Source organism: Passer domesticus, chromosome Z, assembly GCF_036417665.1.
Source record: "Passer domesticus isolate bPasDom1 chromosome Z, bPasDom1.hap1, whole genome shotgun sequence".
In the NCBI taxonomy this organism is placed as follows: domain Eukaryota; kingdom Metazoa; phylum Chordata; class Aves; order Passeriformes; family Passeridae; genus Passer; species Passer domesticus.
In genome coordinates, this window is record NC_087512.1 from 58,100,897 (window position 1) to 58,172,985 (window position 72,089).

The 72,089-nt window shown below is 37.2% G+C and overlaps 1 protein-coding gene and 2 long non-coding RNA genes across 12 annotated transcripts in view; 2 read left to right on the top strand and 1 right to left on the bottom strand.

Annotated features, from left to right (window-relative positions):
* Positions 1 to 316: 316 nt before the first annotated feature.
* On the top strand, positions 317 to 7,666 carry LOC135290321 (uncharacterized). Of its 2 annotated transcripts, XR_010353069.1 has the most exons (3): positions 317 to 1,356; positions 3,601 to 3,685; positions 7,315 to 7,666. It is a non-coding gene; the product is annotated as an uncharacterized LOC135290321 (long non-coding RNA). The 2 variants fall into 2 exon arrangements; XR_010353068.1 differs by lacking the exon at positions 3,601 to 3,685.
* An 11,816-nt stretch (positions 7,667 to 19,482) lies between these two features.
* LOC135290435 (uncharacterized) lies at positions 19,483 to 20,636 on the top strand. The gene is made up of 3 exons (XR_010353208.1): positions 19,483 to 19,568; positions 19,735 to 19,802; positions 20,424 to 20,636. It is a non-coding gene; the product is annotated as an uncharacterized LOC135290435 (long non-coding RNA).
* Positions 20,637 to 44,626: 23,990 nt separating this feature from the next.
* The window catches only part of TMEM161B (transmembrane protein 161B), a 64,892-nt gene continuing 37,429 nt past the window's right edge, over positions 44,627 to 72,089 (bottom strand). For 8 of the 9 annotated variants that reach the window (XM_064405039.1, XM_064405038.1, XM_064405046.1 and 5 more), the window contains 8 exons: positions 71,313 to 71,469; positions 66,002 to 66,153; positions 65,427 to 65,487; positions 63,869 to 64,009; positions 60,716 to 60,829; positions 59,406 to 59,580; positions 57,236 to 57,332; positions 44,627 to 56,292 (listed from right to left, as the gene is read on the bottom strand). In XM_064405039.1, the coding sequence (XP_064261109.1) occupies positions 56,015 to 56,292; positions 57,236 to 57,332; positions 59,406 to 59,580; positions 60,716 to 60,829; positions 63,869 to 64,009; positions 65,427 to 65,487; positions 66,002 to 66,153; positions 71,313 to 71,469 (1,175 nt within the window). In that variant the 3' untranslated portion in view covers positions 44,627 to 56,014. The remainder of the gene's footprint in view (positions 56,293 to 57,235; positions 57,333 to 59,405; positions 59,581 to 60,715; positions 60,830 to 63,868; positions 64,010 to 65,426; positions 65,488 to 66,001; positions 66,154 to 71,312; positions 71,470 to 72,089) is intronic. The other variant, XM_064405041.1, reaches the window with a different exon arrangement.

The window sequence follows — 72,089 nt, forward strand, 5'->3', positions numbered from 1 at the left end:
TAATTGGCTCTTCTCAATTAATTGAGAACTTCTCAAAGGCTCTCACAACTGTGGCCAGTTCAGTGACCTGGGGCGTCCCCTCCACAAATTCCACATCAGTATCCCAATGCTGAGTCTGTGGATTTCTCCTAGTCATCAGCAACTTGTGAGATGCTCCAGATGCATCAGTGAACACAATGAGAGCTTTGAGCAGCCTACGACTCCTTTTCTGAGGAGGAATGAGGTGGAATTCCTCTTTAAACAATTTGTGTGACAGGGTGTGGAGTGATATTTGTCCACTGTAGCAGTCCAGAGATAGCTGGAGGTTGGCATTGCTCTGGAGCAGCTGCTCGACTTCTCCGGAGAGTTCTTTCCCTCCTCAGAAAATTTGACCGGGAGGTGAATACTCTTAAAGTCACAACCAGCCAGCTCATGCAGTCTCACCCTGGCCTTCCAGATCAGCTGAGCTATTAGCTATGGTGGCTGTGTGATGGTTTTGGATTGCTGGTGAGAGAGGAAAACCCACTCTATGATTAAGAGTGAATCCTTCTGCCCTTCAATCCATTGGAATATCAAGTATGGAAGCTTTCCCAGGACAATGAATTTGAAAGGCAGCTCGGGCTGATAACGATGAGCCTGCCTCTCAGCCAAAGCCTCCTGTGCTTTTTGGATTGCCTCTGGGGTCAGTTCCCTGGGAGAAATTAGCTCTCTCTCCCCCTTCAATAAATTGAGGGGGGAATCAGTAGCAGGCCCAGGGCCTGCAAGGCCTCCTTGGAGGTCAGAAGCCTGAGCTAGGAAATGCCAAGTCATGATGACTGGGCCTTAGAAGCCCCTCTGTTCCGGCTTTTGGACCCTGGTATCTCTCTGTAAGCCTATAGGTCACCTTCCCTTGACCCTTATTATTGGACAATTTCCAAAACTCCTGTAAGGTGTATAAACCCCTAATTCTGCCTGGTTTAGCAGAAGAGCTGTCACTGAGAACCTTTGTGGAGATCCCCAATAAAGAATTCTTCGTAACCTCACACAGCACTTCTCTCTCTCCTGGCATCTGCTGCAGCACCTAGCAAGCTAAAGAGCTGAAATCACAAAGAGCTGATAATCACTTGAGCTTGCTTAAGGTTGCCTGTGGCTAGCAGCTGCTTGGGAACTCGGACACTGTGCTGAGCACCACTGAGCTATCCTGGCCATGTCAACTGTAAGCATAGCCCAGCTGGAAGCTGCCCAATAGGGATCTAGGTCCTCGTTGGTGAGGCCTAGCCAGGGCCTGACCTAGTTCAAAGACCCACACAGGGAATGGAGATCTGCTAGGGTTTGGGGATCACTACTGATTTCCAATTTCTGCAGAACAACAGTCTGTGCAGTTATCTCCAAGCCCAGGTACTTCCAAGGTGGCATCCTTTGAACTTTGTCTTCCTGCAGTTGGAATCCAGCAGAGGTTAAAACTTTAATGACTAGGTCAAGTGTGTGTTGGAGTATAGTGTCATCAGGGATTCACACAAGCACGTCATCCATGTAGTGGAGGATGACGGCTTCCCTTTTTTGGGCATGCACCAGGGATAGCAATGAAGCCATGTACCACTGGCAGACGGACTGCATTTCTTTTCTTGAGGCAATACTTCCCAGTGGCAGCACTTTATTGGGGCTTCTTGACTGCTAGTAGAACTGAGAAGGCAAATCATGGTGCATCTTCTGGCTGTAGGGGAATTTGGAAGAAACAGTCCTTGATGCCCAGGACAGCCAATTGCCAATTTTGGGGAAGCTTTGTTGGGGAGGGTTTGAGTAACTCCATGTCCTCAATTACTTTGTTTATTTCCCAGAGATCATGGAGGAACCACCACTTATCCTTCCCTGGCTTTTTATTACAAAGACCTGGGAATTCCAAGGGCTGGTTGTCTCTTCTATGTACCCTTTGGCCAATTGCTCTTCTATGAGCTCCTCAAGTGCCTTAAGCTTTTCTTTGCTAAGTGGCCAATGACTTACCCAGACTGGGGTATCATCCAACCATGTTAACTTGTGGGTAGGGTGCCAGGGAAGAGAGCTGCTGGCATCTTCCCATTGTCATAACCATGTAATAAGACTGATGCTGGAAAATAAAATGGCTCAAGGCAAGTTCCTAGCAGTTGTGCCCCATTTGTGATTTCTACAAAGCCCTCTGCCGGCAACACCCAAGGTGTATCCATTGAGGCCTTTTAATAAATACCTACTTTATTCTACTTTATTTGTTAACTCCGTCAAGCCTCTGTTCTAGGTCAGCCTTCAAAAGGCATCAATTCCACTTGCCCTCTTTCAAGGTATGTGAATCAGGCCTTTGCTGTTACTTGATATAAAAACAGATAAAAAATATTTTTCTTCCACAATAATGATTTGGAAGGGGTCTTGTCAGAGTTTCAATTATCAAATATGTCATGATTTTTCAAGGTTAGTATTTCAATAGTTGTAAATCTCTTGCTGAAATAGATTTGAATCTATTCTATTCCATTCCTTTTGCTTTTGGTGGGTTTTGTTGGCTTATTTTTAATGATATCAGTAGGTCAGTAAGCCAGCTTCTCAGGAAGCAGCTGTCTGGAATAATTTCACTGACTAAGAAAGGAAAAATAAAATTATTATTAAAATGTTTTTAGTCTTGAGGGTGACCGACATAACGGGGCTTTTGAGCATGGTGACATGACTGGAGACTTGAAACTACATCCTCTTCTGTACTAGTCATCTTTGGTTTAGACTCAATTATGAAGATATGAAGATCCTCTTCATTGTGAATTCAAGTCCCATTCGTGTTGTCTGCAGGCCTTCTGCCTCTCCCATCATTCTAAACCTTCCCATTCAACCAACTGCTTGTCCTCGAGATTCTGATCATCACTGCTGCAGGAACATGCAGCTTCCAAAAACCTACCAAAAACACAAACGGTGTTCCTCCTATCATCTGTGTGTGGACGACATGTTCATCTGATTGTTCAAAACAACTTCCTTCCTTCCTTCCTTCCTTCCTTCCTTCCTTCCTTCCTTCCTTCCTTCCTTCCTTCCTTCCTTCCTTCCTTCCTTCCTTCCTTCCTTCCTTCCTTCCTTCCTTCCTTCCTTCCTTCCTTCCTTCCTTCCTTCCTTCCTTCCTTCCTTCCTTCCTTCCTTCCTTCCTTCCTTCCTTCCTTCCTTCCTTCCTTCCTTCCTTCCTTCCTTCCTTCCTTCCTTCCTTCCTTCCTTCCTTCCTTCCTTCCTTCCTTCCTTCCTTCCTTCCTTCCTTCCTTCCTTCCTTCCTTCCTTCCTTCCTTCCTTCCTTCCTTCCTTCCTTCCTTCCTTCCTTCCTTCCTTCCTGCCTTCCTGCCTTCCTGCCTTCCTGCCTTCCTGCCTTCCTGCCTTCCTGCCTTCCTGCCTTCCTGCCTGCCTTCCTGCCTGCCTTCCTGCCTGCCTGCCTTCCTGCCTGCCTTCCTGCCTGCCTTCCTGCCTTCCTGCCTTCCTGCCTTCCTGCCTTCCTTCCTCCCTCCCTCCCTCCCTCCCTCCCTCCCTCCCTCCTTCCCCGCCTTCCTGCCTTTCTCCCCTCCTTCCTGCCTTCCTCCATACTGGCTACCTGGCTAGCCTGCCTTGTCTGTCTTCCTTTACACATTCCTAATCCGTCCTTGCTCCTTGCAGCCTTGGGCAAGCTTTCTTCAGTGCCAGTTCTACAGGGCCTCCTGACAGTGGGACAGAGAGATGGTGTCTTGAAAAATTAAACCATGTAAGGATATATCCTTTTAGTGCTCAATCCAAAAAGTTTGTTTCATGATTTTCACTGGAGTTTAGAATTACTTTCTTTTATCATTCTGCTCTTTTGCTGTAGCAAGATTTGGAGTAGGAATTCCGAACAGCCCTCATCAATATATCTGAAGAACCATTTTGTGACCCTCATATAATACTTTACAAGATTGTTCAATTTCCTATTTAAAAAAAATTAACACTTCTACACTCAAATCAGGATACAAAGGATCCTGAATCTTGTCTGGAAGTATGGGGAGGTTACTGAGAGGTTGTCCAGACTGGTGGTTGCATTGATTATATGATCTTAAAATGAAACTTGACTAAGCTTCGCTCTTTGTACATTTGGCCGTGTGTTTTTGGAAAGCATAATTTGTCTACATTCAACATATTAAATGTGAGGCATGTGCTTTGCAGGGATTTGTATCTTCTTTGTATTTACAAAATAAAATCTTGATCAACCATATTTATATCACTTATATAAATTATTCCACAACTATTTCCACCTTCTTTAGGATGCATTTATTTCTTTAGAAAAATATGTTAATCAGCTCATGCTTCCCCACCATTTTCTCTTCAAGACTGTATACCCTCATCATATCTCTGACAGGGGTGATGAGCAACAATTGTGTCTTGGATGGTAAATCCCTTACAGTCTTGCAAGACTGCTTATTTTTAAGCTCCATTTAAATCCCGGCTCTCTCGGGAGACAATTTTTGTTTGTACATGTATTGCAGACATTTACGTATGTGTTTACACAGACACATACATACATCAGGGAGAGACAACAGGAGATAGATTTTCAGATCATGAGGTACACGCTTTCACACAAAGTACTCAGGCACACAATAGATAATACCACAGACAGCAGAAAATTATTGTCATTAAGAGGAAATATACAGATCAGAACAAGCACTTGCTGTGACCAGAACAATTTCTTTTTACTAAAAAAGTGTCTAAAAATCTCTGCCATGTTATTATCTATTAGAGATCATGATATCAAAATTCATGTTAATTTGTCTGAAGAACTCTTATCAGAAACTTTTCATCTGGATATGTTTTCAGTAAAGCCTAGCTTCCCAACCAAACCAATCTGCTGTCAATAGCCAATTGTCTACTGAGGCAGCTTTCACTGAAAATTAAATGGAACAAATCTTGTTCTTGGAAAAAAAAATACTTGTATGCAGTACGTTAGGTTCCGCTGTTTAATTTTTTAAGGATGCTTTTTTAAACTTCTTTTTTTGTACTAGTTTGCTATCAAAATAAATAATTGGGGATTTTGCAATCCTATTCCTGAATCAAGCAAACACTCTCTACTTTGCTTACATGTATAAGACTATTAATATAACTCTATTTAAGGACTTACTGTGAATAAAATGATCTGAACAACTTAACAGTACTTATATAATTTTTTAGTTTTATTTACTTGCATAGATATTTGCAGTATAGGCATGCTTATCTGTACATGTACAAAGGAGTAAAAATGACTTTTAATTGTTTCCAAAACTGAAAAGTGTTGTAGCTGCAATAAAGTTTTAACTAAAGATCAAGTAGCTGAACTAGAATCTCTCAAGAAGCATTTTTTGATCAATAGTCAGGATAATAAAACAGAAAAATAAATAACTGAATGTGTGTAAGCTATAAATAACAATGCCTGTAAACCAAGTATCTACCACAGTTTTCAAGGCAATGGTTTCCCTTAAGGACTTTTCCAAATCAAAAGACCATAATTCAACAACACTGTCAGGACACAGGATGGGATGATAGCCAGCAGTGAAGGCAAGTGGCAAGAGGGGCTGGAACCCTTTTGAACACCCCCTCAAAATTCAGACCAATTAGGAACCAGCTGTGGCCCAAAGCCAAGACAGGCCCAAGCCTGAAGAGCAGGTTTATATCCCAGACACAGAAAGTTGGGAGAAAAATCTGTGCTGGGTGGACCAGAATTACTTTTTTTGCTTTCGCTGTTAACATGGTATTTAGCCAGCATATGGTTGTATGACACTACAAAGTCATAATGGAAAGAGTTTGTTAGTACTGGCTCTGAGTTTTTTTATCATATGTAATTTTCAAGATAAAATTTTCTGAGTTCAAATCAATAATCAATAAATACAAGTAAAAAATATATAAAAACATGATAATGCAGCTTTTTCTCTCCTCAGCTTACTAGACTCATCCTTTATTACAGGTCTAGATGCAACAGCAAAGCTTGCTTTGCTTTGAGCAATAAGGATAACTAAAACTAATTTGAAAAATGAGCCAAATTCAAAGCAAGGAAATATTTAAACTATCTCTTCTGACATAGTAATAGTTTGATGGAATTTAAATGAAACATTGCAAAGTATATTTCAGCCGAAACATGTTTTGCCAATTATTTTGCATTGTTGTGGGTTGGATGATGCCAATTGGTCTATAAATATTTGTTAGCAGAAAGGGCTGTATTAACAACTTACTACTGTCAGACTTTCATTATAGGAATCTTTCACCTCATGTGTAATGTTGAGGCATAAAGAAGAACTAGATTGGTCCCTCTCCCCATCTCTATAAATGCAAAGAAAAAACTAATTAAAAAAATGTATGCAGAAATCACATAGAAATGTGAGTTAATTGCTCAGGAAAGCATAAGGAGCTTGCCTAAAAAGAGAGTAAAGACTGAGAGCTGTGCGGCACAACACAGAGTGATTAGCTGAACCTGAGCTCTGATGATAAGGAGTTAACTGGAAAGGGTTCGTATGCTTTTTGTTTGTGGACAAAGAATACAAAGTTGCTTTGTAGCACAGTGACATGCTGTGAAAGACACTAAAAGTAGCAATGGATAATATATAGCTCACTACAGACTAATTTACAAGGAAAATCTATTCAGACATTAATTTCCGTCTCATTGCTTCTAGACAGTCTTTATTAAAGATGGTCTTTATTAAACTTCTCATTTGACTAAGAAAATGTTTATGCAATCCTCCAGATTAATATCTAAGTGCTATGTCAGACTGGCCTCCTTCCTGCCCATATTCCAGACACTGGACCTTGGATGTAAATCATTATATTATCTAGAAATGATTCCTCAGAGAATGAAGGAGAAATTTGCTACTGATGGATTAGCAGTTGCTTCTGAAAAGTAGATACCTTATTTTTTCAGTGGAGTTGGTAACTATCATCTAAATTTTAGATACTTAGGACAATTTCATCACACAACCTATTGTTCAGTTTTCCAAGGTTAAGCTTCCTCTTAAACAAAATATGTCCATGATTCTGGTAGGACGTATTCTTCTCTGTATAACTCCAGAAAAAAATAATAAAATATTTTATTTTAAAAATTAATTTGTCTACAATATTGTTACAGCTATAAGAAGAGTAGAAAGATCGTGCATTTTCATATAAGAATAATTCCCTTGCTTAAAAAATCATTTCATTATACTATCATGATATACAAAGACTGGAGATTTTGCATAAATGATAGATAATTTCTTTACATATGTATGGAGTGTAAAAAAATATGGTTTTCTTTTATTTGCTAGGGCAACTTATGAATTGATCCATACCAGCTTTTAGCTTTGTGAAGTCTGTTTTAGTCATAGTATAAATTAGAGAATGTAATTGCATGTTTTCTACATCCAGATGAGAAATTTGTAGCTGAAAGAAAACCTGACTGTTGGAATGAATTTCAGCTTTCACCTGGAGACCTGAAGAAAACTACTCCTCATGAGGCATCTCACTTGCTGCTTTCCTTATAACATCTTTATTGTAATTTCCTTTCTTTTTACAATGATGTTCTAAAAAAAGCACTGCAACCAGCTGTAGTGTGGAGAATATATAAACACAAAATATATTATCTGTAAGCATCCAGAATATTGTATTGCTATGCCTTGAAACTATGACTGCATTAAAAAACTGAAAGTTTTAATGGAAAAATACATTTTGAAAGTTGCCCTTGAAAACACACTGAATAAATCTTTGAGTTGTGATGGTTTCACTGTCTGAGTGTTCAGGATAATAGCAAAAAACTTAGCTTTACCTTATTATTCTTATTCTTTGAAGTGGCCTTCAGAGATGTTAGAATATACCTCTTTTTAACAGTCAAACCCATCCAAGCCCCTTGTCTTGTGCCTCTCAAACCATTTCCCATCTCATATGACCACTCCAAAATATCTCATTATTTTGGTCCTGAAGGAGTTACTTGAAAGGCTCCCTGGACACATACATTGTTTCTTCCTAAACGATGTATGTAAAAGAACCTAAAGCCATTTGATAAAAATTGCTGCTTGTTTTTTCCTTCCTATTTCTCTCTCTCATCATCATGTTAAATTAAAATTTGGGAAAATTCAGATATTGCTTCTCTGGTTCCTTCTGGAGAACAGAAGGATCCTCCTCACTGGAGGATTCAAAGATGTAGGCTGTAAGCATATTAACACATCATTCAAAGGGCAGAGAATGAGAAATCTTAACAAAGACCATCTTTTACACCTGAGGGTTTCTAAGGCCCTCACGTAAAATAATTGTGGGTGGAAAAGAAGTTTTAAAGGAGTAGTGAAGATAATTCTTTCTATGACAGTACTATAACTTTTTCAGCTAGCAGAGAAAGTTCTAACAAAAGCATATCTAAGGCATGGATTTTGAATTTATATACCAACGAAAACCCCAAAAGAAATTTTTTAAAAAAATATTCTATTTTTCGAATTTTGAATGTCTATTCATAGACACTTCTTACACACCACAAATAAAAAAGAGAGAGGAATCTAGTATGTTTCTTTCTCTTTACAAGTCATCCCTAAGACAGATTTCTCTACAGCACAATCTTAGTAATACAGGTTTACACAGTTAAGTCTCTTCAGCTCCTAGTAAAGATTTAATAGGAGATGCCAGAGATTAGTTGTAAAATCACTGAATCATAGATTAATTTGGATTGTAAGAGATCTTAATAGTCATCTAGTTTCAATTCCCCCTTTCCCTGGACCAGGTTGCTCCAAGCCCTATCCAACCTGGCCTTGAACACTTCCAGGGATGAGGCATCCACAGCTTCTCTGAGCAACATGTGCCAGGGTGTCACCACCCTCGCAGTAAAGAACTTCCTCCTAATATCTATCCTAAAATTAATTTATTTCAGTTTGAATCCATTCCCCTTTGCCATGTCACTCCACACCCTCATCAAAAGGCAATTCTCTTGTAGCCTTTTTTGGTACTGGAAGGTGCTTTACTAGGTCATCTACAGTCTTTTTAGAAATCCCACACACTAAAAGACAATAAGAAAAAAAAAATAAAATAAAATCAACCCCAATTTAGGATGGATATTGAGATGCTGGAGTGTGTTCAGAGGACAACAAGGCTAGTGAAGGACATGGAACACAAGCCCCATCAGGAGTACCTATCGGAACTAGGGTTGTTGATCCTGAAGAAAAGGAGGCTGGAGGGAGACCTTATCACTACAACTGCCTGAGAGGAGGGTGTAGCCAGGTGGGGCTTGATCTGCTCTCCCAGGCAACGAGTGACAAGATGAGAGAACACAGACTTAAGCTGCAGCAGAAGAAGTTTAGGCTGGATATTAGGAAGAAGTTCTTCACAGAAAGGTTGATTTGGCACTGGAATGGGCTGCTCAGGGAGGTGGTGGAGTCACTGTCCCTGGAGGTGTATAAGAAAAGACTGGATGTGGCACTCAGTGCCATGGTCTCGTTGACAAGATGGTGTTAGGTTACAGTTTGGACTCTAAGGTCTCCTGCAACATATATGATTCTGTGATTCTCTGATTCTGTGAAAATAAACAAAATATTGAGTTAGAAAAAGTGTATTTTTTTACTTTTTTGGTCTTTTTTTTAAAGTGTATCCATGCATAGACGCAGGTTTGAATGAGGACTGTGGTTAAAAGGATATGGCATCATAAACTATGATTTTGCACAACGTTATATTCAACTTCATACAGCTGAGGCTGTCGGCAAAATTTGATGAAAATTTAGTCTTGATTCTGTCTCACTGATCTCATCAGCTCTGCTGAAGGCTTCTGACTTTGGGGTTATACTGAACCACATTAAAATAAATAAATACCAGTCAGACATAAACAGGAAGAGTTTCCCACTGTTCACTCTAACATTAATCTTAATTTTCAACACCAATTTAATATTTTATTCTGTAAAAGGTTTGTTTACTGTATTTCTTTTATTGTGGTCTTCTCATAGCTGCTTTGTAGCTACTGATTTTAGTTGAAGTAATAAAATCTCATTATTGTCTGTATAAAAAATGGTCAAGGGTAATGCATTATTCTGCTCAGTATGACTACATATGAAATGCAGCACTGCTTTCCCCATAATAACAGAAGATATACAGTAATAACTCATTAGAATAATTTATTTTTAAATGAGCCCTATGAAAAACCTTTTAAGATATTTTGAACTGCATATTTATCAAGAGTGAAGAGTTTGCGGGCTTAGTATTTGTTTACTTCATGAGGGACAAAAGGAACCTTGCCTGTTTCCCTATGGGCAGAAATTACCACATCATCAAACTGTGAACTGGTGCATGCAATTCATGTATTTACAGTGTTGAAAGCAGGTAAAAAGAAATTCTTTGTTCTACTGAGCAAATACAGTGTCAGAAACCCTGAATTTTTTCATGGAATTTCATGAACTTTCATGAACTTTCTGAACTGTTTTTATGGAAAGTAATAAGAGAGTAACTCAACACACCCAAGAATTTTCCACTAGGATGTAGATTATTAGAATAACTTAGCTGATTTAGAAGGCTATAACTGGTTGTTATTAATCTGGATCTTAAAGCAATTTAATTAATGAAATAGGTTTTTCACATAAAATCAATCACTCTAGCAATCAGAATAATTAAACACATTTTCTCAATTACAGATAGTAGGAAAAGAAAATAAAATCTGCTATTGGGTAAATGCCTTACTTTTTTGTAATTTTGAAGCAAATTAGGGTGGATTGAAAAATAAATTGTTAGGCCAAAAAATTAGAGCCTCTCTGCATTCTGCTTCATACTAATGGAGACTATTTAACAGATATTTTAATGCTAAACTGTTAGATAATATTTAAATTTTTTTACTAGGCTATTTTTAAGATACAAATTTATCTAGTGATTCTGAGTGGACTGCTGCAACAGCATCTAAATGAGATGTGACTCATTGAATTATACCATTTTAGTAAATGAAACAATTTCCCTAATTTTCATTATTTCTCAATTTACACGTTTAGCTACTTAAATAATTAAGGTTTTAAAGAAATGGGTTAACAAATATGAGGTAGTGCTAGGTTCAACATCACTCTAGTGAAGAAGAGAAAATATTTGTCAAGTGTTCCCAAACTGAGAATTCACTTCCATTTCAGTGTTGAAGTCCTAATTTGAAGCTCTTTGACTCCATGAAGTCAACTCATGAAGAAGCCTTACAGAACACTCACCCTTAGAGGGTTCATGGCTAACAGGCATCTTGTGAAATACTAGCAAGTTAAATTCTTCTCTCAAGAGTTGCCTCATTCCAGGTAACTACTAACCCTCTGTGATCTCTCTCCATGCCAAACCAACCTCTTGTATGTGAAGGATTTATTAAAAGACTTCCATACACTGTTGGGTTGCATTTTCATGAGTGGAGCAGTGTAGAAATTGGCACTTGATTTATGTTCTCAGCAGCACTGATAGAACCAGCAAGCACGGGAAGAATAGTCATGGTCAGAGCTGCAGGATATCTCTTACACTGTGAGACACAACCAGGAAAAGAAAAGGTCTAGTCCAGCTCCTCTTCTCCATGCACCATGATACCCCACCTCCTACCTATACAGATTAGTCCTCAGAAAGCCAAACGAGTAAATGACATAATAATCAGGTTTTTCTTAAAGTTTCTGTGTCTCAGTAGTATTGATTCATTTTCCTGAGCACTGTGGCCAGTGATAGATTCAGCCTTGACACACTATCTCTGTTCAGGAAATGTGGTTCTCACAAAAGACAGATGGCGCAATAGTAAAGGCCAGAAACATGGGTCACATTGTTATCTAAGAGGCTTTTTGGTAACAGTATGATAGGTTAATCAAATCAGCAGGGAGAATCCTGGGGTGCTGCTGGTGGAGAAAATACAGGATGTTATTCAGTCTGGTAATCATAGTGAGGAGTAGCTCTGGCAGACAGTAAGGTATACTGACATGGGCAGTTGCTTGGTGATGTCTTCTGGCTAGCCCTCACCCCTGGCCTGTACCAAGAGTGGCTGCTCCCCATCTGCCCCTTGGGCCAGTTTGGGTGACGGTAGAGCCAGGCTGCTCAACTCTCAGAAGCAGCAAAGCTGCTTTGTGCAGCTGCTGTTAGAAATCCCGGGTCAAGGAATTGAGAGCAAAGCAGATGAGAGAGGTCACTTGTATAGGTTCTCAAGAGGGTTTAATCTCCAAGAGTCCAGGGGCAAGTGACAACTCCAACAGGGTAACAGCGATTTATGAACAGGGGAGGGTACAAGGGAAGGATATGAATCTTAAGCAATAGTAAAACAGCAGGGGAGGAACATAGGGCGGGGATCAGATTCTAGGAAACCAATAGGGAATAACATGGAAAGGGATCAGGCTTGGGACACCAATGGACCTTCAAGGGAAGGGTGATAGACAAGGAAGGTTCTAGAGAAAGAGGTGGGGTTACATTTGATGAACAAGGAGAAAGGGCAGTACTTCCAGAATTGGCAGGAAAGGGTCTGGAAGTAAGGGAGGTGCAAGGGAGATTGACAAGGGGACTGGCATAGGATTAGGCATGAAAATAGCAGTAAACAACTTCAGGCCAAAACCACTAGGGAAACCAAACAGGGTGCATGGAACAAACTACTATAAGCTCACAATAAGCAACACCTTAAGATTACAACAGAAAACCAAACCACCACAGTATACTAATATGCAGTCAGAACAAATGCATGTGGGCTTATCCAGCTGCTCACCGCATAAAGCATACATTTCAAGAGTGAGACACGCAGATGCAATGTCCTGTGGGATTCCTTGGCAAGCTATTGAGAGGCAAAGGCAGAGACCTTCACACTTATATGCAGACTGCATGCTAGTAGGAACTCATGGGAAGGTGGAGAAAATGTTGGATTTTGTGTTCTTCCTGAAAATTTGCCTGGCATTTTTCTGCCTGCATCATCATCTGCAGTACCTCTTTTTGCTGCCACCCAGATTTCCATTCATTGATCAATTTAACCTCAAAGTGGAAAGGGAACTAATATATGCACTATAAAAGAATTAGGATCCTCAAAATACTACCTGCATTTTAATGAGGTTTGTTACGTGGTGCTGTGCAGTTGTCCGCTTCTCTTCTAGAAGTTCTTTAGACTAAGGAAAATGTAACATCAAGGATTTTTTTTAAACTCAAAAATGCAATGCATGAATGCCCAGGTTATGGTACAACAACAGGAATGTTGGAAGAGAGACAGTTAATTTTTACACCCTATCATCACTGATGCTTTAGTGTAGAAGCGGAAAGAAGACATAGGATCACATTTCTAATTGGCTTGAGATGTGCTAGGTACATAGCCAGTAGAATATATTTTCTTAAAACATGTATCATCTGTCCCACAGGAAAAGGAAGGAGAGGTACTACCTTATGGGGGTAGGTTAATTTATTTTGTTTTTCATGGGTCTTTGTGTATTTACTTACACTTGGAATAAGTCTCCTACCAATTTATAGTACTTCACAATCATTAAGATTTGCAGATAGCTTGAAGCTGGTTTTTGCCATAGATGGTGAGGATATACTTCTAGGAAATATGTACAAAGACAATACAATATGGTAGAGAAAATGCATTTTTCTGCCTCCTTTTTCATTAACTTCTATTTAAGTCTTGCTGTTGATGAAAAGGCATATATTGATTTCTACACACAGGCAGAAGGCTTAGCTTCCTCCAAGTCATTGTGTGAGCCTGGGAGATACAAGACCAGGAGTTTATTTTCTTAAGCTATTGGAAAATATGTTTCAACTGGCATGAGTGGTAGAGTCCGGAGTACTAGGAATTCAGAGCAATACTCATGGCACATGGGTTATGCTGCCTGGGACCACAACCCAGAGATCACTACCTCAGCTTGGTACTTGGTCTGAAGTGACTGACTTCTTTACTACAGGAAACATTTCACAACACATGGCCATATTCACAGCATCTTGCTATATATTTATGATTCTCTACACTGAATATTTAATTTTATGCAAGTATTCACTAAATTTTAGAAACTGATTTAGCCTAGGATTTTATCTGAATTAACTGCTATTTTATGTACTTGTTTTTGCTGACCAATAAGAGCTTATTTTTCTTGCTTATTCTGCTGTATTTATTTTGAAAGCAATACATATGTTAGCAAACCAAGCATTTCATAACATTAAAAAACCTAAAATTAGGACTGTAAAACCAAAGGCAGTTTGAGCTAGAATCATGCAGGAGGAGATGGATGTTCATAAAATTTCTGGATATTCATCAATTTCCTCAAGAACAATATTTTCTTCTCTCGCTGCTGTCCAATTTGTGTTGTTTTGTGCCATGCCCAGACGTCCCTGTTGCTTTGATTCTATAACTCTATATCTAATGGTTTCTGGACAGTGTCAAAAGAAGCAGGGAAGTGTGATGCAGCGCAAGCTTCAGGGTTTCCCTGTGTGCTTTGGTAACAGTGAGAACCTAGTAACCTCTCCCTGTCTCTCCCCACAAGCTAGCATTCATCTGCAGGAACAGGCAATATTTAGACAAAACTAGACATCAGAAACTGTATTTTCAGAACTTATATATCCAATTTATTGTTTGACTTCTCTGTTTTCAAATTCAGAGAATTCAGAGTAATAGAATCTGAAGCTCATTAGTAGACATAGTTTTTCTGGAATTCAGTATTTTGTGTTTGAAAGAGATTGTATTTGTACATATGAGATCTTCAGGAAGATCTTAAAGCACCTTCCAGTAACAATAGGGTTTCTAAGACAATTGGAGAGGGACTTTTGACAAAGGCATGGAGTGATAGAACAAGTAGGAATGGATTCAAATAGACAGAAATTAGGTTTAGATTAGATATTAGGAGGATGTTCTTTGTTGCGAGAATGGTGAAGCACTGGCACATGTCTCCCAGAAAACCTACGGATACCACCTCCTTGGAAGTGTTTAAGACCAGATTGAACAGGACCTGGAGCAACCTGGTCTAGTAGAAGGTGTCCCAGTCCAGAGTAGGGGGTTATAGATACATGGTCTTAAGGACCCTTACAAGCCAAACCATTGTATGATTCTCTGGGTTTTTTTTTAATTAAAAAATTTATAGATTCAAGATTCTGCACAGAGTTTTAGAGGTTGTTTTAGGTTTGTCAGGATTACAATCCAAACACATCCAGAAATGTTAACAAACTGAAGCAATGCCTAGCATGCAAGCATTAGCAAAGTTTTTGATGCAGAGACCTACAGTACCTTGTGTTAGGTACTGCTGACCTAAAATCCTCACAACATTTTTCAATCTCATTATTGAGATAGTGGTGTTGAAATCTGGTGCTCTTTCAGCTGGAGTTCACTTCAACTGTGGATAAATAATAATTTCAGAATTAGTATTTGGGTTATGCTCAAATATAATCGTAATTTACTTTCCAGCCTGCTGTTTTAAGAAGATTGCTGTGCCTTTAAGAAATAGCTGTAAAATTAAGGTCGGGCTTACGTCAGTCTGGTATGCAGGTTTCATAATGGTTTGCTGAAACAACAAGGAGAATGTGAAGCAAATGACAAAAGCATGAACAAAAAGACTGACCAGCACTTCTATTGAGGCTTGATTTCTCTGGATTTGTGCCTCACATGAGAGTCTCTGGCTCTCACTTAGAAAAGTACTTAGAAATGTATCTAGGAACACATGAAGCACTTTGAAGGTATTAAACATTCTTGTTTGAAAAAGAGGACATGGCTTTAGCTATAAAAACATTATCAAAGCCAAATTCAATAAATATGCTACTGTTTTGTGTATTTGCTTGCCATTACCCGGAATTGAAAATCACTCAAACAATCCTAACCATGTGTGGAAATATAACAGTCAAAATTTTAAGTATTTTATTCATTTGCAGTCAGAACCCTGCATACAAAGGAACAGTAACTCATCTTCAGCTGTTTGGAGGAGGAAGCATGCTTTCTCACATGGCTTTATGTCTCTGGGCTGGAAGGGGTTTCATTCTTAGAAAATGTATTATTTGGTCAGACTTAAGGTTCTTATTGAGTCAGCTTATTCAGACATCTGCTGATATGAAGCTTTATTAATAGATCAAGAAATAGAATTAAATGTCATTAAATTTCAGAATACAGGAAATTACCTGCTAAAATAAAAGCATGCTGTATGGTAATATGTTATATGAACTGATTTTCTGTAGCACTGAATTCCTAGTGAGGTTGCTTGGAGCAATGATATCTACCTCTCCTTTCTTGAGGATGAGACTTTTGCCTGCACTGTCCCAGTAGAGCAAAGATGTGACAGGGGAGGAAGATGGCTGGGCAATGGATGCTTTTCCAGCCCGTCCGGAGGAGACTAAGGAAGAAATTTTGTGTTTGACCTGGGAATAAGGACTGTCACTTCTGCTGCTGAGTAACTTGCTGCTGATTTGGCTATGGCTTTCTCAAGCATAGGGCTTTCATGCACAGGTGAAAAGATCTGCAGTGGCAAATAAGGGGATCAGCGTGATTAGTGCCCAAATTTAGGAGGAGGAGGAATTTCTTAGTATCTCTTACTATTTACTGTAAACATTGTGACGTGTAGCATAACCAGTGTCAGCTGTGCAATGGCTCTTTTTCCAGCATCAAGGAGCTCTCTGTCCAGGTTTTGAGGCACAGAAACATCAATCCAATCACCAAATCATCAATCTCAAATTACCAGGTTGGAAAAAATATGCCTAAATATGCCTACCTGTTAGGTACTCCAGGTCTTTTCCTACCACAAGTTTTAAAAATAGTTCATAACTGTTTCTATCCCTATGATTGTCTTTTAAAAAATATATTTTGCTGAGTGGTCAAAGAATAAAATAAAAGTGAAAAGAAATATCAGATCTTGCACTGAAATTTGCCTTTTCAAGGAATGACTTCCTCTCTTCCAAAGTAGCATTTGATGAGAAATAAAGTGCTGGAGAGTTACTTGGAAAGCCTTTTACAAACCACAGAGAAAAACATACTCAGTGATAATGAGAAGAAGGAAATTAAATATTTTATGCAATGTTGGAAGTGACTTGTCTTCAGCCATAGAAATCATCTCTCTGGGATTTCATTGAAAGAAGTATGTGCAGTGAGGGTGTTTGCATCACGGCCCCACCCAATGCAGCAGAATTTATCCTGCATTTTTTCCTAAAAGCCAGCAATCTTTGGGCACTGCAAAGAGGCCAGGTGCAAACTGAGCTCACTGTATCTATCTCTCTTTGGTCAGCAACTCATTCACACACCTGCCTGAAATGACAAATTTAGCAGTACCTTTTAATTTTCATTTATTTTTAGCAGTCAGATTTTGCTTGCCTTGAAATCCACATTGCTGCTTAGTAGAGTAGAGCTCCTCATCCCCATTTAGCTTTGCTCAGCATACCACACCTCATCCCATTGCTTCAGCAGTAGCCACCCTCTAATCAATTGGCAGATACCCTAACAAAGAACCTGATACCGTAGGTGGCATTGGCTTAACTCCCATTTGTACTTCTGTGGTACTTCGATACAAAAGACAAATACTGGTTTTCTTATGATGAGCTATGGTAGCCTTCAAATGTGTCTGAAAGGATCATCATGGGAATCCCCACCTCCTAAAATATTCAGGAACTTTCAAGGACCAATATGTTCTTCTTTTTCTTCCCCTGCCCCACACCCCTTTTTTTTTTTTTTTTATGTGGTTGATTTCAGGACTGAGATTACCTCTTGGCCAGGTACCAGACAGCCTGCTTTGTGCTTTTCAATGTTGTTACCTTCCTAATACATTGCATTAGCAATAATAATTAACATCGCGTCAGCTAGTCAGTGGCAACAGGCTTAATGAAATGAGTCATTTGTTATTCAGCACAAATTACAGTCATTGAGACATCAAGCTGGGAGATGACAATTTAGTGAACTTTTATTATCCAAATGTGAACAGGCTTTTAGAAAAGAAAAATGTGTAGAACATGATTTTAAATAGTAAGCATGAGATGAGAAAAAGGACCTATTTATACTAATTCTTTTAAATGAAGTCTTACCCAATTTGCCTGTGTAAAAAGGAAGAAAATGAAATTTTCTTATCCACAATTTAAGGTTCTTTTCAATCTGTTAGAACAAAGTAAATAAGGAGTCTGGGTCAGCTGTGTTTTATGTCTATACTAGTAAACTTAGATTAATTTTGCATGGCAAAGACAGTGAATATAGTATCACAATATTGTTGTGAACCTGAAAAGACAGGTTTGTGGGAAAGGCATTGGCAACACATGCTATAATAAAAGAAAGCATTTTAATTTTTTGTAGAATATTGACATGTAGAAATACACATCAATGATTAAAAACTCTCTAGTCAAACCAGATACACTTTCTTTTTCAGTCAAAAATAAATACAACACAGGTGTTCAAAGGACTGTTTCCAGCTCTGAAAGTGCTGGACAAATTCACTGAAATTTCAGATGTTTCACCAAACAATGACCTTGGTGTGGTGTTCTGTTACGTCAGAATTATTTTATGGTTTTTTTCACTAATTTTCCTAGGGGGAAAAAAAATGAAAAAAGGGGGGTGAGGGGGCAGACCATCGGGTAATAGGAAAAGCAAAAGAACATAAAACAAACTGGGAGAAAATATTTAACTTTTAAATTAACAAAATGAGGCCAGTTTCAGTTTAAAGAAATACTCAATGCCACTGAATTCTGTCCCTGGAGGGGACTGGAACTAAATAACTGCCAGGTCTCTTCGAATCCAAACCATTCTATGATTGTGTGGAATAAGTGGGAAAGGGTCGGAAAAATCTTGCATAGTGTGAAAATGTGCTTTTGAACATAACCTTGTTTTTCCAATCATTACAAGTTGACAAGGTGCAGGCTACAAATCCCATGCAAATAGCTTCAGCTGTTCATCTTCAGCAACCACTGAAAACTATTGGACAATGAGGGCTGCCCAAAAGAAAGAGAATAAAAGAATTTATGGCCATTTTGTCCTCCTTTTTCTTTTTCTTTTTCTTTTTCTTTTTCTTTTTCTTTTTCTTTTTCTTTTTCTTTTTCTTTTTCTTTTTCTTTTTCTTTTTCTTTTTCTTTTTCTTTTTCTTTTTCTTTTTTTTCTTTCTTTTTCTTTTTATTTTTCTTTTTATTTTCTTTTTCTTTTTTCTTTTTTTTTTCCCCATGGATGTGCTGAGGATGGGAGCTTTATCCCATTTTGGCATAAATGGGGAGGGAGGGACGGAGCTTTGTTATCACTGAAATTAGAGGGAGATGAGAACCATGAGTTTAGTGAAATCATCTGCAAGTGGAATGCTTCGCTACTGTGCTACTAGGATGAATGTGCACCAGGACAGTGTGCTACTGTATTCCAGAGAGGCTAGGAGTTGCTAGGCTACCTCCAACACCAGGAATGCAGGAGCAATAATCCATTGAATTGTTTCTCAGTTTTGAAAAATAAAATAGGTTTTGGCATAAAATGCAATGTGGCACTGAGGTAATTTCATAGCAGAGAGACCAGAGAAAAAGGAGTCTTTCATCTCAGTGACAGTGGTTTACTTGTGGTTGTGACTTACAGAGGGCAGAGGTGGAACAGTTCACTGGGATGCCTGTGTGTGGGAGAATGCTTACACCTCAGAAAGTTCTATCCCAGCCCTGTGTCCCAAAACCACTACTCTCAGCCCCGTTAGTTGGTCATTCAGAGGCTTATGACAGCCGCAGTGAACTTGGGAGGGAAATAAGCCACCCTTTCATAATGGAAACAAATCTGGCAGGTCTATTTGAGTCTCTCATCTCTTACTGCGTCTTGAAATTTATTATCATCATTGTTGTCATCATTCTCCTATTCATCTGGCTGCAAATTATGACAAAGTATTGTCATAATTTGCAGCCAGATACTATGCAAGTTGTATGATTGATGCTGCTTACATCTTTCTGTAGGATTAATAATGGATCTTCTGTGAGAGATAGGTGTGGGGAAGTCAAGTGATGGGAACACCCTTAAAAAGGTAGACTTTCCTTGGAAGCTTTCTTCAAGATAAGATAATTTCCTCAAGCTTATGCACTGTGATCCTGTTGTACTAAGACATGTAAATGTGATGTCTGCACAGTGAGAAGGAAGGCAGAGGTACCTGCTAGCCTTGCCGCACAAAGACAGTGAAAGGGCTGTCCATGGGTTATGTTACAGGTAAAATGGATCTATGGCTGCACCACTGCTGAGGAAGACCGAGCATCACAGAGAGCAGAGGCTAGAGGGATCAGACAGATTTGTTTATTAAGAGATGCTCTGTCCTACCTTATCCAGTCACATTACCTATCTGCATGTTACATCAGAGATCCCCTTCCAAACTAAGCAGAACAGTCCCTGAAAATGTTCCAGGCCAGGCTGGATGGGGACCTGAGCAACCTGGTCTAGCTGAAGGTGCCCATTGCAGGAGAATTTGAACTAGATGATCTTTAAGATCCCTTCCAATTCAAACCATTCTGAGATTCTGTAATTCCTATTTGACCCCCTATTCGAGCTACCAATAACTGTAAGAACTGTGGCCAGAAAAACCTTTACAGCATATAAATCTACCATATCAGCCGGTAATGTATGAATAAGGGTAAGCTTTGTCTTTTGGCTTCAGGTCCACAAGGAGTAAACATACTGCAGCTCACCCAGACTACAAGAAGGTATAAAATGGAGATTTCCAGCTGAGACATGGGATTGAATTTGCCTTGAAATTCTAAACCCTCCGCAGCTTTGTCTCTCTACAAGTCAACTGTGAGCTTACCTAGCAACAACACGCAAGATGTGCCTGCTCAAAAATATCCCAAATACAGCCTTTTCAATTACAGCATTTTGACTACTGGAATGTGTCATACTCACCTAGCTTGAGTGCTCTACAGAGAACAATCTATATGCTTATACACATCCATCTGATTTCCCCAGGTGTGCAGGCAGGATTTCCTTTTTCATTTCAGCTGGAAAATGTCTTCATAATGCTATTCATAAGTTCCTGAGGATTTTCAAGCCCCTAGCTGTTAGGATTGCACAGTGTTCCTCCATTTCGGAGGCATATGTTAGCACGGCAACTGTGCCACCATTGCTGTGTATCCCAACCTGTGAAACAGGCTTAAAAAACCCAAATCAAACCAGGCTAATCCAAACCAAACCAACCCATACCACACCACTAAAAATTGTAGGGAGAAAAAAATTTTAAAGATGCACAGTGCAGCTGTTCTGGGGTTTTATTTTTTTAATAACAATATAAGATACTAAGTAACAGATGGCCCAACAGTGACTAAAAAGCAATGCTATGTGAAGGGCTCTGCTCATGTTATGAGCAGTGAAAGCACATATACAGTGATTTAAAATGATAACTAATTCAGCAGCACAGATAAAACCAAAACCAACTAGATTCTGATTTTAACTATACCCAATGATGTTTCCCTCTCCCATCAGGGAGGAAAAAATAAATTAATAAACACACATCATAACATAAAAAAAAAAAAGGAGGGAATAGGCAAAAGGCTATTCTTACATAATTTCTAGTTCTATTATTTGCAACTCCTAAGTTTGGACATCTCAGTTCTTGCAAGAAACGAAGGCAGTTCACAAACTGCAGTTCACAAAACACTAATCTAGTTTTTCTAAAAAGTAAATGTGAAAATTGAAATGAAACACTTATCCAAAAGCCCATCATTTCAATGCCACAGGCATTAAAGCTTTATTTGGGCTTTAAATTTTTGAAATATATTTTTCTCAGCTGGCAACCCTCTCTGGAGTTCAAAAGTGGCAAATGCAGAATTACAAATCCTGTGGCTTCTGAGGTCTCCCTGCCCCAGCCTCTGCAGCAGAAAGCCTCAGCACTCAGAGGTACAGAGCTTTGAGGTACATATAATTCATATCAGCAGAAAACAGGTAACAGCCACAAAAACTATGCTGGAAACCTCAACCTACTGGCACAACTCTGAGTGCACTTGAACACGGTTGGAATGTTATTATGCTGTACCTGTGAAGAGCACTTTCAAATGCAGAAAACAAGGCTGTAGGAAAAGTTTAAATCTCTTATTTCACCAACAAATATTGTGGGAAAAGATAGAGAGGGGTTGGGCTCACAGTCCTTTCCACAGTTACAATAAAAAACATAAATATCCATTCTTACATAACTTTCTGCAGTCAAGTTCAAGGCATAAATGATGGCAAAGTATTAATAATTACAATAGTGTAAATCTCCTGAAAACTGACATTAACAAAGTTAATAAGCAGAAATACTATATAGAGTGGACAGGTTGATGCTACCTTTTCACATCCCATTTTGCTTTAAAATATATAACTAAACAAAATATAATCCATTCTTCATAAGATAAAAAAAAATAGGAGGGTTCTAGTTAGGTAAAAAATATTTAACATTCAGACCAGATACTAAAGAAGTGGCCAGGGAGGAAGGAAGAACTTGGGACATCAAGATTACAAGATTAAGCAATGGGACCATGGGTGCTGGAGACAATACAAGGGAGGGAGACAGTGTGAGTGAGGACAAATAAGCTCTTATCATCATTTAGGAGGTGTAGGATGGCAGGCTTCCTGAATGCCAAGGGCACCACGGAGAAGGATAAACAGAGACTCCAGAATTGGGATCAGTAGAAGACAGAAAGAAGAAACTCCACAGGGATGGGTGGGCCAAGTGGCTGAGTTATGGAATCTGAATTGGAGGGGCTTTGGAAATCTCCAAGTACAGCAGCAGCTCACATCAGAAAGGGCAGTAAACAAGTAGAGAGAGACAAGGGGCAGAGAATTCCTTTCAGATGTTGCCAGTCCTTCTTGCAGGGAGTTAATAAAAAAGAAAAATCAGAGAGACCTGGGGATGGAGATGGAGATTTTAAGCAGGAAGTCAGAGGTGGAAATGAGCTTTTGCAGGTTACAAATGTCTGAGTAGATAAGATAGAAGAAATGGAAAGGACTGGCCATAGAGAAGGTAAGGCTGGAAGAAAAAAAGGTGATACAGTAGAGGGAGAGCGATGTTAGAAAGGAAGACAACCCCCTACACACAGAAAGGATCAGGAATACTCAGAGATGCAAAAAAACCTACTGTTTTCATCACCACAGTGGTAGCAGTACCTGGTGTTCTTCATCACTTTGATATTCTGCAGGGCCTCATGAGGGCTTGTCTTCTTCATCTATTTTTTCTTTCCAGCTCTTCTCATCTCAGTATACCAGTAGAACAGTGACAAAGGCATATTGAGTACTGTCTCCTCCCAGCTGTGCAGCAGATAGCTGAAAATGAGAAAGAGTCAGTGGAGCCCCCATTATTATCCCATTGTAAGCCATGAGGGTGTATCTCTAACTCTTCTGAGCAAATATCACTACCCACTAATCAGAAATAATTGGCGTCATCCCCAAAGGACCGAAAGAGACCTTGGCACCATCTATCATGGCAGGGAGCACTCAAAGAGGAATAAAGTGGGCAACAGTGAGGGCTTGGAGCTAGGCCTGTTACAGGAGAGGTGGATTTTAGGAAAGACTCCTGTTGAGGAAAGGCAGCGGTTCTGCTTGGGAAGGTGGGCATGGTGAACAAACTGCAGCTGTCTCAAGCAGTCATAGCAGAAAAAAGACAGCAGTTGAATGGAGCCACATATAAGCAAAAAACCCTCTGAGAGTCTTGCTGGTTTTGCTCTATTTGGGTACCAGACCTGGAACAGCCTGCAGCATAACAGGACTTGAACATCACTTTCACATTTATCCAATTGGATCAGGATGCAATAACTGCCCACTTTAAAGATAACATAAAGTGACCTATGTTTTTATATATGCTGAATTTTTTAAAGCTAAAAAGAAAAAACTGTAGCACTGATATCCCTATTATTGAGTAGATATTAGAGTAAATAGAGGAATGTGCTTGTTTTTAAATATATTCACTTGGAATGCTTGTTCGAATTTAGCAAGGCAAACAAGAGTGGTGTTTAAACATTAAAACTGAAAATCATCCTACTTTTTCTCCAAGTACAGTTTCAAATGGCATAGAATATTTTACACAAACTAAAGGATTCTCTAAATTTAATTCTTGATAACAATGACATTTCCTCAGCTCATCAGGCAGTTTGGTCAGGTACTGTTGAAACAACCTAGTTCAGGGACTTTCCTTGCTTGGTTAGGCTACACATAGGCTTTGACTTTCACTATTTCACTGCTCTGGCATTGAAAAAAAAAAAAAGAAAAAAAAAGTTGTCCTGCTGGTTTAGTACAGCTTAGAAGTAAAGGCTCAGAATTTCTTAGCATCATGTTTACTGTCTATAAATCTGTATCTGAAATGTCAATTCTTGTGCAGAAGTGGCTTCTTTCACATGCTGGGATGTTATTTCTCTCTGGTTTGGGTACCTTCATCGGAGGACTCTGAGAGACTGAGTTTTATAAAACACTGAAATCTGATTTTACTTTCTGCAGAGCAACACGGAGTGTCAAGCTTGTCACACTGAGGCTTCCAGAAGATCTGCTGTGCATGTGTTAATACAGAAACATTTCAGTGCTTCACTATTTCTACTGGTTCATGTCTCATACCATGTGAAGCATTCTGCTTCCAGGGGGAAGAATGCCTTCATTCATGCAGTGACTTCCACGTGAGACAGATGTAATGTACTTCTGAACCCCATTCCAGCCTTAAAAAAATATATTACGAAAGGGTACTTTGAGACATCTAATTTGTTCTGTTGTTTTGTGTTTGCTTGTTTGGTGGTTGTGGTTTTTTTTTTGTTCAGTAGAACCAAGTTCTGATTGTTCAACTCACCTGTTTGTTTAAAAAAGGCAATGACAGCAAGTCCACAACTCAAACAGTAACTGAATTGTGTCAATACTATGTTATAGTTATACAGTCATTCTATCTCTCCTAACTCACAGGCAGGATGTTTAAAAATAGTCATTTCTTGTGGAGATGGAATGTAGTTTCCTTCCTCAGTAAAATTTATTTTTCTTTTAATTTCCAATAATTTTTCACCTATCTTTTAGAGCTTATTTGTCTTTGAAGAATGTGATGGAAAGGTGTCAGCACAAGTACACTTCTCAAAATCACTAAAAGCTAGCTCAGGCCTTACTTCCTCAGTACAGAAGATCAAGATAAATTTTCAAAGCACAAAAATTCTCACTAAGACATGGTCCCCGAAAATGGATCCTAACTCAAGCAGGCATTTTTAACAGCTTGCCTTACCACTTTAAGATAAAACTGTAATCTTCTAGTCTGTAAATAATCTCATTGAGATGAATGATGGCGAAGTTTTATGAAACCATGATGGAGGAACCCTGTCATTTTGTGACACTGCTGGTAGTGAGGGTACACAAGCAGAATACATGTTGTGGAGTTTGCCTGGGTGATCCTGACAAAGAGAATTATTGAAAGAAGAAACTTTCATGGCCTTCCTGCATCTTTGCCATTCTGCTCAAATATTTGAACCTTAAAATAACTAAACATATTTGAGGATAAAGGGATTTAGAGCAGAGTCTGGGGTTTTTATGGATCAGGTGAGAAGACCGATACTTCAGTAACGTTTTCTTTTTCCTTCAGAACAAAGTGTAATTTCTCTTGCCACAGTTAAGATAAAATATCATTACAACTTATTATCACTATGACTCTAAAAAAATTTCCTCCATGTGGTTGTAACATAAAGTTAGTTTTATAGTTATTGCTAATGAAGAAAAAAATCCACCCTCCGAGATGTATCAAAATAATGAATTCTCACATTGCTTTTATTTTTCTTGAAACTCATTCACACATTGTACTAAACTAATTTTCTTCCATAATTTCATCATGTGTCTTTAGAAGAATTTGATAGTAGTAACATCAAAACATTACTTGCATTTGCCATTAAACAATTATTATTTAATAACAAAAATAACCTAGCATGGAAATTAATATTTTTTGAACAGACCATGTTAAATTGTTTTTACTCTAAAAAGAGAGAGATAAAAATCAACTCCACATTGTATTGGACTGCAAGATACTTGTAAAGATGAAATCAGAAACATTGAAAATACAGGAAAGCATTTGTGAGGTAGAGGAATTTTTCTCAGGTTCTGATCATCATTGCAAAAAGTAAGGAAGGAAGTATCAAGCTGATATGTGAAAAAAACAGGTGATGACAAATAATGCAGTAATTATTGCCAGATTGGTCCAGCAACAGTTACCAGACAAAAGGGACAAAATACATCCAACTACTTCGGTGCAAAGGGGAAAAAGCACAGGGTTTTAACCCATTCCTTCCAGCTTCTCCTTCCATCCTGTGTTCCCCTTATATGGCTCCCTGGACATGTACATTGACTGGTAGGCAAAAAAAAAAAAAAAAAAAAAAAGGAAACTTTCAAAGTTCATGGCCTGGATCATCTCTGTTCTCCCTCTACAGGGCAGAGGGCACCAGGAACTTTCTCTTTCCTCTCCCCACCCCCAGGATTTGCCCCCACCCCATCCCCCTTAAATTTCTTTCTGTCATGCAGCTCCCTACAGGGTAGAATTAGGGGAGGCTTTGCTGTTTCTGTGGATGCCTTCTCTCCCTCACACTGAAGGGAATCACCCTAGAAAACACCTTCCTTATCTACTCCAATGGCCCTTTTTATTCCTTCACCCTCGCTTTTTTCCCCTTTCTCCCTCTCTTTTTTTTTCTTTTTTCACCCTTTCTTCTATTTGTTTTTGGTGTTCTTTTTTTCTATTTTTCTTTCTTTTTTAAAAATAAGTTACAAGGTAAATGATCTGCACATTGTAGCCCCTGTGTGCAACTAGAGTGGTACGAGGGGGCAGAAGGGGTGTGGAAAGGAGCATGTACAGCATCTCACACGTGCACACACACACTGCCTTCCCTTAGCTCTGCTTCCCCAAAACTGTGCAAACAGTTATACATAACTGTGGAATGATTTGCTTTCGCTGTTATGTGTTGACTTTTACAAATTATTATTAATCACAACAATTTTGATGTAGTACTATTTGCAACCCCTTTTAACTACTTCAATATAGTATAATCTGTCAGCTTTTGTATGCATACAGATAGTAGTGTGATAAATATATATTAGTTTATGCTTTAGCTAAACTTGTTAATTTCTGGAGGATGCTTTCATTTTGTAACTAGCTGACAATAGTGAGAATAACTTAGAAATAGCTGAAACTGTCTGTGTGGTTAGATAGCATTGAAGGAACCACATAGATAATATCAGAAAAAGGATGTGGAAAAACTCCAGTTACTGACTCTGCATTTGCTGTCTGTCATTGTGAGGAAGTGGCATATACGTGAGGAATACACATTGTAAGGAAACGACATATTTGAGTCCCCATAATAAGATCTACACTATTGAAGTAGTATCAGACAAAGCTAAAAAAAATCCCAGAACAAGTAAAAGAACTTACAGGAACGTTTGAATATATATGTATGACGTTATTAATATGTATGTAACCAGTGTACTAAAAAGGTATATAAGGTAAAGAAAATTGTTTTAAGCTAACTGTGTGCTTCTGGCATTTAGCCAAGGCACCACAATACTGGATACTGTCCCTTTATCCCTTATTAAACATTAGAAAATTTTAAAGAGTAAGCTGTGTTTCTCACAGAACAGTTCAGATACTCTGCGGACAGGGGTAGTATTTGGGACGTCCTCTGGGAGGGGAGAGCCTGTCCAGTGCGGCTGCAGTCAGTCGAGAAAGGGGTGGGGAGGGCCCTCGGGGATTTGCCTTCCTCGAGTTCTCCCGGCCACTTATTCAGCAGCTGAGAACTGTCTTTCGGAATAAATTTCTTAAAAATCTAAAAAAAACCAAAACAAACTTTAACAACCAAACAACATCCCCTCAGAACTACCACCCCCCTCCCCAGACAAACCGGAAAAAGAAAAAGACAAACCTAAAAAACACCATCCACTCTCCCCAAACCCAACAAAAGGGAAAGTAACTGAATCACCCCAAACCAGGCCAAGAGACACTTCCGAGACAAAGTCCGAGAAGTGGGTATTTTCTTCAGCGCGCCGGGCGTGCGGGGGACAGCTCCTCCTGGGAGAGGAGCACACAGCAAATCGCAATATATGGCGTAATATATAATGTAATGTGTAATGTGTAATTCATGTTTTGAATTGTGTAATGTATATTCATTGTTTGTGTAATGTATATTCATTGTTTTCCTTCGAAAAGATGTGGTTATGCAAACTATTTCTTAGTACTTATTACTGTTATTAGCATACGAGAAGGGCAGGCACAGTACATCCTGGTGATCGCAGTGAGGAAGGCTCCGGAAATTCCTCAGTGGTCTCCTGATGAAGGCTGGACGTCTTTCTTGCCGTGGACTTTTCACGATTGTCCTCTACGCATGCGCAGTCTCTTAGCCGTTTCAACGATTTCCTCACTGGTTTTAGCAAGCTCTGTCCTTCATTTTGCAAGTTTTGTTCCCTGTTTCTTGCTAAGTTTTATCCTGTGTCTCTAGCTTGCGGCTAGAATTTGCTACCTCCTGTATTAGTTTTAGTGTACCTTACTCTTGCCCAAGTATGCCTAGGCACAATGCTTTTAATCCTTTCAGAACAAAGAAAAAGAACAAACAAACAGCTACAGAAAAAGAATCTAAAAATAAAATAAAGTAATTTAAAAAGCAACTACCGAAGAAAAGCAGGAGGCAAGGAGGAGGATGGTGGAGGAGTAAGTATGGAACATCCTTTCTTGCCAGGAGTGGTTGAGTTGGAAAATCCATGTCGGTATTGACCTGATAGAGAAATCACCGAAATGCTATTATTATTTTCTTTAAAGCAGGTGCTTTCATTCCTTTCCTCCTTTGGCTCACTTGAAGCTGAAGGAGTGTAAACTAATTTTTTTTACATTGCTACGCAAGTACTGTTAGTTTTGTTGTTATATTGTAAAAGGGGTTTAAAGTTAGTTATAAATTGTAAGAAATACGGTGCTCAATGTACCATAATACACCTAAGCAAAGTGCAGCACTTCCCAAGAGAAACGAGCCAACCTGGTCAGAACTGTAATGGGCCAATGAAGAGCCTAAAACGTTCATGCAAATGAAGGATCCAAAAAGAAACCAATCCAGAGGGGCAAAAAAACCCAGGATAAAAAGGGGCATCTGACCCACTAAATGTGTGCCGCTCACCTGAACGTCGGGGACATCACTGCTGGAGAAGACCCAGCACCAGCACTGCAGCATCCTTGACAAGAGTGCTCCTGCTTGGCCTGCAGGCCCCCAAGTTTTAAGCCTTTCTTTTTATTATAATAAATGCTGAAATAACTTTTAGTACCAGGAATATGCTCCCTTTTTTAACATTAATGGTTGTAAATATCAAGACAGCAGTTTGTACTTTGCTCTGCAGAAAGCTTTTTACTCAAGTAGATTAAAATATCTTTGAGAAAAAAAGGTCTGAATAATTCAGTAGCAATAGCTATCACCCCCACGACCATGAAGTTGGATGTATTGCATGTATTTCATATCCATATTTAATATTTCTATCCATACTCATGTTTGAGTTACTGATTTGTTTTTCTTTTTTTCTGTTTAGAAATCCAGAATAGTTTATAGATTGCAATTATTCCAGTGTTTGCATTGTTATTGTTAAAAGAGGACCTGCTATACAATGGATGCCTTGTAAAAGTGACACTTCAATGAGAAAAATTGTGACATAAACCCTGCATTTTTCTGCCACAACTGTGATTTAATTCACTATGAAATACAGATGTAAAAGACATTTTGCACTTCTTTCCTTTCTTTTCTTCTGTGTTTTCCCCTTAAATGATTATAAACACATAAACTGTCCTGTTCCTTTCTTTCCAAAGTCCACTTCAATTATGGCAGACTAATATAATTAAATCATAATTGTTACATGTATTTCCAATGTGCTTTCACTTTATAGCAAATGACAACATTTTGGAACTGACAGCTCCAAAGCACTTTAGCAAAGGTGCCAGGAAGATGCTTAAATATTTTTAATGCAAAATAAACACTTTGTAAAAAAGCATATTGTATTAGGATAATAAATATTATTTCCTGTATGTTTAGATTCATAACATAAGTATAGAGATTTTTACTCAATCTCCTAATAATAAGTAGTACAGACTACATGATTCGAAAAGGAATTACAAAAATTCAAATGGTATTTTAAAAAAACACCAACTTTATTGTGATTTAGTCAAAAGTTAACCACCACTTTTTCAGAAAACTACTACTATGGCTACTGATTAAATTAATAAGGCGAGAGTGGATGTGCACATTTTTTCCCTTTTTTTGCTAGCAAGAAATGCATTTGCAAAATGACACAGATATCTGGCTTATTATAAGCCAGGATCATTCAATTTTATGAAAGTTTAAATTGTTAGTTAAAACCACCATGAACGTAAATCAACAAATTTCTGTGCGGGGATTTTTCATCTGTTGCTTTAATCTTGTGCTTCAATCATTGAGAGCACCTGGGGCTTTTCTGCTGTGTTTGTTGAAACATAAAATGAGATTGCCTGGGAAAAAACCCTAGGCTTTTTGCAGGTATGGCAACTCCTCTGTCCAGGGAGGAGAGAGGTCATGGAGAGCTGCTTGGCAGAGCACCAAACGTTGTGTGAAGTAGAGGGAGCTGTGTTGGCATCTCCAGACCATGGGATACTTTTTGTTTTGGTAAAAGTGCAGCTTGTTCATGGGAAATGTCTGTCATGTCAGAATCACCCGCTCCTGGCAGTGGCTTGAAAGTATTCTGCCAGGGGATACATGGCCACCAGAGCTGAGTGCATTAATGCTTTTCATTATTTTGCAATTTTTTCTTGAGAATGAAGGCTTCATTTTATCAATTAAACAACCAAGGGCTGAGTGAGATATGTCCTTGTAGGTGTTAGCAGACTGCACAACTGCTAGAAACTTTTTCTTCCTTCAGCCAGAGTAACAGTTTTACCAAGCGTTAAAAAAACAAAAGAAGTTTAATTGCAGCCTGATTCTGTCAAAATGCACAGTAGTTTATCTCAGCTGTTGCAACCATTATCCTTTGAGGTTTGAGAGGAAAAGTTTGCAGTGGTAGGGCTTTCCCACCCCCAAAAGAAAAAAAATTCCAAAGCCAGACAAAGTTTTAAGGTGTCTTCAGTTCTAAACAAATGACACATATTCATAGAAAATAATGTATTCCCAATAATTTAATTGTAATTAAAAGCCCCAAGAATACTAACACAAAGAAGAATTCCTTCTTCAGCCATATTCTGAAATTCTGTTTTGGGTCAGTAGGATTCAGTTTAGCACAAAACTGCATGGGCAGACAGAGTAGACATCACACAGATGAAACACCAAAATCATCACTGAAGCTTCTAAAACAATTTTGTATGATTTTAGGAAGACTCTCCTGCAAAAGTAGTTTCATTCAGCCCATGACCTGCCTTCTACTTTACCCAGAGAAGCCTGGCGTACCAAATAGTTGCATTATACCCTTTGTAGCCTCTGGGAGGGGGTGGTGACAGGAAGTGGTGACAAAAAGCTTTATAAAAATACTGAAGAGCAGCTTCTTTTTTCCTTTTCTTTTTTTCTTTTTAAAGAAGCTGCTTTGTGCTACTTATAAATTATCTAAAAGCTGGAAAATATGCCTGCAGAAATCTTTCTAAGTTTCAAAATTTTCTGTGAGGTGATGGTCTAGAGAGGCTGCTGTACATGCTCCCTCTCTGTACTCTTCTTCTAGCCATAGAAAAAATTCACATCCATCATCTCTGGGAAACAGAAATATGTTTGGGTCTGTGTTCCAAAATGAATAAAACTTGGCAGGGTTTTGGTTGAGCAACTTTGCCACAGAGCTGTGCACACAAGTCCTACCTTCTCACAATTCTCATGCTTTCCTTCTGATGTTATTCCATAGGAAGGAATGTGAACCAGTCAGATCCCTGACACAGGAACTTTTTTGCATTCATAGGGCATTTTGTATAGCGAAATGAATGTAGAATGGCAGAAAGGAGAGAAAAAAGACCAGGTTAATTAAATACAGTCAATGCCACACAGGCTTCATTGCTTTGCTGAAAAAAAAGCCCTGCTAAAAAAAAGCAAAGCACCAGTAAAATTCCACCATTTTACTAGGTGAGTGGTTCTCTGTTTTTCTAGTCTTGTTTATATACAAGTGAAGAAAACTATTATTTAATTGATTATCTACATGCTAGAGCATGTTGGGTTCTCAGTAGCATGTGCTGGTGGAGTGACAGCCACTCCTGAAAGGCTAGCACCAGGCAGCATATCATCACCCTGTACAGACTGGAGGTGGAGTGTAAGGGCAAGAGGCCCCTGAACAAATCACTCAGGGCTCACCCTACAGCCCAGCTTCACTGGTCACACACTTACCTGCTTCAGCAAGCAATGCACAAGCATCAGAGTGATGCCTTGTGAAGGCTGACCTAGAACAGAGACTAGATGGAAGCAAAGAATAAAGTAGGTATTTATTAGAAGGCCTCAATGGATACACCGTGAGTAGTACAAGAGGCCAGCCAGGGCTACACCCAATATGGTCACAAAATGGACCACTGGTCACGAGGTCCCGCACTTTTATAAGTTCTGGTCCATTAGCATATTGGAGTTAACTGTCCAATTACAATTTTAGATTATGAAGTCACTTCCTTCCTGTTTTTGCCTCTTCAGTCCACCACTGTTTATGGCTCTTGGGCCTGAAAACAGAGAAGTAACTAACAATAGTAAACAACTGTCAATATAAACATCTAATAATAAACATCTAACAACAGATAAATATCTAATAGTAAATAAACATTTAATACTGGATAAATATCTAATAACAGTAAATATCTAATAACAGTAAATATCTATCAGTAAATGTCTAATAATAGGTACATGTCTAATAATGTTAATAATAAACAGTAGTAAACAGTAATAAACATTCTAACAATAGTAATGCACAGTATCATGCAAACAAGAATAATTTTTTTTGTGGACAGTTCGGTGGGCACAGAAGAGGAATAATTTAAACCAGGTCTTCATCTGCATTGGTCTCTGCTTTTACAGTTTCAGAGCAGAAGCTTTCTTAACTCTATAGTAGTGAATACAAAGTCCTTTGCCAGCAACTTTGACTGGGGTAAGGGTGGTTAAGCAGAAATTGGAATGGTTCTCTCCTCTTGGCTTGTAGATGATCACTGTCTCACCACTTAACACAGACCCAGTCTCCAGAAGGGATGTGCAGGTGTGTCCAGTCCTATGGGTCTGGATAACACAATGTAATTCTGGGGCTTCTGCAAAGTGGAACCTAAAGCCATTAGATATTTCTGCAAATCAAGTCCCCCCTTCATATGGATTTCAACTCGAATATGTGGAATCTGCTATAGCCTGCCATAGAGTATTTCATAGGGGCTGATATTATCCCTTCACCTTGGTTGTATGTGAATTCTTAGTAAAGCCATAGGCAAGGCCTGAACCCATGTCATAGATGTTTCCTGACCAATGTTGCTAATGTTTGTGTTTTGAGAGTCCCATTTATACATTCAACTATACCACTCAAGACAATAAAAGACTCAAAAGTCTTTTACTTTTTAGTGATTACTTCTGGAGTAACTGCTGACACCTTACCTCCACTACTGATTTTGTCACTGGGATTGGAGTGTTTCATACTGGAAGCTTGTGGGAACCTTTGTAGCAAGTTCACTTAGTTCTAATTAGCTTCTTCCTTTCCACACATGAGCTGCTGTTATTTATTATTGTCATCATCAACAACAGCAACAATGTAAAACAAATCCATATCTTCCTGAAGAGCCAACATGTTTTTTCCCTCTCTTGCGTCAAATGGGATTAAAAAGAAACATTGCAGGATTGTCTCATTAAAATATTGAGTGTTTATAATTATTCTATCTTTTTCCCAAGAGGCTGTTCTCACATATGCAGAACCACTTATTACAGGTGAACTGTCAGCTATCAAATGCAGAAAAAATTCCCATAAAAGATATAGGACTGACAATGAAGAGCATTGAAATCCTTTATCCACAGACCAGTGGTGATGAATGTTCTCAGCTACTTCTGCATGCCACAGTATCCCTAGCCCCTTGGTAGTCCCATGTGATGTGCCACATGAACATGACACAGACTAAAAAAAATTAGAACCAAATCAATTTATTAGCAATGTCAAATGTTCAAGTCAGTTAAGTAACATGAAAACTTGTTGCTGGGGTTAGCCCTGCAGCCAGCAACAAAGTACACCTATAGCCACTGGAAATTGAAGGCTCTCCTTCTTTTTTAAAATCTATTTTTCTTATGATTTTTATTTAGCTCACACTTTGCAGAGCTAAATTAGAGTGTATAGGAAATTATTTTGTAAACCTATAAATCTGCAAAGTACTGAAATAATGCAATTCTAAATTAAAACATACCTTTTTGCTTTGATAAATCAGTCTTTAAAATTGTTTGGTTAAGCAGCTGATTAAAGATACAGAAGTATAAGGCTCTTAGGAATTGGACTCTCTCAACTGTGATCAATCAGTTACAAAAGTATTTTCACTTTAATAATTATGTTTATTTAATTATGCTTAATTAAATATATTTCAATTAAACATACTTAATTATTCTTATTACAAAAAGTGAGTAATTCTGCTCCCTTCATCAATGCATATATTTAAGTCACTTGTAGAGAAACAAGGAGATGTTGTCACTGCATTTTCCTGTCAATTCCAAGAGAAACTGACAGCAAAAATGGATTGCCTTCACCTTTTGGTATATACTTACTTTTGTAGCCAAAGGCTCTCACTTTTCTCAAAATGTGAACTTCTTGAATGTGGACCATTTGGTAGTATAAAGCCTATACAATCCAATGGCTAAAATTAATCCCGGCAACTTTAGCTAACTTAAAATTTGAGTCCAAGCACTGGTATTTTTAGTTCCTTCATTTTGGCGTGACAAAGAAATAATTAAAAAGAAAACAAAAATTCAGAGTCAGACAGTTATTTTACATTTCAGTGATAAGTTCCCTGTTTTGGACCACTGAGGTTGGCCATGTAGATTTAGTTCCTTACCAGAGGTCTCACAGTATATTCACACATAATTAAAAATTAAAATATGTGAAAAAAATATTTGAAACCCATTAAAAAAATAACTTTTGCCTTTGAAAGTGTGGCTGTGAGAAGGTTTCTCATTCTTACACTGCTGAGATCTTTGTCCTGAATAGATGGTCATCTATGCTTACAGTGATTTAGCAAGGGTTTTTTCTGAGCTGTAAATTTCAAAGCAATGCACAAGAAGCTGGCTATTAATATCAATGCAATGGCATTGCAGCATAAAGTTTCTAGAACAGTTTTGTTAGCATTCTTACATAACAACTTCATTCTTTGTTGTGAGTGTGAGGAACTGTGCAGTGACAGAGAAGCTGTGGGTGCCCCAGCTGTTAAAGTCCATGCCTAGGTAGGATGGATATTGGAGCAACCTGGTCCAGTGGAAAGTGTCCTTGCCCCCTGGCATGGGTGTGGAATGAGATGAGCTTTAAGGTCCTCTACAAACCAAATCATTCTACCATAGCAATAAAACCCCACTTCTCACCTGATTTCCCTCTTCATGTACTTACTTTTGTCATTCTTTGTTAACAAAACAGCTTAGAGCACACAGGCAAACCAAGCACCCAGCCAAGACAGGCTTAAGCTGCAAAGAGAATTTAAAGGGAAGAGCAAAATAACTGTCTGCTACAGCTATAATTCAGCTGTGCACTCTGAATCACTCAAAACTAGATTAAGGGAGTTAAATTATCTTAGAAGACGATGGGCTTGACCCTTATGCAGGGAGACACATACATGTCCTGTGAGCATTGCCACCATGACATCCATAAGCTCTGATTAATAGCTCAGTGGGGGAATGAACCATCTACCAATAAAATCCTGCTGCTGGGCCACCGCTCAGCAGCTTTCAGAAGGGATTTTTTTTCTGGGAAGTGAAGTCTAGAAACAAACTATAAATATATGAGATGGCAGCAGTTCATCTGCATTCAGATGGAAAGAGAGCACTACATCAAGAGCTAATTTTTCTGTTTTTCTTTGTTATATACACAACCCTACATATACATACATAGGAAGGGATCAGGGTTCCAAAGAAGGTGTAATTAAGATGTAATAACACACAGACAAATGACCTGCTCTACTGCCCAAAGATGCTAGCAACGGCAGCAAAGGGAGGAACAAGGTTGGGAGAAACATTCCTGGAGCAGGCAGAGGTACCCTAAATGGTAATGATGCTGCTAAATTCTCAGAAAGGAGAGTGTGATGAAAACTTAAAGCTATGAAAGGGTGAGGAATACTGGTGAGGTGGAGTGACCTGTCACCCTAAAGAGGACAAATAATTTTGACAGAAGAGAGAAAAAGTGATGGAAGAAAGCCCCTTGAGGATGAAAGAAGGTCCCTTGAGATTGTTATTTGTACAACCTGTGAAATCTCATTGTTGGAAGATCCAAAGTGGCCCTAAAGAAGATTAATTACTCTGATTTGTTGGAATAAGCTCTAATAGAGAACCTGGCACAGCCAGAACAGGATTTTGAAATGAATGCATCTGCCCACCATCCTCAGCAGAGAGCACGAATCTGAGGGAAAAAATACCTGCAGCGTATCTCACATTGTTACACTTTCTCTGCAACCAATTACAGTACAGACCTTTTTTGTTGTCCTTGATGCTTTATCACATGAGTTCTCACCTGTCCTGACATCACTTCTTCGTTCTCTCACCAGGATTTGCACTCATGTTACCCCATGTTGTGCTTCCATAGTGGGAATTTAAATTTCCAGTGTTATGGGGGCAGCCAGGGCATAGGGTAGGCATGTATTGACTGAAAGGTGGGTAAACTTTGCACACCACAATAAAGGTCAATGAGCCTTTGTTGCCTTCCAACTGTCAAATCACTCAACCCTTCATGCTGAGTCTGAGAGCACTTTGAGTGGGGCTCTTAGCAGGCCTTCCTCACCACCCAGCTGCAACACTTCAAACCTCCAGGAATTTGCAACTTATTACTAGAATATCTTAAATTTTATGTGTGTGTGTATATAAGACTGTGCATAATTGTATTTGACTTACTGCCACTTTTCTCTTTAACACTCCTCTTAGTACCAAAAAATCAGAGGTATCCATGGCAACTAAAAACCAGTCTGCTAGGCCTAACCAACTGTATTTCAAATGATAGCTACACAGGGTATGGCATATCTATGTTATTTCACAAACATGTCCTTAACATAAATGGTCTAAATAGGAAAGTTTAAAGATGCATTATTATGGATAGACCTGAGTGAATACTAATGCAAATTTTATGTGAATACTGTTGATACTTTTTTCTTTTTCCCTTGTGTGAATGTTCCCATCGACTCTGATGGAAGCAAAGTGCTGTCACTTGCCTCCAGGCAACCAGCTCTTGAGAAAATAAACACACATCTCCAAACAGGCCAAACATAACCAAACCAATCATAAGGTTAGAGAGGTAGGACCAGATAACCCTGCCAGTGATCCCTTGCAACCTTACTGTGGTTCTGTTTATGATCTAGGGTTTTACACTTATTCAGAAGACACAATGCAATTTGAAGCACAGCTGAGAAGATGTTGGATTTCAGAAGTTAAAAGCAACCCATGAAAAAAAAAGACACGGATAATTCCAAATGTGTAATGCTGAAAAAAAAAATCAAGTTTTTGCAAAAAAGTTTGTGTAAATTTGTTAGGAAATTTTACTTTATTCTGTGTAATATTGACTAGAAAATGCACATTGATAAGATTTGTGAATGCTAGTTATTTTAATGCAGAACATCTATATTATAAATCCACAGTTTTGAGGCATTCCTGCTTAACTACGATGGACAACTGAAATTGCTGAGCAAATCAAACTATTTCTCATATTGCTTTTCAAAACGAGATGAAAAAAATTGAGGGAAAGCCATGCTTTACACTTCAAATATCCAAACCATACCATCGTATGATGAGTCAGTTTCTCTACAATTCCTAAGACAACTTTGAATAGGAAAATAATTTAATGTCCTGGACAGTTAGTAAGAAAGTGACAGCTTTGGGTTTTTGTGTTTGGGTTGTTTTTGGTTTTTTAACTAGCAAGTTTTTTTAAAAAAACTCATTTTTGCAAACTGTTTAGTCATCAGATATGTGAGGGTAATATTACACCCTTGTTTTCCACAGCAAGGGGGTGATGCCCCTTTCACATGAATACTGTCACCACCAAGATTGGGGTATGGTGGTAGAGCTGCACTCATCCCCCTCCCTTTTGCCTGGCCAGGCTGAGACTATGGGATGTTGCTGCTCACCGGGAATATTTATATAAGCTGAGGGAGACTTCTAGCAATAGCACCAACATGCAGATGCGGAAAAAAGACAGGAAAAATTACAAGACCATTTATAGGTTGTTCATACAACCTTGCTAAGAGCCCTACAAAACTCATTACAACACTAACAAACGGAAGCATTTTACAAAACCTGTAGCTCTTCAATAATTCTGAATTGCTCTGAAACACTTGTGCTCCAAATACTCATACTCCATAAAGTCTCTCAATCATTGCAGATGTATAAAAGGAATATAGTCAAAATTACAACTCCTATAATTGCAGGTGTGAAATGAAATGGTTCTGTATTTTTCTTTTGTAATTTTTGCTATTCACCAAGTAAAAAAGTGGATTATAGGATGCAAAAAAAAAAGAAATTATTTTCTGGATTAAAAAAAATCAGTTATTTTATGCAACATTGCCTAAACTATCATTAATTATTTTTCTTTAGTTAATATCCACTTCATGAGCAAAAAAACCTTGAAACTTTAAGTGGTTGGACAATCTTCAGAGATTTTCCTTTAGTATTGAAAGTGTTTTATAATCAGGAGAAGATGTACACTTGAAGCATGTTGTGCTGGGAATTGAAATATATTAGAAAATACCTTAAGATTACCACTTTTTTTTCTATTACACTACACAACAAAGAGCAGCACTGAATTGTTTAGATCAGACATTCTTAAATGGGAAGTTGTGTGAATAAAGGTTATTTCAGTTTAGCTACTAAAACAAAAGAATATTGGTGTGTGGGAGGAAAAATTTCAGAATAACTTAAAAAGACAGGAAAATTTATTCAGCTTCAATTAAGAAATCAATTACAAAAACATCCCAAATTCTAATAAAAATAAAAAAATAGAAAATATGGGTTTCATCACAGTTACTAATTTAATTCACAAATATCTTAGTTCCTTGAGGAGAGTGGTCCTTTGGATTTTGATTTTAAGAAAACACCACTTCTTCTCATGCTGCTCACTGATGAACGATAACTGTATCTTCCCAAGAAAAGCATTTCTGCTCACAGTGTTGTTCCAAAAATCCTCCTGTCTCTGCCCCAAGAAGAGGCCTGAAGAGTCATCTGCTGAAGCCCTGATTATCATCCAGTGGCAGTATGGTATATGAGCAATCCCATGCTTAAAAGATGCAAAAAACCAGAGAAAGCTACAAGGGAGAAAAATGAATGCACTAACAGAACTGGATGCAAAAACTTATTTCTTTTTTTTTTCCCCCTTGTTTCTGCCCCCATCTCCTTTTTTTTTTTAATCTTTCTTCCCTCCCCTCCCACCAACTAAATTAATCACAAAATCTAGGTCAGCACAAATTAACAAGGTGACCCAGCTGCAAACAAAATGGGTAAAACAGCAACAAGTGAGGCAGCTGTGAGGGCATATGCCCCAGAATTGAAATTGCTAGGAAACAGCTTCATGCAGCTCTAACCAATTTTTAAATGTGCTTACTCTTGGTTTTTACAAGTAAGTTTAAAAACACATATTTAACACTAATTTCTGGAATATATTTTGAATCAAACAACATAATAAACCAGTCACTAAACTGCAAAAAACTTCAAATTAAGTTTCTTGTATTTTTCAAATTAATCAAAAACCACCCCTTTTGATTCAGCAGGGACTAAGAGAGCATGTCTTGGTTTGAAAGACAGATGTCAGCTACGGAAGGCAGGAGCCTCCCTTGGAATGGACAATGTAAACCCCTTCCCTCCGAATTACTGTAATTTTGAAATTAAGGGGCTCTCAGGCAAAATTATGGGAAAACGGAATAACAGTTAATTACCAGTATGGATAACAAGGCAAACAAGCAACAACAATGGCAGTGACAAAAACCATAACCAGAAACCCAGTAACAGTCTTCTTGGCCGCAGGCACTTTTCCCGTTGTTGTAGTTACGGTCACAGCCCGCAGGAATGAGCAAAACTCCCGGGATGGCGGACGACCTGTATGAGAAGCTCCGCAGCTGCAGCTGGAACTACGGGGCGTCTCAGCAGGCAGGGTCGCGCGGCTGCAGTGTAGCAAAGCTCTGAGCAGTGGCAAAGGATCCCGGGCACCCCAGCAGATGATGAAAAGTCCCTTTTTTTAATGAGGCAGCTACTAATAAGGACCCAGTTCAGTGGCTGCTGTCACAAACAGAGGCTCACCCCACAGCTGAGGCAGCGGGATCGGGCTGGGCTGTGGCGGCAGCGAATTTTCTGCCCGAGGCAGCAGCTCCGGCCGTCCTCCTCCTCCTTCGAGAGAGAGGGAGAGAGAGGGAGACAGAGACAGAGACAGAGACAGAGACAGAGACAGAGACAGAGACAGAGACAGAGACAGACAGACAGAAACAGAGTGTGATCTCTGCCCTACCCTGGAAGCCTCAGGTAAAGAGTGGCCAGCTTCTGAGTAGTACAACTTATTTTGTATCTATTAGGTATGCAGTCATTAATGTTTCCTAGCGACCTGTATGGAGGAAAATTCCTCAAGGGGAAAAATCCAAAAGAAGAACTCCTAAAACCCCAACAGCATGTGTCCAGATTCCCCCTTAAAAACTTTCCACACATGAAGTCTGTAAAACATGTATTTTATCAGTGAAACAAAAGTTTAAAAAAAACCCCAAACAAACAAAACAAAACAAACAAACAAAAAACCCAACCAGAATAAAAACATAAAACAAAAAAACCCAACAACAACAACAACAAAAAACAACAACCAAAGAACTTCTGTCAGAAAACGCCAATTCTCTCAAAGATTAAGAAAAAGTATGGGATAAAGGAATCATTCAGAAGGTTGCATACAAAAAGAAAATGCCAGCAAAAGTAAACTACGTGACATTACTCAAGAGTTCAAAAACCAGTTCTATGAATAGGAACCGCATGTGCTACATGAAACAACTGAAGTAACTCTCATGTAGTGATGGATCTCATACCCATCTTTGTCCAGAGCATAGAAGGGGAACCTACTGCCTCCTGTATTGTTCCTCATCCTAGGGGCAATATCCAGCCCTTTTGTAAAGGGTGACTGTTCATGGGGGAAAATAAAGGAGAATTCAATTGTGATTTGCAATGGGCTAAACACTGCTACATCTAAAGCCAGTATCAACGTGCTTTAACTTAGCCAACAGAAGACCAGTTAGACACATGCCCAAATGTAGGAATGTTCCCCCTGTTGACAGAGTGACAAAACTATCCTTTGTCCCCCTAAAAAGGAAAGAAGCCCAGAAGTTTCTCTCCTCTATTAGGTGAAAAGGCACCTCTCATAGGCTTAGGGGACTTCACCTCAAACTTAAGGATAGCTAATTGGACAGGAGCCAAAAAGTCCCGCCTGGACAATTTACTCGAAAAAGAAGTGAACAAAGAAACTAATTGCTTTAGTGAGGTTTTTTTACCAGGAGCAAGAACTTCTTGCACCTGGACTGGTTTTCTCTGTAAAGAGTTTGTTATTTTGCCTTTTATTATTAAACCTTTTTGTTTCCAACACTGCAACAGAAGCTATCCTTCTGATTTTGTGCCTCCAAAGGTAGCTGAGCTATCTTGGGTGAGTTATAGACCTCCAAGAGCTTATGACACCTGGCATGAAGAGGTACCTATTACTCCCAAGTATAAAGTCTGTGGTAATCACATATTCTCTGAACATGTCCCAGGATTTTCCCGGGAAGCTGTGAGAAGCTGTGAGAATGCTCAGAGAAAGAATTAAAACAATTATTATCTCCCTTTCTGAAACCATTGCTTATAGATATGATTCTCCAGAGTGCACTGTTTATAGTTCACCAATAGTGTGAGGGAAGATTCCTGAAGGCCAATCAGCTCTTAGGTTCATCATTGTTTCTAGATGATCTGTAGATTTCTAATAATAAATTGTTTTTTTTCATGCCTTCTGATGACCGGAGTCTCTGTATTACCTTTGTCTGTCCCCAATACCCCTTTGGTGATAAATGTCTTAGCAAAACAAGACCAGGGCATCCACAAATATTTAAAAACTCATTCTGAGGTGCACAGGCTTGAACACTTCACCCTGTAAAAAACTCTCTACATGTTTCTAACCATGTAATGGTCCAACATTTACCCACTAAACAAACAATTTAGTCTTGTTCCTCATACAGTGGGCACCAATTGTTCAGGATACAAAAAGATGGGGTCAACTGATGAGGCAATTAAAAAAAGGTTTATTGCAAAATCAGTCTCATCCAAAGCCATTGCATCAGAGCCATTCTAATTCTAATTACAATGTCTTTTATAAATTTCTTATCCAATCAGCTACTTCCACAAAGCTTGCTAGCATCTTCATAAATAAATTTCTAATTGCTACGTTTTACACAATTTGCCACAATGCATATTTTTCTATCCAATCATATAACTCTACAGAAACTTACTGCTATACTGTAACTTCTACCTCAATAACAAGTTCTATTGTTAGACTTTATTTTTTTGCTTAAGAAATTTATTTGCTTACATGAGACATAATTCTCCTGCTTAAAACACTTCTGCTTAAATGACAAATCTGTATTCTTATTTTGTGCTTGTTTCACTATTCTATTTTAAACTTTCAAGCCTTCTCCAAGGTCTTAGGTGAAACACTGTATCCATCTCTATGTGGTAGGGTGGGGAACTCTCTGTGCTTGCCTTTCCCACGCATTGCTAGTTCCGATTCGTTGCAATATTGCTTGTTCAGGAAATTTAATGTAAAAACCTTTTTAATTGAATGACCTGCTAGAAGTATATTAAAGTGATCTCATGATTCTAATATTTTTAAAGAAAGGTCATTTGCAAAGTGATCATTTTTCATATGCAAGACCAGTGGCTTTTTTCAGCATTCACATTCCACGTCTTCCTTTTCACCTTACACTTAATTTTCACACCCAGTAGCAGACAGGTTAAAGAGACACCACAACCATGAAATACAATCAAGTAATTTTAAAAGATTTTAAAACACAGTTTAAAATCTAATTTTATTTTTTAAGTCTATGAGGCACTTGTAGGTTGTCATTTTCTCAGATGTAAGATATATATAGCACACTGTATATATGTCTATATCTATAAATAGACATACATATACACATATATATACATAATATATATAAATATATATTGTACATTGTCAGTTTCTCAGATATATGTATGTATATGTCTCCCAATAAAGACTTTGACAAAAATAAAACCTTCACTCTTCTATGTAGTTGAATCAAAAGCTACAGAAGATAGAAATAAAAACAGGATTGTAGAGACTGAATGCAAATTGAGGAAATAAATTTTATTTAAGCAGCATATCTTGCCCACTTCAAAACTTACTCTTCAGTATTTCAGGTTGATGTTTATATACCTAATTTATTTGTTAAAAAGCAGGAATACTACTAAATCCACTTCAGCAAAGAAACCAAACTTTCAGGGTCCTTCTTCTGTCCTGCTGAAGAGCTGCTCCATTTAGCATAGCTCGACATTGCACGCATCAGCAGCTGACCTTCGGGCACAATTATCTGTATTTAATGAGCACCACAGATACTGCCTTCCTGGCAAATGCTGCCTTCCTTGGTACAGCTCTGCAATGGAGAGAAAACACCTACAAGCTTTTTGTGTTATCAAGTTAAGAGAACACAGACTGAAAGCACTGTGTTAATCAAAATCTGGTAAAAATAATGGTAAAGCTGAAAGTAACTATTAATTTTGTAACAAAAATATTTTTTCTGTGAGTTTAGAATAACTGTGTTTTATATAGATGCAAACATCAGGAACTTACAGAGCTGGCAGAGATCGGAGGTATTTACAAAAGGCAGCAAGTCTGGACTTAATACGGTTTCCCAAAATGATAAATTCTTGCTGTGGGGTGACTTAGGTATGTTTTAAATCTTGCAACAGTTCTTTCTCTACAATGTCTAAGAAAAGTAACTTTTCTAGTGGGAGTGAAGAGAGGTGATAAATAACAGTGGATGGGAGAAGTAGTAACATGGAAGGAAAAAATCAGTGCAAGAAGAAAGCTGCATTTCTTTCATAACCAAACTCAAACCAAAAGCAGACAAACAGCACACAAATAAGAGGAAGCATAGTAACAATCTACCACATGAAGATAGGGGAAAAAGCCAAGAAAGCTGAGAATGCCTAAGGGACAACAGAAATAAGAAGGAAAATTTATAGCTGTCATTTAAGATGGAAATGAAACAAATAAACTGCTGGGATGCCAGGATGATTTTTTTTTGCCTTTTCTTTTGTATACATTTTATATAACCTTCATGTACACTCAGTATTCTTATATGCATACTTGTAATTCCTTAAGTCTGATAATTGCGTAGTCCTAGTATTTTGTTAGGCCAGAAGACCAAACACCCTAAAGGCCTTGTAGTAGGAGGCCAGAAAACCCTACACTATCTTGAGAAATAGAGGCCCCCTCTAGCACATATGTTGTAAACTAGAGATTTGGCCCATCCAGAATGGTATTCCTCGGATGGGGGAATACCATGCCATTCATCCAGGCCTTCCATTGGGGCATCCTTGTTAGATATGCTAATTTGTGAGGTCTATAAATTGTACATGCGGTCTATCGTATGTGTGCTTTGCCACCTTGGTGAAACAGAGCACCATAAGAATCCTTATTAAAATACCAAGGTAAAAACTCCTTATTCTCCTAACCATGTCTGTCTTTCAATTTTTTTCTGATCAGGAAGAGGCATTAGCTGGAATACTCTTGTTTGTTTTTCAAAATGGCAGGCCAGGATACAGGAAAAAAAGACTAGGGAATACTAAGACAAATTAAATGTATAGACATAATCAGAGGAAAGTCACTGGGTACCATGGAGTTGGTGGTTATATCTTAAAAGACATATATGTAAACTTACATATAAACTGAGAATTATTGAATATCCAGGTAAGAATCAGAGCTGCAAAGTTGTTGCAAAAGAACAAGTAAAGTTAATTGTGATTTGCATTAATAAGGCTGACTAACTAGTATATGAGAGGTTATTATCTTGGCAGGGGTAGCATAAGGGGTGGCATGAAAAGACCATGAACACAGTACTATTTTGTGTGAGCATACACAGGTTAAGTAACAGTTTTGTAAATCTGTAATTACAGATTCATGTAGGAGCATTTGCACCTGGTGGAGCAATTTGTGGGAAAGGATGACAAAGGTATGGGATGCAAAAAGAAATGGTAAGCATGTGCCTGGGCTGCCTGGCCCACTGTGTCTGCAGGAGGACACAGCTGGCACCTTTGGAGGTTGCTCCACTGAAAGCAACACTCCTCAGCTAAAAACTGTGGTCAATGGAGTTGAATTCAACAGCATTTAGAAAGTGAATTTTCACAGAAAGGTTGCCTTTTAAGATAACATGGTCTTTAGACAGAGCAAAACTTTTGTATTACCTTACTTTATATTTACTTTCAATTTTATATTATTTTTTTACTAGATGCCAGCAAAATTTTAAAATCTTTTACCACTAAAACTTTTTGAAAGCATTAAAAGCAATGCAGTTTAAAAAATGGCAATGCATAGTCTGTGTTAAAGTATTAGATTTGTGCCTTTAGTGTGGCAAACCAGCCACAGTGGTTCCAATCCAAAAGTTCCAAAATTCCAAGCATAAGAATAGAAATTGATTAAATAGCGGTTTATTTGTTGATCCTGGTGCTGTAGTTTTCCCAGGTTCTCACATGAAAAACAATACACACCACCTCATCCTGCAGTTTTACAGCATTAGTCCTACTTGTTCTGCAGTACACAATATAATCTCCAGCTTGGGCCTTGTGTTTTTTAGTAACACTCATTCCTCATAGGAATGTCTAGCATGATAACCACATCGCAGTTTCCTGTGGAAAACAAATCCCTGTCCAGAACAACTGTTTTCATTTTGTAAATTGCACCCCAAATTCCTTGATATATAACTCAGCTGATGTCCCTCCCCATGTCCCTTTTCCCAATACTGTGAGCTCATGCTGTCTGTGAAATGGCAGCAACAGCTTAATCCCACTTCATGAAGAAAGAGAAAATGGAAATCCAGAAAAGACGTTAGCGCTGAAGATTTTTGTATTTCACTCTTCTTGTCAGGCTGATACCAATATTTCACTCAAAGAAAAAACCAGACTATAGGACCAAATCTTGAAGGTTTGTCCTAGGCACAATATAAGCCAAATGAATGGGAAGCAAATGGACATTGCTGATGCTTGAAGACCAACCTAACCCCAACTGAGAGTCTGGATTCTTTTAGTTTCTGACAATGCACAAATTCTACACAGTATATATCTATATATCTATAGAAATGACAACTTCGGGAAATCATACAAATGTTGTACTTATTGAAAAGCTGCTTTAAAATCTGACAGCTGAAAGATATGTAAGAGGTTGGTTATCCAGAACAACTGAAAGTAGCTTGTAAAGCTCATAATTCAGAGAAAAAAGTCTTTATTTTCCTGTCTGCTTTACAAAGAGACATATGCTCCCATTTCATGAAGTGAAAAGCTGACCTTCCCTCAGACTCATCAGTGCTGCACCCCCTGGAATGCAAAACTCTCATCTCAACTCCAGAGTTATGTATAAAAAAACCCACCTTTTTAAAATATGGATTTAGATGGAACATGAATATTCCTCTTTAAGAGGGATTTTCTGGTCCATTTCACAGTCCACCAGGTAATAGCCTATTAAGAATGCAAGCAACAATAATTGTGCTGCATATTCTTTGAAAATTTGTCATAAAATCAGAATCAAACAAGCAACACCTTCAACATTTTCTCAGCCCTACCTAGACCAGACAGCACAGGACGGTGCCAGATGCTTACCCTATTGTCTGGAGGATATTTCCAGGCTTTCCTGTCCCACTGCACATACTCAGCTAAAATAAACATTTCAAAAATTGAGTACTCCCTATGGAACTACATTGAATCATGCATGTCTGCATATGACAGCAGAGGTCAGCTGAAGACCTTTTAAGTCCTTTGAGTTACACAGTGTGAACCTGGTGGATTGATGTGACCCTTGAAATCCAAGGCTTGCTTTTATTCCAGAAGTATACTGCCAAGGCTTTCACTCTTGTATTTTGGGCTTAACATTTCTACTGCAAAGTCCAGGGGATTGTGGATTCCAAAGGCAGCCTAAAACATCAGGCTGCATGGAGAAAGTAGAAGGCTAAGCTGCCTTCTGAGACATAAGCAGATCTCCCACTATAATTCTGTTCTTTCCTCTTAACCATAACTTTAAACCTCAGCATTGTTACACTTTCAGGAAGGGGTCCCACAGCTCAAATGCCTTGTAGACTTGTAGACAAATGTCAACACTGGCTCTTCTCAGCACCATGCCACACTTTACTTCTGCAACACAACTGATGGACTGAAGGGGTCTTTGGTACCACTTTGGGTTTAGGCTAAAGAAGGATGTCTACTCAAGGATTTTTTTTTTATACCTATGGAACTATTTGGGCAATTCTGGCATAATTCACCTGCATTTGTTGTACACATCTAAAGAAAATGCATGTATAACCAAATGTGATATTTCAAAAATTAAATTCAAGATGGTTACAAGATTACTAAGATTATTAAGTATACTCTTTCTTAGTGCTACTAAGATGAAACAAATAGGAGAGACCATGTAATGCCTTTAAATACATTTCTTATTACAAGAAGCAAACACAACCCCTTTCTAAGTGATTTCCTACTAGGAAGGGCAACAGTCAAGAAGGGCAACAGTCAAGAAGGGCGACAAATCCTTTGAATGTAAAACCCAGAATTTCCTCCACTTATCATGGTGTACAGCCAATCTTCCTCTAGAAATTATTCAAAAATTTAAATTCTGAAATACACAAAAATGAAAACACTCATATGAAAATCTCTAATGGCTCTTTGTGATTAAACTGCTGTTCCCATGAATAAGACACTACCTACATTTAGACTCAAAAAGTATTTATTCTGCTGCACCCAAAAGAAGGAGGGAATAAATGGCCTACTCAATAATTTCTAAAAGTAAACAATTTAGACTAGTAGAATGGTATGAAGCCTGGTTATTACATGCTCTTTGGAGATTTTGCAAGCTGATAAAGACTAGTATATATCACAAAAGTAGGAAAAAAGCACACTGGTAGACAATAAACATTTATTGATCTTTGGCTTTAGAAATTGTCTTATTTTGGATATGGGAAATACTATATAAAATAATGGGTTTTTAAAATTCTTTACAGTGCACAAGTGCAAGGCATGCAAAGTACATGTAAGGATACTAAAATACTCTAGGAACATTACTGCAGTAGACATTATATGTCCAGCATGGGTTAATGCTTTACAAAGGCAAGCAAGTTGGAGCCACTTGATAAACAGCAGATATCACAGTTTCTCTTAGATTTGCTGTGGTATTACCATGAGCAACTAATAGACATAAATTTTATTTTAATAATGTGTGCATTATAAAAGCAGAGTTAAACTGTAACATTTCAACAAAATGAATAGGGAATAAGAAAGTATAACTTTGCTTCAGTTTTGTGATATTTACTGCTGTTAAAGAAATTTAGGCATTTAAATGACAAACCAATTCTTATTATTTTCACATTAATATAAAACAAGCAAGGCAAAACTATCTTCTTAAATGCCCTACAGTAAAAAATGTAATGTAACTTCTTACAAATAGTGTAAGGAAATATTTAGCAAACTTATTGTACCAGTTTTTCCCAAACAGTGTACTATATACAGTATGGATTTCTATAGCCACTTTTTAGAGCTAAAAGCTCAACATGCTGTGACAAGCCTTCCTCAGAAGAAGGCTTCCTTTGGTAGATTTGAACCAGCAACACCATCTCAACTTACAAGCACTTCACATGCAGAATGTATAATTAACTCAGAAGCAGGGGCCTGTTGTTTCCTCACTTTTTTAATCTCCTTGCTGAACCAGTCAGGTTCTACCTTCAGCTCTTGCATTCCTGAAGGTAGACAAGCAGTTTTAAAGTAAGGGTGGTTTCACTACTGAATACTCTTAACAGAATTCTACAAAATTCTCCCAGGTGTAAGTTTTGGAAGCTTGGTGTCAGTCAGCAGTATCACAATTGGTACTCTTTGTGCTCCAAATCCATAAGGATTCAGCAACCTTCAGTGTTGCCTTTCTGAGCCCAAGCAGAACTACTTACCTGTCTGAAATCACCCATGTGCTATACGGTATAATTGACACCAAGGTGTTAATTAGCACCAAGGTATAATTAACACCAAAGTGTCGCTACAGAATTTTGTAAGTCAAACCATTCCAAATCTTGTAAATACTGGCCCTCAGTCATCAAGAAAAGAATGCAGAGGTGGCAGAGGGAGGGGGTATTAATTTAAACTAGGGGTGTTCAATTATCAGTCAGATATGGGCAAGATGGTTAGATTAACATTTAAGTAAGAGGAATGGAAAACATTTCTTCAAAATCTTATTTGTTTCCAATATGTAACAGCACAAAACCACATACGGACATTATATAAGTCAAAAAATGTATGAAAAAAATAATTTCATAGCAAACCCTATTTCAAGGGCTACCAGAATCACCCACAATTAGGTACTTTACAGTGTACAAAAAGAATATTACTGGAGATTGTTTATTAGCTGTAGTAGTTGTACCCAAGTATTACCTGCACCGCTAAAAAAAAAACCCAAAACAACCAAAAAGACACCCCAAAGTGAGCTTTTTCAACTTGTGCTGTGCTCTTCTGATCACAGATACTGACATTTAAAAGCATAGGAGCCTATTTGTTTTTAAACAGCAGCTAATGCAACACCAGATCCCTATAATGCAAACACCACTTAACACTATCCTCACTGTGAAGCACGATAGTCTTAGTATTTGTAAAGCTGTAACTATAAAAATAATATTTTAACAGTATTGTAGCAGTAAGAGAAGCTAAAATTTACATATATAACACCAGAGTCTTTTCCATTTGGCAAATACTGAAATGAAGGTAGGGGAATCTTTTTGTCTTAGGTCTTTATTCTAGAGTAGAAAGTATTATGTGCTTTTCACTTAAAGATAAAAATAAAAAAGACTATTAACTGAAGAACAACATTGAATTTATGTGTTCCCAGCAACAATGAAACAAGTAGAAGATTTAAAATAAAATATTTACAACTTGGAAGATATTCCCTGTGCAATTTGTAACATGTCTACCTTATGAGAAATTTTAGGCTGAAATTATTTAATAGCATCTTTGCATTAATATTTCCTCACATAAACGGGAAGACAGCTTTGAGTAACTTCTACTACAGAATTTTTTTCCACGTATATTCCTCCTAGAAAGCCTTACATACTGTTAACAATGGAACAAAGGAATGATCAAAGATAGGAAAAATAAAAACTGTTGGCACATCATGACATGGGTATGAACTGTAGTTATGAAACATGATTTTTGATGCCTTTTTCTTCATCCTATGTTTTTATGAAAAATACTGTGAATATGTATTCTGGAAGCTTAGAACACATACAGGAGGCAGAGTTACTATGAACAGAGGAATAGAGAATAAGTCTGACTTCAAGCACAGGAATTTTAAGCCAGGTTTTAAAAAATACATTGCAGTACAAGAAAAGAATAATGACTTACTACTAAGGAGTTTGTAAAAAGCTATTCAAAGTTCTTTTGAGACGTGTATTTTATACATAGCAGGATCATATGGATAGTATGTTGTTGAGAAAAAATGCTGCAAGTACAAATTCTAAGGATCTTGACTGATGTGTAATCACATGAAAAAATCTGGTATTTACAGGTGCATTTTGGACTTTGCTATAAAAATGCATACCTGTTAATACTTCAGCTTAAACATCAAGCTAAAAAAAAAAGTAAAAGTTTTTGACTTCTAGTTGCAGGCACTAATATTAATTTTAAAAAAATGAAAATATGATCCATGGTATTAGGATTAAAAATAATTTCCATTAAAAACACTATTGAAATCAAGGGTATAAAAATACATATACACTGGCATGCAAAACAACATGCAGTGCACTAGCAATCCACAGTGAGAGAGACTGGAAAAAGTTAAGTGCAGCATATACAGATGTCAGTAAAAGCAGCCTGGAAATGACATGCTGGCTTCATGATCTCACCTAGAGGAGGAAGACCTTTCAGTCTAGTACTCAGAGAGTACTACAGACACGCCATCTACTTCATCATATAGCACATGACTGTATGTGCTGCGCACAGGTCATAAAGCGTGGCAGGCCTTCCTAAAGGAGACACAAAAATCACTCTGAAGCATAGACAGACCAATCTGAATCAGCCTGCTTAGTGAGATCAGACATCTGGCTTCTAAGCATCTGTTGCCTCGATGCTCTTTAGAGTAGGTATCTGTGACATCAAAATATTGCTCTATTTACCATTTGGGATTTGGGCTGCAGATGTTAAAAATAACAGTCTTACTCACAATTCACATTTAATATTTGATTTAAGATACAAGTAACCTGCTGTTGCCTTCCTCCATTAAGATTTTGCTCAGGCGTACACAAGAGAACACACAGTTTTCTTTGGCCTCATACTTGTTCAATGTCTCCATTCTGTCTGGGCACTCAATTCTTTAACTAAAAGTATCTAGGAACTTGACAGTGACAAAATTAACTGTGGGGTTATGTGTGTGGGGTTAAGGTGTGGAGGGGCTGTGTTGAACAAATTAATGTGCAAAATGTGTCATGAGAAAAATAATGAAGCGTAGTATTTAAGAACTGATAAAAATTATCTCTGTGGAAAGTACAGCTGGTATTTGAGAATAAAGAGACATAAGGCCTTTTATCTTGGAGAATCTTCCAACAGCTTTAAGATCAGATGTGTTCAATTTCCTATTTGATATATCCAAAGTGCCTATTATCACTTAGATGTAGTTACTGTAATGAAGCACAGCACTTTGAATTGTTCCTTGGAAGTTAGCTGAAATTTCCATACTTGCTAACCACTATATAGACTGAGGTTATGCTGCCTAAATGTTGAGTTGATGTCTTGGTAGCATTTTTATTCTTAAGACAAATTTGACTTTACATCCAGGGAAGAACATATCTCTGTTTAAACACCCTGCAGTACTTGTGATCCAAATGAGGAGAAGAACTGCAACAGAAATTAACTTTCCCTAAGTATCCTCTGTACAAGGATATTCTCTTGTACTGATGCTACTATTTAATCCGTGGATCCTTTATGCGAGAGAATTCTGGAAGAGGGAAAGACTGCGCAGCTAACAAAACCTCAAAAACTGGTATAACCTACAGCTTGAGAAGGAATTAAGAGAGGACAAGAGCAGCCTGAGAATGTCACCTACCAAGTGAACAGGCTTTCTATAATTTATTCTCCTGTTCTTAATCAACTTCTCTTAGCTCAGAAATAGCCAAGTGTACGTCTGGACCTCCCTCAACTTGCTGGAAGACTTGGATTTTTCACTGCCTTAACCCTTTGTTGAAAGGGACCCACAAAATAAAAGTGAAGAGTTTAAACAAATGTTAACAAGTTTGTTCATGTTTCAGATGGAATTTTAAGTTATTTAAACTATTTAAAGGAACTAATCCTTCAAAAAAATAGACAAATTTAAACTAAACACAAGTCAAAATACAATCTTGAACAAATTTAGCCTACTTGCTTCTGAGAAGGGAACATATGGACAGCACTGTAGATCGGCAATGGAAGTCACATCACTAAGAAAGGAAGGGAGATCTGAATTTAAGAAGAAAGAAACAGACATGGATTCTTTGCCAAAGGAACATTTCCTTCTAAAATCTCTCAGAAACTAAGGGAGATCTCACTGTGGCTTCCAAGTACTTAAAGGGAGCTTATAAAAAAGAGGGAGAATTATTTTTTGCACAGGCAGGGAGTGATGGGACAAGGGGGAACACTTCTAAACTAGAAGAGGGGAGATTTAGATTAAGTGTTAGATGGAGACTCTTGCCTGTGAAGGTGGTGAGGCACTAGATAAAGTTACCCAGAGAAGCTATGGCTGCCCATCTCTGGAGGTGTTCAAAGCCATGTTTGATGGTGCTTGGAGCAACCTGGTCTGGTGAAAAGTGATCCATTCCAGATCAATTCCAGCCCTAACCATTCTACAATTTTTTATTAAGTAGTGGGCAAAAAGCAAGACAAAATGTTTAAGAAACCTGAGTAACACTTACCAACCTTTCAGTCACATTTTATTGCTTTTCCATTTCTGAAAGATGTTTTCCCCCCATCACCAGGTGCTGATAAAGATCTCCATGAAACATACAAATCATTTGCCAGCTGCAGGAACTTACTACAGAAGTAAGCAGATATTCCTTTGAACCTTACACAATATATATGGAAGTCAGGACTATCAGGTTGCTACTTTACTTTAAAACACATTTTGGATCGTATCACATACTTGTCAGAAGCACTGATCACAACCTTAGCAATATGGTCCCTCTGGTTTCACTGTCACCATGTTTCAAAGGCTTTTATTACCACATTTAAATTTTTCATAAGCCTTCATTTAATCATGTCAGGATTAAATGGATCCACAGAAAGACCATCTCCCACTCACTGCTGACCAGAAGGTTAACCATTCAATTCTGCAGAACAATGGACTGTAGAACAATTGAACAGCACAGTGGCTACAAGCACTGAACTTCATGTTTATAACACTAGGTACATATTTTTCACTGTGATCAGTGTGATGTCTGAACAATAAGTCAGCATAACTTCTTAGCAAAAGCTTTGTGAAGTTCAGCTACATGATCCTTATTACTTTTGCTGAATGCATTATTATATAACTACAGTTCACTTTTACTTATAAGCTTTCAGAATGACTAATTCAGCAAAAACTGTTGCTTAACATTATTTTGAAGTATTCTGAAGTATCCAAAATTTAATCCTTCAGATTTCAACAACAGGTTACATCTCCTATATAGTGAGCTTCATCAGGTAAGTTCACTATCAGAGGCAAACTCTTTTGCATTGTTTTATTTTTCAGACCAAAGATTGGCATTGAACACCCTAACTCTAACTTAAAAGCTGGCCTTACTAATTCTTTAGCAATGATGTATCTTGTAGTAACGATGTATCTTGAACTAATATGAAAGTGGGTGCAGTATTGTTGGACTGTCATATTTTGTCATTCAATTATTCATCTGAAAAATATTTCCAAGGAATGCCTGAAATTTGAAACTATGAGGTCAAATATTATTCTCTAAGCCAACGCACGGTTAAGCTATTGTCCCTATTAGTTACAAAAAGTTGGTGTGAAAACAACAAAGCTTGCTTGAAATAGTGCAATGAAACTAGCAGCATCACGCAAGGTGTTCTCACACATCCCAAACACATGCAGTAGGTACTAGGCTGGTGTACACATATCTTTTCCCAATAAATGCAACTTAATAAACTAATAATTAACTTAAAAGGCTTTCAACACAGCAAGGTAGTTTATCACCAGCTTAAAAATCTTGATTTTCTGCATTCATTGAGTTTGTTCTCCCATATGGTAGGTTTGCTACGTATTAAAAATTTAGTTAAGCTTTTCCATTTATAAATGCTTACGCCAAAGCTGTACACAAATTCAAGAGAAAAAGAACAGTAACATAAAACCAGCTAGTATTAGCTAAAAAACCCACTGACCTCTGTGAAGTTTAATAATAACTGTTTAAAAAAGCTACTGCATATAAATCCCCATTCCTGTTTTGCAAATACACAAAACACCTGAAAAACTGTAAATAATTTTATGAGTGGAATCTATCAATCCAGTTAAGCAAAAATTGTAAAGTTAATACTTTGATCTTTTTCTTATTACACAGCTGTTTTATTACACAGAAAATCTATGTAGCCAAGATATAGTAATTATCATTATGTGGTCAAGTTAGCACAGATTAAAGCGGCAAAGATGATGATTTGACAGAACAGAAATTTTAAGATTAACAGTTTAAGCAGATCTTTACTTCCAAGACAGTGTAAAATCTTTAGTATAGCTAAGTACCTCTAAAGAGGCACAAAAACCAAATAGCCCTTTCAACTAAACTAAAAAAAAAAAAAAAGAAAAAGAAGAAAAAAAAAGGAAAAAATTAAGTTTAATTTCAAAAGGCAATCTTGAAATTATTAGATACACATACACCCCTCTCCCACAGCACTGTAAGATACATTCAGGAATTTAAAATAAAGATTCCATATTTCATACCTTCATATATATTATATATTTGATATATAATATATATGTACATTACACATATACATACAATATCAGTCAGCAGGATTAAACTATTTTGTTTTGAAATGTTTGACTGGTGTCACTAATTATTTTCTATTCTTTTGTAAATTCAGTGGAATTTATCTACGACCTCAAAAGAAGAAATTTAAAAGATCCAGACGCAATGTGTGGATCAATACTAGCACCAATACAGATGGCCATTACTTTAAAATTACTGCAGGTACTGAAATAATATATTTGCTATAACTCTCTTCTTACTGCACAAGCACTCCTGCAAAATATGCAGGCAGCAATACCTGTCACGTACACACATCTGCTCCTGTTAAATTTAAATTTTATACAACTTTTCTTACTGTAATATACAGTATCTCTTTTGTCCTGTTGGATTTTTTAATTTTCCAAGGAGAAAAGTGATCAACAGCTGTCCAACAGAATTTTTTTTAAATCCCCTCTCTCTCCTTTCACTTGTATGGCTCAGTTTCAAGACTTAATCAATAGGCAGCTTAATCAATAGCCACCATCACTATGTCCAGTACCCTTAGAATGCAGTTCAGCTAGTGGCTGTTGATGCTTAAAAAACAAATTTTTGAGTTTGGCTTGCTGTTTGTGGAAACCAAGGTACTCAGAGGTCACATCTTTTCAGCATCCTTACCACCATCTACAACACAATAATGTCAGTCAGTCCCAGCACTATAACTGAATTAGTTACCTACCATTTGGGTAACTAAAATAACAAGCCCAGTTGCAATTTTAAACATTTTAAGATTATTCACCCTGAGAACATCAAGGAAGTCTTTAAAAATAATTATTACATGTTTTCTCTTCACATATATAGTTTTCTTTTCTCTTCATCTCCTCTTGGGTACCTCGGTTTGTATCTAGAATCTGACCTCACACTTGCTCTGTCAGTTGGCTTGCTCATGCCACAGTCAGGTACTGGTGATAGAAGAGACCAAAAAGGCTTGTAGAAAAAAGGCAAGCAGCAATCCACCAAATGAGGAAAGACAGGAGTCCCCGGAACAGGAGAGGAGTGAAAATACTCTTTAGGCTTCCCAGAGCCATTGTTATTTGTACTACAGCTACTTTCATCTTTCCATCAGCAGGTGGAGACTCAGAATAAACAGAATTGGGAAGCAGGCTGTTTTCTACTGAAGAGTCAGAATTCAATCCTGGGTAGATGCCCCAAGAATAATTACCTGTTAAAAATAAACAAGTAACAGATTTTTGTAGAATTAAATTCAAGTTCTGTTAATTCAATCACTCTACAGTCTTTGAAATATTTTTAATACACACACAAAAAATGTGAAGTTTTTATAACTTAGTAAATGCAAACTATATTCATCTGCATGACATCCTGGTCATTCCAGGAAGTAGAATTAATCAATCCTACTTCATCCTGGGGTAGGATTCGTCTTGTATTTTTACATCCTAACATCTACATGTGATATAGCTACCATGAAACCTCTGTATGTCCTGGGTATGATTGACCTTACCAGATGGACATCACTACTCCAAGGCAGGATGAATCACAACCTACTAAAGCCTATCTCTAACCACTGCCTTTTTGCAAAGAAAATGACACAACTGCATGGCAGGCTATGAAAGACATGTCTCACAGGAAGGACAGAAAAGAAAGAAGGAAATGGAGAAGGAGAAGAAAAGGAAAATAGGAAGAGTAAAGAGGAAGAGTAAAGAGGAAGAGGAAACCCAAACCAGAGCTACTTCAGATCTCCCAGTAACTACACGAACCCCCAATCTCACAATTTCCTACTAATGATAAAAAAGCTGAAAAATTCCTTTGTAAGATGCTCATGAAGTTAAATCAATCATACTTTATATAATTCACTTTTAAAATACTTCTAAAAAGACAAATATTTCAACAGAAGTAAACAGTTTAATTGGTTGCATGACATAATTTCTCAGAAATAAATAAAACAAATTAGCATGCAATTGGAAGATGTCAAACACAGCAACAGAAATAACTACATAAAAGCCACATATGAATGTTTTAAAGTACAAGAAACTACTAGGTATTTTTGTATTGCAAATACCCATGAATTCTAATTCTCTTCAGTCAGGCAAAAATAAAAAAGCCCTGTGTAGAACAGAATAAACTACCATTGGTCCAATTTTGCCTACCTAGTGTTTTCAAGAGCAGAGTTGTGTGAAGCAGCATTACCAATGGTGCAACATACTGCAGTGCAATTACACAGAGATAATAGAATACCCGAGCCACCTAGAAAAAAGAAGGAGTATAAGTTCATGATCCCTGGTTGATCAAGGCAGACCTTTATGAAAATGTCTAGAAAAAAAAAAATTATTAAAAAAAATCCAGTACTTATGCATTAAAGTTGTTTTAAGAATTTTCTAGTAATTCTTGGCATGCGACATATTGCCCTTGGAAGACCTAATGAAGAAATCCCCATAATGAATTCTAGTTTCAGGACATTTACAAATCTGAGAAGAACGGCTGAAATAATATAATTAAAAAACATCAATTCTGTTAAAAAAAGAGAATCAATTTTGCTTCTGCAAACTGTATGCCATCATTCAATGATTCCTACTTTAATACACCAGAAACAAAAATAAATATATATGTTTAATTTTTCAAGTTCCAAGTAATTTACAAACTAAATCCTATTTCAAAAATGAAGTAGTAGTCGCAGTACAAAGCCCCATAAAAAGTACATGAAAGCTTGGTTAATATTAGTGTCCTTTTTCAACAGTGAGATATTTTTAAGATTTCCAACTGGAAAACACTTGTATTTTAAAACAATGATAAGCTGAGTTTTCATTAGATCAATAACAGCATTTAATTGGTCTTTATTTCAGTCATACACTATGGTTCATCGAAGTCCATTCAGATATATCCCTCCCCCTGCTCTCCCACAGGTTCCATTTTTCTCAAGACTGTAACATTACATACAAGCTATTGACCTAAAAGATTAAACCAAATAAAGATGGAAAAAAGTAATAAATTCAACAGCAAGCAAGCAGTGAAATAGAACTACCCATGTTTTATAAAAGAACAGAATGCAAGTTGGCAAAAATTATGAAGACAGACATGACAGTTTTGGGAACACCTTTCAAGTCTCAAAGGGCTTCTTAATGAGCATGCATAAAAAAACTAACACGGGAAAAAGCGCGAGACAAAATTTGTCAAAAAACTGATGTAATACAACAAAAATAACCAATTAAAAAGTAATGATCACTGTAGAATGACAGACAGGAAAGAATTCACTTGCAGAAGTTCCTAAAAAAGGTAAAGCAGATATGATCAGTAAAACAAGACAAGACTACATCTAATGACTATGGCCTTCTCAAAGAGAATGTATGAAGATTCATACATTCCATTTCACTGGAGACATGGATATAAGAAATGCCACATGGAGAAGACATAAGTGTTTTACAGATAGGAATAAAATTCCCAGTATTAAAATGGCACAGCAACTGGCACAGTTCCATCCTAACCAGCTGCTACTACATGTACTTCCTAATTATTTTTTCTGGAGCAAATTTCTAGCCACTTTGTAAATAACTACGGCACCTTCAGACTATGACATTCAGACACTTAGTGTAATAATGACAATCCTAGAAGAGGAGTCTCTGTCTTACGGCATGCTTCAAATATTCCTCCTGCAAAAGACCCCAGCTCAGCAGGATCATTAGACAGCACTATCATACAGCACTACAAATTTGAGTTTATTTTGCAGACAATATACAACAGCCATTCTACCCCACCCATTTGTTCAAGGTATGCTTTACTGCTTTTCTTTAAAAAAAAAATCCTCAAAAATTTCGCCTTGTCCACAATGTGATAGGCAATTTTTAATTAGGCTGGTGAACTTCTAAGTGGTCTGACAGACTTAAACATATGTAATTTAATTCCAAAATATAACCACCTCGTCTTAAATTTTCCCTCAATTTAAAAATCACAGCTGGTAACGGTATGTTACCATTCTACAAAAATTCAATTTTTTCTTTCCTATGCTGTAGTTACAGATCACCACTCATTGGAAGGGATCTTTTATAACAACCAAGGACAAACAACTTTTATAACAACTTCTTTTTAACAACCAAGGATCTTTATAACAACCAAGGACAAACTATCTGCGTAACACAGATGATACATCTCTCCATATTTTGGTTTGCAGAACTTCTCTGTAATGATTCTATTTTATAGGAGATATAGTCTAGAAAGCTTCATTCAGATTTGAGCTCTGCTGCCACAGAAGACAACAAATTGGAAAAAAATCATTTGCACAGTCGAAATAGTACAAATATATAATTTCAGTGCCACCATACTTACCATTTTCTGTAAATCAACCATACTTATTCTACCAGCTTCCTTTTTCATCTGATCCACACTTTTCTGGGCTAAATTCAGATAGGCCTGTAAATGATGACGCATCATAGCCAACCGTAAAACACACAATAGGATTATAATCCACAATCTGACGGTATCAAATGTATCTTCTGACATTCTGTGGATAATAAAAAAAGGGTAATGCTATTTTCCAAAAACCACCTACTGCTACAGTTATTTATTTGTATCATCTGTAAAGTAATCTTGAGGCAAATTGTCAAAAGCAGTTAACACACAAACTACAGTTATGAACTTCACATGCAAGTAATATTTACTTTTGCCTTCTATTTCTCTTTCCTACTACTTCTCAGTAGCCCTACAGCATAGATCCAAATTAGTATTCATTTGTCTGTAAACAAAAGCAGCTCTTAACTGCCTAAATTCTGAGTAATGAAGGCAGGACACTAAAAATGAAGATTGCTCAGATGATTACAGGTTTTCAGACACACAGGAGTGGACAGTAAATAGTAAAGTAGTAAAAACAGTAAAAGTAGTAAAAAATAGTAGAAGTAGTAAAAATAGTAAATAGTACCCATTTACTAGATTGTAAATGGGTACTTCAGCTGCCTGAGATACCCAGTAATAGCTCAACACATTTTAAGACGAACTGAGGAATAGAAAATATACAAAATATGTATATCTGTTGTGTTTTATGTAATAGCTCAATGGTCACAGGATCACTTTAGAAGCTTATCTCACCTCTAAAAAGCAAGAAATGTATCTCTTTCAAGTCTATTTTGAATTAGCAAGGATAATTGTGACAACGACAATCAACTATTTCAGATACCACTCTTCCTGGAAACTCTTTCCCTTTTTATGTTTTAAATATTTTATCTATCAATTCAATACCAGTTCATCAGTATGTAAATATAAAGACAAACCTCCTAGCTTAGTTCTCATGACAACATATCTTGACTGTTTTCACTGAAACCACTTCTCTCCTACACTAATATGCAAGACACAAGGTTCCAGCAGGTAGTGAGGTGGTATTCCATCCCTACAAAAAACAACACACTACTGCCAAGGAAATGTCAAGTGACAGCAGTTTTTTGGGAACCACCACCTTAACACTCATCATTCTGCAACTCATTCTTTTGAAATAACAGAAGCTCCTTATAATTCAGCTGCACCTACCACAATACCTCTGACAGCAGATGCTATTAAAGTCTTTCATGTTTCTCCAACTTGCAAAGAGCTCTAAGACAATGTTTTGTTCTCAATACCCCCAAAAGAACTTTTAAAGGAAATCTTACAAAGGAATGCTCTCTTTGCCCAAAGGTGGGCTCATAATGTAGTCCTTAGTGATTGGTTTTACCCACAGTAGAACCATAAATAAAGGTGCCAAGAAGTTTATATGTAGCAATGTTCTGAAAAAAGAAAAAAAACAGGGAACTTAGCAAATGAAAACAATGACCATACTGTTGAAAGTATATAAGAATATATAAAGTATGCAAGAAAGATTAAAAAGCAGAAATATTAACTTTAAAATAGTTGGGAGAAAGATAAATAATAAAATTTCTTCCCTATTTTATAGGTATGGCTTACATTTCAACAAAATGGTAACATTATATATTGTGAAATCATACTGGATTTTGGCTTTAAAAAGAACAGGAGAAATAGTTGTCAGAGGTCAGATTACACAGTGTAATGAAGCATTTTACTTCGAAATCCTGATTAAACTTGGTACTTAAATTAAAGATACTCAGATCCAAAAAAATACTGTATGAAACTGCACAACAAAAATGAAAGTAGTATTCTTTAGTAACCTTTGAGTACAAAACAGAATTTAAAAAGGGGATACAGTTTTTGCAGTCCTCTCTTGAATTAATATCCTTCTTTATTTCTAAAGTTCTAAATTTTCTTCTCTATTTCTAAGCCCATTTTCCCAATATTTTTTCATTAGTAAAATGAAATGAGAACAGTTGAAGGGACTGGGTTGTTTCGTCAGTACAGTAATCCCTCACTAACAGAATCAGGTTTGTCTTCACCTTCACTGCAGTGCTTCTACACTATAGAAAAAATGATGTAACTAAAAATTGTTCTAAAGAACACAAGACCTTCTTGATTGCAAACTATCAAGCTTCCTAAAACCACTAAAATGTCTGCATGTTACAGAAGCTGTCATCACACACAAATTTAAATCTTAGGTTTCAGATGAAGAAACAAGCCCTGCTAACTATTAAATGGTGCTAGGGAATGCAACAGCACCAAGGATCAGACCAAAGCATTTAATTAGACTGTGAAAGCCTTTTACCTGAACTTCTACTTATTTAGGCGATCCTACTGAGTTAACGGACTAGAGTGATGGACTGGAATGTGCCAAAGGGTGGTGGGAAGCTCTATCCTTTTCATTGTTTTTGTTTCGGTTTTGGGGTTTTTTTTAAATGGAACAGGCATGAAAGGCTGAAATACTCTGGATACAGACTCTGGCAAAGGAGGAAATGTGTATGAAAATTGTACAACTTTGTTAAGAAGACTCCAAATACATGCAGGGAAGGATACTACTGCCAAAGAAAAAAAATCAAACCAATTCTCAAAACTGAAAGGGACACCAGATGATTTTTATTCTGTTTACTCAAAACCAGTGAACTTACTCCCTACACTCATAAAAGAATCACAATAATAATTCTGAACATATTAGTAAAGTGGTACTTGATCATTAACCTTTAAGTTTTGGGGCTTTTTTTGGTCAGTGTTCCCTGCAAGTTAAGTGTTCCATTCCATTAAGGAATACATTTTGTTTTGGATATTTTCGAGTTGTTTAGTTCTGGTTATTTTCTTGGGTTTTAAGGGAGATTTGTGCCTTTTTGGGGCAGCTTAAGAGATGTGGGCACTTTTGGTTTGATTACGGTTTTTTCTTTGGTTTTTGTTGGTTTTGTATTTTGTTTAGTTGGTGAGCTTTTTCTTTGCAGTTGTTTTGGTTGGGGTTTTTAAAGTAAAGTATGTCTTTGACTGTAGAGGTAGACATTGTTTTAGCACCCAACTTAGACAGCATCAGTGACAAGTCATCCTCATTTCCAACCCCCCCCCTTTAGTAACTGTCAAACAAGTGTATCAGCAAGGGCAAGTTACAGTCTTCAGGTTTATTAGAACTTATCACTTGACAAATATTCTTTATAATGGCTTTACCTAATTATATGGATACCTTACCAAGTTTTAATCCATTTAATGTAATTTTTCCAGTTGAATAGTCAAAGTATTGGTAGACTTTCAAAAATAACTTGGTGGTGTTGAATAACGTTATCTTCAACAACCAGTTCAAATATCGTCTAGAAAAGTCTTATATTTCATAACCACACTTCAGTGGATATTAATTTCCCTCTAGCTCTTAATTAATGAGTTTTTGTTTCTGGGAGTTTATATTTCTGCCTAGGATGTTATGTCTGTTGATCAAGGAAGATGCTGGAATACTTACAGAAAAAACACAAAGAATTTTAAAATATTGAGAACCATAGCAATTAAGAACTAAATAGTTTCTCTGTCTGGAAAAAACAGATTAGGAAGTGACTCAGTCACAGTCTACAGGCAGACAGAAATGTAACATCAGATAAAACAATCCAGTAGCTGGCTGCTACATAGACAACATTGAGTGCAAGTGTACTTCTTATAAATTTACCAAGACTGATGGACTCACTTCAAACAGATTAATTTGTAAGCTGAACATTCCTGAAGGGAAAGAAAAAAAGTGAAGTTTGAACCAAAAATTATTTTCCTACTGCAAAACATAGTTGTTCTCTTAGGAAATTTACCAGACTGAATACCTACACTGCCCTATGCTGCAGAAGCTGTCATTATCATGTATTAAACGTCAACAGTCAAGATCTCTGAAAGCCACTTCGAGAGTCACTCTCTCAATCAGAAAATGCTCAAGAGAAATAGTTAAATTGGGCAGAACATTTTACTACCAAACGGAAAGATGGCTGAAAATGAAAATACTCCTTTAAATTGGTACTAACATATGACCCTAATTAAATATTATGGGTAATTTCTATATTTTATCCTATGCTAAATTTATTAAAGGAATAATGCCCAGCTGTAAGTACAGGTGACAAAAACCAGTCTGTGGTCATATTTGTACTTCCTGAAGGTTATCTTAACTTCTAGAAAGACATGATGGGGGAAGGAAAGCTGGACACAGAGACATTCATGGTGGAGCTCTTGCAGGAGGAAAGGAAAGCTCCTTTAAATGGGACTCTTAATTACAAGGTAAAGGATGTAACAGACTGGCAGAGCACAGGCTGAGCAGGAAGTGGCAGGTGGCAAATCTGCTCAAGATACGAAAAGCAGGCAGCAACAGAAGTCTTAAGTCACTACCTTCTTGTTGGAATAATTTGCTTAGTTTATTTTTAGACATAAAAGATTTAAGACTGAGTAGCATATACCTATTTGCATATATTTTCTCTTACTGTGTTATTTTTTCTGTTGCTAAATTCAGAGCATCCAGATGCATTTGAGCCAGTCGCAAGCCAGGGAATGTCAAAAAAGCACCAATAAGTGAACACAGAACAGCCAGGAACAATTTGAAGGTTAGTTTAGACACAGGACCCCTAAAAGAAAAGAAAGGAAGTAAGCATTTTCTTGGGGAAGAAGTTGGGGAAGCGGGGAGTATCGATATACTTTCAACCCAAAAGTATCTAACATTTAATAAAAAAGCCAACAGTATTCTGTAGGCTTCCCCCAAAGCACTAGTATTATTAAAAACCAATCAGAAATTAAAATTTAAAAAAATACTTTCAAAACCAAACCAAGTAATCTACTTATTTCCTAGAAAAACAAAAAAAACCGAATTTACTGACTGTGAGATGTTAATTTGTTAGTAAAGAAGAAAAAAAAAGAATAATTTTATATTGTAATTAGCAAAAATTATACAACACAAATCACAGAATTAATTATATAATTAACAAATACAGGTTTACACAAAGAAAAAAGAGAACAAAACAAAACCCTCAAATAACAAAAACATCATAGTTATAGTGAAATGTAACTAACAGATCAACGAGGAACAAAACCAAATCTAGTGATTTAAATGAGCTTCAGATTCTTTCTAAACTATCAAGAGACACCATCATTACCTCAGGTGCTGCTAAAAAAGGCAAAGCACTGCAATACTTTATAACTGAACAAACACTTAACATGAAAATGTATACAGAAGGTAGTGACTTTGCAATAGCTTAGGAAAGCAGATTAAAGAAAGGCTAAGAAACACATGGGATTCAGTTAACCGTTTCCCATAAGTTTATTCATAAATTACACTAATCTAGTTTGAGGAAACTTCTGCTCCGCAAGAATAAAGATATGCCAGGGCTTCTGCATGATACTTGAGACCTACCAAGCAAGAAATTCAATGTTGTGCTCCTAGTGATGAAATGGTCCCTAAATTTTAGCATGCATGTATAAGGAACTGTAACAGAAATCAATTTTGCAATATACAAAGGCTGCCTATGACAGTGTTTGTGTATTTACATAACATCACAAGCTATGGCACACTCCTTCAACAGTCTATATAAGGCTTGAATGTCCTGTAGAAAGCAGAAGTTTTTGCATGATAGGAACAGAGCTACAACCTGAAAACAGGACTGAACAACACAACTTATTCCTAATGTGAAATTTAACACAAACTCCATCTTGTAGCTTTTGCATGCTCCTCCTCTTACATGCCATAGGAATGACAAAAAAAAACTTCTCTATTTAAACAATCCTTGCTAAAGGGAAACACTGTGAAAAAAGTGTTTACAATTTTGAACTATATTTTATAACTACAATCAAAATATCAGAAATTATCTCCATATTAAAATGAAAACTTTAATGCAACTTCAGTTACTTGTGGGTACTTTCAGATCTTTTCATTAACGTCTTTAAACCGTTGCAGGGATTGTAACCGTATACAAACACAAAACATCCATGACAAAAGCTAAGAAAATCCAAATCACATATAAAAAGACAAGTGTATTTCCAGAAACTTACTGGGATTCCAAACCTTGTTTTTCAAGAAACTGCATAGCACTTTCTGAGAAATTCGAGAATCCTGCAGGGACACATATATTTATTTTATTACAGTACAAATGAAGAATCCCTTTTGTGAAATAAAACAGTGGGTATCAAGTCATCTATTGAACAATTTTTCGTATGTCTAACAGAGCTCTTTCATATGATAATTAGTTGGCCACAATACAATAGAACTTGATTAACAACATCTGTAACATTTGGACACTTCGGGAAGATGAAAAAAGATAACTTAAAATTCTTTTCCAGTAGAGGAGCTACACTTTACTATGAAAGTCAAAAATGGCTACATCTGTAACTGGAAGGCAAATACAATTAACAACACAAACAAGCTAGGCAAAAATTAGACTATTTAAGAGAACAGCAGGAAAATGTACAGGATATTATTTAGAATCTTAATTTCAAAGCAAATTTTCTTATAAGCATGTAACTTACACCATTCATTTTAACACAGATTTTCTCAAAAACTCTGAAAATATTTTTTTTCAGATCATACAATCACTACAGCTGTTTCAAACACTAAAGAAAGGAGTTACCTGATTCCAATCCAAACTCCAGATAGTTTTCTGTCACAATAAGTATTGCCATGGCTTTCACAAAAAAGAAAAAACCAAAGGTGACACAGACTGATCTTTCACCTCCATCCTCAACTTTGAAATAGTGGGTAGTCAATGAAAACAGTACCTTACTATGTAATAAAGTCAAGGAAAATTAAGTTTGTAAAATAACTACAACTAAGAATTACAATCTTGTATTTCGGTCGTGTACAGGGTTGTTCTATGATGCGCATTTTTTTCTTTTGAAGGTAGTATGTGTTCAGCCAATTTCAGGTTAAATTACAGAACACAATAAAGCATAATAATCACATAATGCCTAGCCAGGAATACTCTGGAATAGAGTTTTTATCTAGGCTTACATATAGTAAGAAAGAAGACACATGAAAAAATGAACTTATATTTCTCTCCTTTCAGATAGAACCATTTTGTTTGGAAAATACTTTTAATATCAAGTCCAACCATCAACCTAACACCAACAAGTTCACCACTAAGCCATTTCCTTAAGCACTTCAACTATGCACACATTAGAGACTTTTAGCTCAAAGAGAGTTAAGATAACAGCACACTGAGTCCTCTCTAGGAAAGAAAAATCTATCCCATGTTCACCTTGGAAAAACAAAGTCAGTCTTAAAACCCCTCTATGATCTCATACGACGTATCAAATCTTTTTATCTAGCCCCACTGTCACAAAGACAAACATGTAAGAAATTACCTGCTCTGTTATCAGGGTGTTTTAAAAATACTTTTAAAGTATTCTTTTTCTACACATTTCTAAATCAGTTCTAAAGTATAACAGATTAGGATAAACTTTTCATGATACAATGTCAACTCTTATTACTATGAACTGTAGCTCATTATAATTTAAATGGTATGCAATATCCAGTCCAGATTTAAATAAAATATTTGGAGATAATTCCAGGCATTACGTGATTTGAAAAAAATACAGACAAAGAGGAAAAAAAAAGATTTTAAGAGTAATCTGTACAACTTTTTTCCTCCACTATGCAATAATGCAGTTGTATTTGCCTATTTCTAATCTGAAAAAATATTAATATGTAGAGTACATGAAAACATTTTTGGGGGTATGTATTCATTAATACATTTGAACAGTCATCAATCTCTCAAGAAACTATGATTATGCTTCAACAGGCAGCACACATTTAACATACACACTGCTGAATTTTATGTATATGCAGAGAGATTCTAATATGCACAATGTAGTCTAAGGACAGCATCTAGTAATTCTAATCTCATATGTAATCACCTTCAGACCCTTCTATACTTTACAGAAAGAACTGATACATCAAAAGGAAGACTTAAGTCATCCCAAAAAGAAGTATATAATAGATCATCCAGACTGTGGTTCTGGACTTTGTTTCTCTAATAATACATGCTTAAACCAAGGCTCTTTTTACAGCTAGGGACATGAACCACAAATTGAAAACACCCTGAAGTTATACAAAGGACTTAATAAGTTTGTGATCAACAAACCTAACATAATCTATCATCAGATTTACGACCCCCTAGATACTTCATGACTTCAAGTATGGATTGTGCCTGAAGGATTTGGAAAATTCAAGGAGGAAGAAGAAAGCACACTAACAATAAATTACAATTATAGTGCAGATTCAGAACTATTCAGAATAGATCCATGATTACGCAAACTATACATGACTGAAACCCTCTGTTAGTTAAATAATTACCACTGCTTCTATTTTTGGGTTGGAGAAGATTGAAGAATTATGGCTTGCTTCATCATTTCCTTCCACAACAAGACCTAATATTCAATATCTACTTAAAGAATAATTTGTCAGTATTTAGTGCTGAGTTAATAGAATGCCACACCAGTTCCCCCTTTCATTCAGTTTTTTTTGGCCACAAGAAGCATTATAGAATTGTATACTTTGCATATTGTATATAGTTGCAGGCATTGTAGAATTTATGGTATACCCTTTTACAAAAATAATTTTATTTTTTAAACTGCTGCAATTATGGAATTTTTGAATTTTATAGTTCATATGTTGAAGTGAAAAAGATCAATCTTCTGTTCCTACTAAAACACATGAAAACTGTGAATTCACAGAAGCAGAGAATATTCTGAGCTGGATGGGACCCATAGGATCATCCAGCTCCTGGGCCTGCACAGCACCATCCCCAAGAATCATGCCACATGCCTGACACCACTGTCCAAATGCTTCTTGAACCGTCAGGCTTGGTGCTGTAAGCACTTCCCTAGGGAGCCTGTTCCAGTGATCAACCACCCTCCATGTGAAAACTTTTTCCTACTATTCAACCTAAACTTCCTCTCACTTAACTTCAGGCCATTTATTTGAGTCCTGTCACTGGACACCACAGAGGAGAATCAGTGTCTGCCCCTCCTTTTCTACCACAAGGGAGTTGTAGACTGCCATGAGGTCTCCCCTCAGTCTTCTCTCAGGCTAAGTAACCTGAACAGACCAAGTAACCTCAGCCACTCCTCATGCAGCTTCCCCTCCTTCATCACCCTTGTGGCTTATTTAGACACTCTCTAATAGCTGAATATCTTTCTTAGTGCAGGACAATACCCTCCCTTGCCTGGCTGGCCAGGCTGGGCCAGTTTGACCTCCTGGCTGCCAGGGCACTTCTGGCTCACACTCAACTTTCTGTCAACTGGCAGCACCAGGTCCTTTTCCATGGCACTACTTTCTAGACTCCTGTTCCGTGGTCTGCCCATATAACCAGGTTGCCCCATCCCAGGTGCAGAATCCAGCATTCTCCCTTGTTGAAGTTAGAACGCTTGGAGTTTGCCCATATCTCTTTGGGTTTGAATTTGTCGAGGTTGCTCTTCAGGGCCATCCTGCCTTCAAGGGAGTCAACAGCTCCTCCCAGTTTTCTATCATCTGCAAACTTGCTTTGAACTTTTCACCTCTTAACACACTGGCATGAAACAGAAAAAACACTTGTCAACAAAATACAAAATTGCTCTGTATTTGACTTTGACATATCATGTTGACTGCTTTCCATCAAAAATATGAGGGTAACCAAATTTTTCTGAACTTCCATTATCATAGAATCATTTCTGGTCTTGACATATTGAGTTAGTGAGTAGTTGAGTGAGTTTTAAGTATTCTCTGCATCCCAAAAGCCTGATATCGTAACACAGGAATGAACCTCTTCTGAAATCTCATCTAACTAGATTCCAAGTGACCACAGGAATTGTTACCAATACCCTCTGTATTGTATCTCCTTCACCCCAAAAGCTGTAATGCCTTGAATATGTTATGCTATCACATTTATGGAGACGTTAAGAATAATAAAAGGTTTAGACCGTGATTCCTGGTACTGCATCCTTCTACATTGCCACTAACTCCTCACACAGGTACTAAGCACAGACTAACAGCTATTTGCACATTCACACTACTAAAACAAAAATTTTGCACTGACAGGCAACTTAAATATTTTTGAATATTTGGTCATCTGAATTGATGACAAATGAAAGCAATGATAGAACAGTGTACAAAAGCACGGTAAGAAAATGTTACTGCAGTGGATTTTCCTACAACATATAATTCGTAACTCTGCTTCACCTAGAATTGCAATTACCATACTGTTGTTTAAATTGACTACTCCTGAGATACAAGAAATTAATAAAACAAGGCATTGTAATCAATAAATCTAAGAGTATATTATGGCTTTTTTATTGGAAGCTTTTTTCCATTAGTTCTATTAAACTCCCCCTCATCCTTAAAAATTGAAGTGAAAAGTGTTGGCTATCACTTCTGATTTTTGAAACAGTATCCACCTCTTTCTCTTTCCTTCTGCAAAGACTAAACTAAAATTCTCAACCTCACACCAAAAATATAAAACAAAGGATGTGCAGTAACAATTATACATTACCTATAGTATAGCTATAATACAATTAAAAGGTGCCCAAGAGCCAGACACTGATTTTCTTCTCACAGTAGACTAGAAAAATCACCTTTTAGACCATAGATCTGTTCACTGACATGTCTAAGGGGAAATACCTGATCTGTAAGCATGCTACTGACCTTCTTTTTTCCAAATGTGAGTTGACTTTCTCTTCTAGCAAGTTTTTATACATTACAAGGAAAAAATTCTGGAGAAATTATATGATTTATGCTTCAGTCTACTTAGAAAAGAACTCCTGTCCATACTATAAAGGCAGCACACATTTTAATAATTATCAAGGACAGGCAAGCATGAAGCAGATTCAGAAGTCTTAGCCAAATGTAAACAAGCATTAGAGTTCAAGGTTTTACATAACACCACCAACTACTGCTGATATTACAAACCAAATGAACAAACCTCAACACATGAAGAATCTCTAAAGCTAGCATTTATAGAGGAAACAATTTTGAATTCAAGAGTTTTATCAGCTGTAACTTAGCACTTGATCTATTCTCAGCTGCTGAAGGAGCAGAGGAGCTGCAGCAATTCTCTTTCCAGTTCACCTCTCTATAATCTGCTCTCTTGAAAGCCCTTATTACATTCCACTGCTTTATCGCCGATCATATCTTTAAACTGCAACTTTCTTCCCTAAAGCGTGTGTCTGGATTCGTATCTGGTACATAGTTAATTTTAATTACCATGCAAGCATCTGTGTCTGATAATGCCTTCTCCAGTAAAAAAATTTAAAAAATTAACTGCCTTCCCCATAACAGAGCAAACATTTTATGGTTAGATAATGCCTATTTCCTAAATACTTCACTTGTTTCCCTCAGTTTCAGAGGTAAGTTTAGCTTTTCACAGAGTTCAGTTTCTACAACTGTTTACATACCTTATTTTCTGTCAGAATACCTGGAATGTATTTTAAAATTATGAATTCACACATGTATTTTTTCAGTAAACTAGTATACACATCACTATGCTAGTCTGATTAGGAAGCATCATATTAAACATATTGAAAAAAAGAGCACACTAAATTTCCAAACTTCTTCAAATGTTGTACTTTCTGTACACATAACTATTTCTGATTACCAAACTGAGCAAAATCAAGTCAGTTTAGAACCACTACATACTACAGATGAGCACTAACTATATTTGCATACATGTATTTTTCTCCTAAATGGTTTGGTATTAATGTTAGCAAGCTACTTACATCAGCATTTGCAAAGAGCATGTACAGCATATACATGATTCAACAATGGCATTAGCTTACAGGACCCTTTTTCCAAATGCCAAATATTTTTGTATCCCACCCATCAGTGGCACAGAGATTTATACGATTTGCAGAATGATGTAAACTATTTGGAACAGGTAGAGGAGGATTCAACAAAACAGAAAAGGATACACTGCAAAAGCCAAGACAAGCAGACACCACACTATGCTGATATTCATTTCTTGTGAGGGCTTCATAATGCTGTAATAGGCTTCTGTCACCACATACACAACTGTAGCTGCAACAGTGAAATCCACCAACCACTGATATTCTGGAAAGTAATGCAATGCTGAAAAATATAAGTTTGTGAATATTAAAGATATGTTTTAAGGCAGTTACTGATGTATAGAGAATGAAGCAGTAATTAAAAGAGGTTTTCAATTGTGTACTAAGTGTATTAAATTGAAATTTAGGTAGACCAAGATCAACTAAGTGAAATGCAGCAATGAAAATATTACTCAACAATGTGAGCTTCATTCTTTACTTCTGTCATCCAATACTTAATAACTATTAAAATTTATAAGGCTATGAGGTTTTACTATTTTATCACCTCAGCTTTTATACATTAACATCCTAAATCCAAAAAGCATACTTAATTTAGATTTCACAACAGAGAGAGTAAACAGTTTTCCAGCTGAGTCTGGCTGCAATTCCAGGTAAGAGGTTTTGTTTTGACCCTTTGTTAAAGATTGACATCTCACTGGCTATTATGTATTATATTACAAATAAACAGTTCTTTTTATTTCACAAACCCCACCATCCAAGATACTTGATGGTTTGCTCATTGAGATTTTGTTAACACATCCTATAAAGCAATAATTGTTGTGTAAATTTCACTGTAAAAATTCCAAGGATCATACTGTGTTGCATACAGGCTGGATGTTATGGAGAGAGTTCCCACAGGTGTTG